At 40.7% G+C, this 72,089-nt stretch overlaps 1 pseudogene; it reads right to left on the reverse strand.

The window, feature by feature from the left end:
• Positions 1 to 12,348: 12,348 nt before the first annotated feature.
• On the reverse strand, positions 12,349 to 53,525 carry LOC148041636 (serine acetyltransferase 5-like; annotated as a pseudogene).
• Between the last annotated feature and the right edge of the window lie 18,564 nt (positions 53,526 to 72,089).

Below are 72,089 nucleotides of genomic sequence, written 5' to 3' on the forward strand. Positions count from 1 at the left end.
TTCCCCCTTTACCAGTGTAGAAAGACTACTTGCTCCATGGAATTCCCTTTCTACCAACTTACAGAGTGGTCTATGGAGTCCTATGATATGCAACAAGGAGTCTACCCCATCCCCTACTACTGGTGGTACTTTTGCAAGTCTATTCTCCTTTACCACCATTTTCCTAGAACCGAGGATAGGTCCCAATAAAAAATTTCTGCAATGTTTTCCCACATACATATCTATTATCCAATGTGTTATGGATCTTCAAAATTGCACTTTGATACCCAATTGCATCACGCACTAGTATTGGATGTATCTTTCAATCATGATCATGTATTACTTTGACTATTGCTAACACAATTTTTCCCTCTAAAAATTTAACACTATCAAGGATCATAGACAACTGTGCCATCCTAGTATCACTTTTTCTTCTTAATCTTTCCTCTAATTCCCATACATTATTACCCTTGAAGAATACTCTACATTAGTAGCACAAACTCGAGCATGGTGTTGCTTTTAGGGCAAAGGATAAAATAATCGGCCACATGGCTAACCAAAGATCCCACTAAACCATTTAGGATGGACAACGTATATTTTGGGTTATGGGGACTCCTTGGATCAATCGTCATGCTAATGAGTAATATTTTAATGATCCTAATTCAACATCCACAAGTTCAAGGTGGCACTCAACTAGAAACTAGAAATAACAGGTCCCCTATACCCAAGGTTGAAAAACTACGACTTATCGCTTACTCCCGACAAACACACCACCTATCAAGACCAAAAATAGGCCGAACACTAGCTTTAAGGCTCTAGGTGGTCCTCCTAAACTCACCTTAACAACCCCATGGCCTCATGGTTAGGAGCATATAGACACTATAAATTGATCTATCCAAAGAACACATTTGTAGATATAATCTCTAGATCATAGTTCAACGTGATGCCCTTTCCGACCAAGCAATTAGAATACCCAAACATAATGGTGTCTAGTACCTCGTAGCACAAATGAAGGAAACACCCTCAAATTATCACTATGGCCCCACTTCAACTCTCCTACACTCTAGGGATTAGCTCTAGGATGCACCACATGAACATAAAGCACATGCAGAACATAGTCCTCTCTTTTAATGAAATGTTTCAGGAGATAATTTAATCTTTACCACATTAGTCCCTAAGGAAATGAAAATGCTATACTTACAGCTTAGGAAACCTCATACTCAATGTGGGTCAATCGTTTGAAAACAAGAGCTATGCATCTAGGAGATTGTTCTCATGGTACCACGTATGAAAATGTGGATACAAATTAAATGCTATATGTGCTCAACCAAGTTAACTTATAAATCAATTAGTGGGAATGTGCATATTGTGTCATTGCCAAGACAACACCTAAATACCTCGAGCAGGGGGGGGGGGTCACCTTATAGAACATGTAATATACCACGTGAGTTCAAAAGAATGGGTATTTTTATTATGTTGACTTTTAGTTTTCCAAAAACAGAAGGGGTTTATAAATGCACCTCATTTAAAATTTACATTAGGGGTTTTTTAACTCAAAATTTTTTAGAAGCACACTTTTTTAGGGAATCAGGGGGGGGGAGCAGGGGGGTGTGTGTGGGATGGGAAGGGGATGGGTGGGGGGAAGATGGGGGGAGGGGAATTAATACTTAAATGCATATATGTTCTCATGAGTCAAATATTTGCAACTAGCATGAGGGAGGGGGGGTTGGATTCTATCATAGCTTTTCATCAATTCACATTAAAATCTAGACAACTTCAAAGTTTGAGGATTATAGGCAACACAGGTGCCTTTGTCGAGTGAGGCAAATCATCCATAGTTGTTTCTTCTACTTGCAATTTTATTAGCATTTCTCCTTAGGGAATATGCTAGTAAAATGGTGTGTGGAGAGATAATGAATGGCTCCAAAAAACTAGCCACACTTAACGCAAGTTAAGTGGCTCACTATCTTGAATAAAGTGGACCACTTTATGACTTAAGAGTTGTGGATCTTGGAAAAAAGGGAGTCCTTAAAATTAGGCATTGGCTACATCAAGGCAGATTAGAAGCGTTGGAGGAGGGCAATCAAGAGGTTTCTCAACTCACTCAACCTTGTAAACTATCATGGATAGTAGTCAAAATAGAAGTGGTACAATGGTTTGGTAGTAAATCGCATCTTAGTATGGATAGCACCCCCCGTCTCTACATAGAAGGCAAGAGGATCATCCAATCATTGTCTTCCACTCATGTTAGTGTTAAATGATGCGGATCTAGGACATGACACAAGCTATGGTGGATCAAAGATGAAGACCAAGTTCATAATGACATGGACAAGTAGAGATAAACTATTACACAAGTGAATTAGGTTCCAAGATAGATTAGCTTGGACTCATAAACACAATCTTGTGTAGAATTGACAATGACAGACACTTAACTGAAAGTACAAAGCATCATGATATTGTATTCATTTCATAGTCAAGTACAATGCTTTATAGGCTTTGAGTTGTTCCACTCTCCTCACTGTGCATATGGGATTCAGGACAGCTCCTCTTGGAGCATACATCATTTGTCTATTTCTCAACACCCCCCCTCAAATGATGAGTCCCTACACTTGCTGGCTTTTGCCCCCCCTTCATGATGACATGGCCCGGAAGACTAGCTCATAGGCAGCCTAGTCAAGTTAAAGCTTGAGACTTTACATCTTGGCATGAGACTTTACATCTTGGCAAGGGTTATATAAATCAAATTCACTAACATATGAGAGATACAATGAAAGTTCTTCAAAACAATCTGTCAGAGTTGTTGATGGTAGTGGAAGCATATTCTTCTTCTTCTTTTTCCTCCATGTATTGGTTCTGGTGATGATCACTTTGCAATTGTTGGGCTCTCTTCTTGTGGAAACATTCACTGGCTACATGGCCAGTCTTACCACAATAGTGACATGTAATCCGATCCTTGTTATTGTTGTTGATGAATCCTCGACCTCTTCCTTTAGGTCCAGCAGCTCCTTTGGTGTACAAAAGATTTTCCCTAGATGATGAGACATTGTCTTTTGCATTCTTGGTTTTTACTTTGCCTTCTTCGTCGAGTAGTGAGTGCTCAATATCTTTAAGTGTGAGGCTTGGAACATTACTCAAAGTGGACACAAGATTTTCATATGGATCCTTGTTTACACTTGCAAGCAGTACGGCTATTGCTTCATCTTCCTCAATATTCTTTTTAAGAGATGCAAGTTGAGTTTTTAAACTCTTAAACTTATTAATGTGTATGGTCATAGAAGCACTGTCTTTGATATCCAGTTTATAAAACTGCATGAGAAGTTTTACCTTTGAATTCTTTGCTTGAGTACCAAACATTTTATCAAGTTCCTCCCAGGCGGTTCTAGCATTTCTAATGCCAGATATATGATGTAACACGTCATCACTAAGTCCCCAGGCAATGATGCCTAGTGCCTTATTATTCATCTTCTTCCATTCTTTGGATTTGAACTGTTCTTCTTCAACGAACCCGTCTTCATCATCTTCCTTCTTGTTATCTGCATCATCTTCAAACAGGTCCCACAAGTCTTTCCGCATTAGGTGATACATGGTCTTTTCCTTCCAGGCATGGAAGCCTTCTCCATTAAACTTTGCTATTTGCTCAAGCTCGGCCATGTTGCTAATCTTCAGTTAACCAGCAAAAAATTGTATTTTAATGTGTCAAGAGACACAAGAGAATCAGTGTCAAATTGACACTAGTTGAGTGTTAATGGATACTAGTCGGTACTTGATCTGCTTCCTCTTAGGAACTTCGTGGGTGGCTTCTGAGCTTCCTTGGACACTTCCAGACTAGTAATGAGCTTCAGAGAGTATTCCTCAGTGATCAAAAATCATTGTTGATGATGGTAATGAGAAAGAGGAATAAGGTTTCCAAGCTTCCAAATTTCTGGATATGGCTTCCTGGATTAGGGTTTCTGTAGCAGCCTGGTTTTTTGGTCTGTGTGCATTACACACTTGATCATTCTCAGAAATTTTTACATGGCCATGAAGCTTATGTCATGGGCTACAAAAGCCCTATGGTTGCTGTGTCGATTGCGCTGCGTGTTGTGCGTGCAGCTGTACGAACCGTCACGCAGTTTCAGACTGCGCCGTTTCTGGAAATCGCGCAATGCTGCCTGCTGTGGATGCTAATGTTGCTGTCCATAGGGCTCCTCTTAGAGACATAGTATTTGACTGGAAACTCATTTCAGGTGCTCTTTTTATACGTTAAAAATTAAAGAACAAACTCATTTTAGATGGTCTACGTGCGTGTGGAGTGAAACGCCTTCACACTTATTCTGGGATGGTTTCCATGCCCCCCATATTTTGAGGGAGGTTCTTCCCAAATTGAGTCAATGGGGATTAACTATTCACAACCCAAAATCCTATATCCCAGCCCACAAACTTTTGTTGTTAACATAGCTAGGTGATTTACACTACATGAGATATGGTAGCCACACATTAAACTCCTCTTAGGAGAAGGAGATGGGAAAGTTGTCTAGGCTACAATATAGCCAAAAGTTTGGTGATATCTTAGGGAACTTTGTAAGGAGAATCACTTTAGCAATAATGAGCTAAGCTAGCTAGCCGAATGAAGGCCAAATGACTTCCAATTTTGTAACCTAGATATTCTTTTTTGACACCATTTATAATAATACAATACAAGTCTCAGTAAGAGAGATGGTTTGGCAATTGGTAGCTCCCATTTGCGAGGCCTTTGCATTCAATCGAATATCAAGAAAGTGAAGGCGGAGTCATTATGGATGCAATAGCTTAAAGATCCCTCATTGTGGCAAGACAATTACAACAATTCATTAGTTTTTCCCGACATATCTCATCATGACATATTCAACCTCTGCAAAACATGAAATCTTATGCGCTATCATAGAGACATGGCTTTTTCTCTCACCCCATTCCAACTACAAGCTAGTGCAAAGGTGTCTAGATTTCAAGCACGAAGTGATAATAGAAGTCTTGTGGTTGGATTGCCAGTACAATCCAACCTAGGTTTTTGAAGAGCTTAGAAAAACAAATCAAAATTGATACTTGAATTGAACAAAGCGGAGCCTCAAAAGGAGCTATCTTTTGATAGGAGACTGCTCATGCTGTGGGACTTTTTAAGGTTTGTGCAAAGCAAACCAATCTATTCAAGGGCACAAGGCTACGCGAGGACATTTGCAAACGACGCTTACTTGAAAGAAGCCCCTATGCTACAAGCACTTTAATAACTATGAATGCTAAATTTGGTGCTCTTGCAAAAACACAACAAGTACCTAACAAAGGTATTGTTCATGGATAGATTCTCATTGTTACAACTATATATATCATCTCTCACTTGACTTGGGTCTCACCTATATATACTAACTCAACATCAATATGAATCATTCTTTGGGAGCATGTCTTGTGTATCTCTCTCGTACTCTCTCTCTCTCTCTCTCTCAACATGGTATCGGAGCTATGGATGCGTAGCAATAACAAGGAAGATAAGTTGTTTCATTGTTTATACTTGATTGAATTCTTTGCACAAGTGATGACTTGATACATGAACTTGTTCAAATTAGAAGTATTAGTTAATTTTGTCTTTAAAAACTAGTTCTGGCTGCGTAGTTCTCATTGTGCTCTCGAATCCTGTCAAAACTGCTTGTCAATCGGAGTTCTGGATCAAAAGTTATGACAGTTCAAGATTCAAGTCAACAATTCTGCTCGAATCTGCGATTCTTTATTTAAAACTGTATTTCTAATTACAGTTCGTTAATCCCCAATTACAATTTGTTAATGGCTCGTCTTCGTTAATGATGTTGATTACGACAAGCAAACATCTTGCTATTTTTAGCGATGTTTTATTATCGTTCACATTCTTTGCTCGACTGAAATAACACTTTTCTTATATGCGTCATCTCGTCTTGCATGTTACGCCTCTCTATTTCGGGCTTTCTTTTTAGTCACTCAATACTTTGCTTCGTTCTTACGTGCATCTCCCTATTTTGATTGTCATGCGTCTCAACTACGCTCGTCTTGATCATGGTTTGTAGACTCTGCGATCTCATCTTATTTGTTTTCTCTCGACATACAGGAATGGCCAATTGCGTAATTGTTAATGGATATCCATCTGGCCAACGTTCAGTTCCCTTCTTCCAAGGACAAGGCTTTCCTAGGTGGAAAGCAAAGATGATGCTAATTCTTGAAGGTAACGAATTATTTGATATTGTTTTGGGCGACCTGTCTTGCCCAGTTCAACCTATTGATGTGATGAATAACAATTCTGATTACTAATGGTCCATTATTTGAATACTGATTGGATTCGTCATGACAAAGTGGCTCGTCGTTATATATTGTCTGCGCTTCCTGACTCACTTATGTTGGATGTCTTTCATCTGGAAACCTCTCATGCTGTTTGGGAGTATCTTATCTCAACGTTTGAGAAGAAATTGATCACGGAAATTTTATATCTCCAAACTTGTTTGAAGAATTTTCAATATAAGGTTGGTACTTCTATGCACTCTCATATCAAGGCTTTTAAAGACATTATCAATCAACTTAGTGCTGTCGGCACTCCTGTTGCTAAAAATCAGATTGTTACTCAACTTCTTCATACCATCAAAGATCCTTTATATGACAATATCATCACTATTTTGTCCAACAAGGATGATATCCACTTTGACAAAGCATGTATATCTCTTATTGAATATTCTCAACATCATGAGCATCATTTGGAAAAATCTAATGATGTTTTGGTCACTCGCGAACAAAGGGATTTTGATGCTACTTTTGTTGCTCGCAAGCATCCCACTTCATGTTTTCAGCAGGGTCGACGCCCTAATCAAGGTAGTAAATCTTCTCGTCTTGCTTATCCTAACAAACATTGTTCTTATTGTGATAAGAAAGGCCATGTGGCTTTTGATTGCTGGGCACGTCAATATGATGAGGGGCATGGAGTTACTACAAAGCAACCTCGCTCATCCAAAAGTTTTCCTCCTTGTGATTATTGTGCACATACAGATCATCCAGCTCATCGTTGTTATAAACACAGATATGATGAAGAACGTTCTCGAGCTTATATTGTTCAACAAACTTCAACTGATGATGATCATACTCATCAGGAGCTCAATTTCATCCATCATGATATCTCTCCAAAAAAGGTACTTCATGTTCATGATGGTTCTCTATTCATCGTTGATTCAGGTGCCACTGGAAACATGACATACCAATCGCAGTGGCTTCATAATTATCATTCTCTTCGTGTCAAGAAGTTTGTTTACCTTACGGATGATACGACTTGTCAAGTCAAAGGAGTGGGTGATCTATATCTGGGGACTCTTTCATCCACTAGAATATTAAGAGGAGTTCTTCATGTTCTAGATTTGCAAATAAATATTCTTTCTGTTGCTCGTCTAGTTGATCTTGGTTTGTTTGTTGGTTTTGATCAAAATCAATGTCGTATAGAGAAAGACGGGCATACTATAGCAGTGTCTCCTCGACATGGTAATCTATTTGAGCTATCATTGAACGATACAGTTGCAAATGTTGTTACTACCCCTGGAGATGCAGATTGCAAATTATGGCATCAACGATTTGCACATTCCGATTTTGCCAAAATTCCTGATCTTCATCGTCATGGTCTTGCACAAGGTATGGATCTTAAATCTCATCAACATATGGGAATATGTGAGTACTGTGCACTTGGAAAACACCATCGTTCGCCTTTCTATACTTCTACTTCATCACATTCCTGTGCTCTCTTGGATTTGGCTCATACTGATATTTGCAAACCTTTTCCTGCCTCAAAGTCTCAATATCGATATTTTGTAACTTTCATTGATGATTTTTCATGGTACACACATGTCTATCTTCTTTGACATAAGTCTAAGGCTTTATCTATATTTAAACAATACAAGATAAGTGTGGAGCTTCAAACTGGATTCTCTATAAAGACCCTTCGCAGTGACAATGGCGGTGAATATGTATCCAATCTATTTGATGACTTCTATAAGGATCAAGGTATTCATCATGAGTTTATAGCTCCTTATTCTTCTCAGCAAAATGGTGTTGCTGAGTGCAAAAATCGCACTATTCTTAATGCTATACGTTGCATGCTTATGCACTCTGGTTTGTCTCGAAAGTTTTGGACTAAAGCACTTCTAACAGCTGTTTTTATTCAAAATCATTTTCCAACTACTGCACCTGCTGGTAAAATTCCTATAACAATCTAGACAGGGAAGACACCTTCAATCTCTCACTTCCGCACATTTGGTTGCATTGCTTATATTCATGTGCCCAAGGACACTCGACATAAGTTGGATCCTCCAGGTTTGAAGGTTATTTTTCTTGGTTATTCAGATAATTCCAAATGTTACAAATTTTATGATCCTTCTACTCAAAAGGTTATCATTAGTCATGATGCTATATTTGATGAGAAGACTATGGGTGGCACATGGTCATCAGATGTTTCAGATGATACACAGTTTTTGCTTAATGCATTTCCTTACTTGCTTTGTGATTCTACTAATTCTGATGATCATAAACCTCCTTCACCTCCAAAGAAGTTTGATGAAAATTTGGAGATCTATTTCGATCTTCCTATTGAGATAGAGCATGGATTCTATTCTATTGAATATGATGTCTTTGATGATGCTATGTCTGTCTAAGAGGATCCAATATTCTATATGGAAGCTATCAATTCGTCTCAAAGGGATCAATGGCAAGAAGCTGTGCAAGATGAGTACGATTCTTTAACTCCAAAGGTACATGGATTCTTACTGAACTCCCCCCAAATCGTGTTCCTATCAAATGTAAATAGGTTTATAAAACCAAGATCAAAGCTGATGGCTCGTTTGATAAGTTCAAAGCAGGACTTGTTGCAAAAGGTTACTCGCAGATTGCAGGAGTAGATTATCAAGAAACATTTTCTCCCGTTGTGCGCTCTATGATTTTGGCTTTTGCAACACTATTTGATCTAGAAATTCACCAAATGGATGTTAAAATGGATTTTCTCAATGGAGACCTTGAAGAAGAAATATATATGGAGCAATCTGAAGGTTTTATGATTGCAAGAAAGGAGCATCTTGTATGCCAGCTTCATCGTGCATTATATGGATTGAAGCAAGCCTCTCGTGCTTGGTATATTAAGATTGATCAGTTCCTCACATCTAAAGGTTTTGTTGCATGTTTTGCTGACCCAAATCTTTACATCAAAAGGGAGGACAAATATTTTATTATTCTTGCTCTATATGTTGATGATACTATTATTGTGTCAAATAATATTGTTTTCTTGGATGCTATGAAGAAGCTTTTATCGACTACATTTGAAATGGTGGATCTTAGTGAAATACATTCTTGTTTGGGTATTCAAGTTCAACGACACCGACAACAAGGAATTCTTCTTCTTTGCCAGACAAAGTTTATTAATGATATTGTTAAGAAGTTTGGGTTGACAAATGCGCACTTTGCCAACACTCCCATTCTTTCAAGCTCTACCAAGGGTACATCTACAACACACAATGAAGAATCAGCCATTCATCAACCTTTTGCTAATCTTGTTGGTTGTCTTCAATTTATTGGTTTAAACACAAGACCAAATATTTTATTTGCAGCTAACTTTTTGGGACAGTATCTTTCTTCCCCTTCCACTATTCATTGGAGTGCTGCAAAACGTATTCTTAAGCACCTCAAGGGTACTAAGGAATTTGGTCTTATTTATCGTCGTCGAGAGGATTCTTCTTTATCTTCTTCAACTTCTCTTGACCTTATTGGATATACAGATGCTGATTGGGCAAGTTCACACTTATCCATGAGATCTACAAGTGGGAATTGTTTCTTTGTAAATGGATGTTTGGTTTCTTGGTCCAGCAAGAAAGAACGATGTGTTGTGATTTCTACAACTAAGGCCGAATATGTTGCTACATCATTAGTAGCTCGCGAGCTAATTTGGCTTCGACAACTACTTGCAGATTTGGGACATCCTTCATCATCTAGTACACCTCTTTGATGCGATAACCAAAGTCCTATTAGTCTTACCAAAGACTATATACAACATAGTAAATCAAAGCATATTGCTATTCATTATCATTATGTTCGACATGAAGTCAAGAAAGGTTCCATTATGGTGGAGCATTGTCCTAGTGATCAAATGGTTGCAGACATCTTCACAAAAGCTCTTAGTGAAGCTCGCTTTAGTTCATTAAGACATGCACTTGGTATTGTTCCAAGTTCTTGTCTCACTGATTGAGGCATGTATCATTGTATTCAAGAAAACTTTATAGTAAATCATTTTTGTATCGTAGGTATGTGTAGGGGCTCGGGTTTTTTCCTTGTGCTCCCCAAGGGTTTTTTCACTCGCAGAGAGACCTTTGTTTGAGTGGGGAATGTTGAGAGAGAGAGAGAGTACGAGAGAGATACACAAGACATGCTCCCAAAGAATGATTCATATTGATATAGAGTTAGTATATATAGGTGAGACCCAAGTCAAGTGAGAGATGATATATATAGTTGTAACACTCATGACCTGCACTAATTGCAAGATATACACAAAATGGCGATGATGATGAAGCTCTAAAATGCTTTGATAAGATGCAGCACAAAGGCCACTTTCCACATTTAGTTACCTTTGCACGTGCATTGAAAGCCTATACTTGTGTAGAATCACTTAATAAGGGTGAATGAATTTGTGATGAGATTGTTAGATCAAAGTTGTTGGAGAAATATGTTGTACTCGTTAGTAATGTTGCTTTGGTGAACATGTGTGTCACTTGTGGTGCATTGGGAAAAACACTTTCCTCATCTTGTTGTACTGTCTTTTCTTTTTCTTTTTCACTCCTCCTAGGACAAATTCGCCTTTCAGTGGGAGGTTAACTTCCTATCCAAGATGTAGTCACTTGGAATGCAATAGTTGTTGCAAGGTATGCACAACATGGGCAAGGCAAGGAAGCATTGAAATGTTTTAATAAGATGCAACATGAGGGGCACTCCCCCACTTTAGTCACCTTTATTTGTTCCTTAAAAGAATGTGCCAATGTAGGAGAACTTGACAAGGACAAACAAATTTGTGACTGGATCATTAGATTAGGGTGGATGGGGTGAAATTTAATGCTTGGCAATTCTTTGGTGGAAATGTTTGCCAAATTTGGTGCACTTGTAGAAGTGCACGAGCTCTTGGGAAAGCTTCCTGTGCAGTATGTAGTGTCTTGGAGTGCATGAATTGTAGGGTGAGTGTAGGGTATGCACAACATGGGCAAGGGAAGGAGGCATTGAAATGCTTCAATAAGATGCAATATGAGGGACACTACCCCACTACAGTTTCCTTTGCTTGTGCCTTGAAAGCATGTGTATATATAAAAACAATTGTAAAGGGTAAATAAATTCATGATGAGATAAATAGACTAAGGTGGTTGGAGAGAGTGTGTATGCCTAACAATTCTGTGGTGAATATATGTATGCCAAGTGTAGTACATTTGCAAAGGCAGAGTGAGTAGCTCCCTATTAGGGATGTTTCTTGGAGTTCACTTATTGTAGGTAATGCACAACATGGAAATGTAGTCACCTTCCTAATGTAGGGATGGTCACATTCCTTATGCAATCACCTTCTTGAGCTCCTTGAAACCATGTGTGCTCACATAAGAGCCATTGACAAGGACAAAGAATTTCATGAAGAGATTGATAGGCTAGGGTTGTTGGAGGGAAATGTTGTGCTTAGAAATGCTCTAGTGATATGTGTTTTCTGTCATAATTGCCCACTCTCTATAAAGATAGTGATTTAATGGTTCAAATTTCCTAGAGGCTATTGAATGATGATTAGGTCCCTTCTATCCCCCCATCAACTCCTCTCTACTTTCCTACCTTCTCCTGCCTTCCTGCTTGTTGTTGATGCTCCTATCAAGTCGATGATGCTATCGATGTTGCCTCCTACTACCTACTTTCAATGTTGTTCGATGCTTCCTCCTACCTACTGTTGATGATGTTGTCAACGTTTTACGATGTTGCCTCTTGTCAATGTTGTCTGTCGATGCTACCTCCTACCTACTATTGATGATGATGTTGACGTTGTTCGATGTTGCCTCCTGTCATTGATGCTCATCGATGTCTCCTCCCACGTGCTGTCGATGATGCTGTCCATGTTGTTCAATGCTGCCTCATATCGATGTTGTCCATCGATGCTGCCTCCTATGTGTTGTCGATGATGTTTTCGACATTGTTTGATGCTACCTACTCTGTCAATGCTCTCCATCGTAGCCACATTGTCATCCACAACTGATGTCTCTTTGTGCAGAATAAATTGACATAATTGATAGCCCGTAGGTACACCATGATCAGCTTGTAAGATAAAGATTTATTTAGTCGAAAAATGCATTTCTAAGAAGCTTAAATCACATAATTAGACCATGTCTGATCCATGGTATAACCAGGCATCTCCTTGAGGAGAGTGGGCTGGTGCTTTAGGCCTACCAGCCTTATTGGTCAACTGACTACAATAGTCCTTGGTGGCACTTCCATGAGTACCATTGCACCAGCCTCCAAGTTAGGCCCCATCCCCCACCTTGACGTCACCCTCATGTCACCTAGAATGGTTGTAGTGGCACCTTTCAGAACTCCATTTCCTATCTTAGGATATCTTAGGATTCCTGTCCCCACCAACTTTACTTGTCCCACCTAAGGTTACATGATGCAAAATAGCCACATTGTCACCCAGAAATGTTGTCTCTCCAATAACAACCCCTATGGCATGATCTAACAAAATACATTTTCCTATGTGGGCAGCTCGATGTATGTCGCCAAAAAAAAACATCTGCAACCCTGCTTTGTAATGTCAATGCTAGTAGAACACGCCCTTCTATCCACAACCTGTGGGAAATTGTGTGTGCTTGGAATGATTGAAACCCTTTAAAATTCAACAAACAATGCAAATATGAGACACAAGCTGGATCCCTCTCCTTGAGAGCCTTCATGTCTGCCCTCAAGTATTCCTGTGCATCAATGTCATGCTTCAATGTCTCATAAAATAAATTGCAAAGCATCAAAGAGTCCAAGGTAGCACGATGTCCTCGTGTAGCCTTGTGCCATAGCCATCATCTTTATCTTACTTTGTATAATTTGTAGGTACACCTTGGTGACGTGAAACAAGGAGAAGGCTCTCAAGCCTACACAAGGGTGAGTAGTTCTAGTTGATCAAGTGTGCACTCTCTCTTTCTTTCTCTCATACGGGTGTGCTCAAAGCCAACAATTTATATTCCTCATCCTCATCTTCTTTGAGGTATAGGCAGTTTCAACAATCCAACTTTGTGTTTTTATTTTAAGAATAATTAAGACATCTACTTTGAGATGCTTGGTCCATTATATGTCACAAAGAAATGCTTTTCAACATAGATGGTTTTCTCGTACTGGTGTTTTGATATTTCTATTTAGCGTGCACCTCTCCTATTTTGGTTGAATTAGCATGAATGGAGATTTACTTTTGCAATATTTAAAATAGGATAATATATTATTGCTTAGACCCTCCCTAGGACCTACAAATTGATTTAAAAGCTTCAAAATTGTAATGAGAATCCCTTTGATTAAGAGAAAGGGGGGATAAGAAGAGGATTGTAAAAAAGAATTTTATGACAAATGTGCAAAGTAACGTGTATAATTTAAAAGATTGCTTATGTACTAATATCTTAATAGATATATGTATGTATTTATGTATACGTACTTCTATCTTAATAGATTTATGTATTTATGTATATGTACTTCTATGATTAACACTTAATGCTCCCTTTCCTCCTTGAATGCATAACATAGGTACACATATATGATTAGAAACATCACTATGTACAAGGGTCTCAAGGGATGAGTTTGTCTTGGGGGATGAGTGCATCAAGATACGTTTGTCTTGTGATGAGTTCGTAGGGCCAAAAGGTGCTTGTGAAATAGGCACTTAGTCATGAACTTAGGAAGTGAGTGTCTTTTGATAAGTATGTCACAATTGACTTGGCACTGTGTCGTGAACTCGGCATAGAGGTGTCACTTTGGTTGTGATACTCTCCCTTCCCCCCTGGGTGTAGATGGGCACTTGGTCATGAATTTTGCTAAATAGTGTCTTGACAAGCTACACATAAAATAAGTGATGGGCATTTGATCGTGTATTCGGTTTCTTAATGTCCTAATACACTAATTGTTTGCTATTGTTCGATGGGATGGGCATTTAGGTCGTCCATTCGACCAAAAAATATCCTGATCTATGTGTAGTTTTTTTAAAATCTATCATGTTCTTGCATTTGTATGTTTTTAATAAGTTATGACTTGATGTAATTTGTGTTACCTTTTCAATGTTTAGATGGTATCATGCAATTAAAGTTCATATGCAACACCAATATAAATTAAGATTGATATCATACAATTTTATTCTTAATCAAAGATTGTATTTCATACATTTATATTAAAGTTATGTAACTTAACTTACAATTGGTAGATTAAGCCTTGGCCATTATGCTTATACACTTCTTTTCTTTATTGTAGAGAGTTTACAATTTGTGAAGATGGCCTTGAATGTTTCCAAAGCACTACGAATTTGCTTGATAGAGGCTATATCATCCAGCACAGAAGAGAATATATCACTCATCAATAGTAATGAGATTGTATTTGTTACTTTCTGCAATTCAGCATGTACATCCATGCAAACCATGTTGCAACAGCAAGGGCTTTCGCACCTAGTCACTGATGCACTTTGAGATCCCGAGAAGAACTTGCATTTTTGTCGTACACTGCTTGGGAATGAACCCAAGATGGTTGAAGATCTTAAGGAGTTAGCACTAGTGTCTGCATTGAAGGAGAGGTTAGTATTTTCGAACATGAAGTGGAGAGAAGAGATGGCATGCTGAAAGCTAGCAAAGGACTTGTCTGGGACAACCTCTCTACCAAAGCGTCTAAAGACCACTATAAATGCAAGTCCCAGTTTTAGTCCCGCAAGGCAGAGTGAGAATCCATCAGGGGCAGGAACTATGTTACGCACATTGAGGAATCACCAATGCGCACCAACAATTGGCATTCCCTTTTACGCCATCAAGCTAGCTAGAGTCATTGGTGAAGGTTCCGTTGGATAGTGTGTCCAAGTTATTATAGATAATAGTACTTATTTTCCTTAAGATTTAACATATTGCATCAAAATGTACAAGGGCTTCAACAATGTTAAGCTACAACAATTCCAAGTGGAGTATGGGATGCAAAAGGTCAATGCATCCATTGTATGATGCATTGCCTTTACTTATGAGCCCCCTTGGGTTACGGTCATTCCCTTTTTCAATGGTGGTACAATAGATGATATATTGATGTGGGGCTCTTTTCAAAAATTTAAATATAGGAGAACCATCGTGCACCTCCACAAGCCATCAATGGGGTTTAGACCTGATCCTGATAGGGTGCCTACTACAGAGGAGAGGGCTAGGATCGTGGGCGTCATTAATAATATGCCAAACATTATTCATGCATTTGGTGGATGGGATGAAGGCCTTGCATAGTTCTACTATCATCCATTTGGACTTACACGCCAAGAACATGGTGTTGGATTTCACAAGAGATAACACCCCTAGGGTGGGCATCATAGATTCGGGTCTCATGCTTATTTTTGGTATGAAAAGATGAGCTCTCAACTACCCATCTAGGGGACCAAATGAGCCTATGCACATCATAGATGAGTGTCGATGGAAAGGAATGTATGAAAGGAAAAGAAGGCCATGGATTGCTCTTGAGATCTATGATCCATTGTGCGAGTTTGCTTACAGCAAGGAGTCAGATATATACGTAGTTGGTTGGCTCATCATCTGTCTCGTTGATTTTTGGCACTTAGACCAACGTTTGTGGTTGCGTAGGGACACGAGAGATACCCCAGATGAATTCATCATGAACTTAATAGATTTCAAGGCAATGGATGACATGTTGTTAGATGATAAGGCCGTGCGAATGTCCTTTGCAGATCTCGATAACTTTTTGAGAGCATAGTGTAGCACTGATTTGTGCAAAGGCACAAAGATCGCTTGTAGAGCTTGGCCCTATTCTAGCTCACCCTTTTTGAACAACCCACCTCTTGTAATCTTTCCTTGTATTTTGTAAAACAACCTATCAATTTTTGGAGTCTTTATGGCTCATGAAACCAAGGATAGTTGTATTTTTTTTGTAAAGCTCTATGCTCTATATAATACAGCTTATAATTTGTGCTTTAAGATTAAGTTAGTTATGTGGATGTACGTCTTCAAGGGCAATTATTTCAAGATTTTTTTTCTTTATGTATCTTGTCAAAAATTTTCATGGTTGACTTTCTCAAGTTTTGAAATTTAATAACCACATTGTTTCATATTTAGTATCATGGTGTAGATTTTATATCTATAAATAGTCTCTAGATAGCATACGTGAAACATTAACGAACCATTTAATGTATATACAAAGTTTCAATATCTCTTATTTTCTTTACTAAATATGATTCTGCAAGTGGAGTGATGTATACATGCAATTTTTTCAAGTTGCCAAAGAGATATATTGTTGTTGTAAACACACAAGCGTGTAAGAAAGAGAACTACTTCAATGGTTTAAGAAGCTATGATTTTCACATCGTATTCATATTGCATTTTAAATTATTAATGATTAGAAAACAATAATACATTATAAATGAATGATAAAAAAACTAGTGACAAAGTGTACCCAGCAATTATAGATGATACCAAAACTCTTAAACTTTCCTCGACAAACTATTGCTTTTCAAGTGATGCAATAACTTGTCACTCCACTAGTGCAAGTAAACATTCTCATGTGAGAAATACCCTAGTTTTGTAAGCTTAGTCATCAACGTGATCAAGTGCTCAGAATGTATTGGTGAATTTTATATCTTGTTATCATTTCTAATGCTATGTACTTTATTTTCTATGGATAGGATTTATTAGATAAATATTTAAGTCTTTACTAGATGCATTGCTTTAATAGTTACAAGCTAAAAAGGTGGGGTGTATTTTCCACTGAGTAGAAATTGATGCTTGTATTATGTGATAGAAACACTTCTAATTTATTTTTAAAATATTAGTGTATTTTTTATATATGAAAACTTACTTTTTTTTGTATTTGGTTATAAGGTTGATCATTCATGGCTTCAACAACTTGCATGAAGGTCTTTGATTATGGGCCTACCAAGAAGAAACTTTTGGGTTATGTCTGAGTAATGGTTGATTCCACATATAGTGCAATAGACAAGAGATTACACAAGATGAGCTTATATCAGGTCCCTTTAAATTCATAACTAAAGATGAAGATGATGACAGTGGTTGCACCCTAAACCCAGTACAAGAAGAACATTGGCATGTAGAGATTGTCAAGTTTATTGGTATAAACAGAGATTCAAGAATGGTAGATAAGGTTGGGGATGAGGGCAGGCCTAGAAAACACATATGTGAAGGCTTGAAGGATACTCTCGAGGACACTAACTTCAATGCAAGAAATGAAGGTGATCATAGTTTGCACAAGTCAAGTGACAACCTAAAGCATGTTAAAAGCATGCTCCAGAGCACATTGATTTCAAAGCCTAGTCGTAAAAGTTGGCTCAACCAATGCGAGAAGACTCGCAAGAAGTTGAGGGAGCAAAACCCACCAAGATATGATAGGTTTGAGCTTGCCATACAAGATCTTAATGGTGCACCTTTGGCTCGAGTATGGTGCCATGAATGTGAAGCTCCTTATGGATCGGGAGCCATTGGCAAGCAATCTGCTTACTCATGTCTTTCTAATTTCATGAGAACCCATATATTAGAAGACCAAGCGCATCAAATAAGTTATTTGACAAATCAAGTGTTGAAGGTGGGAGCGACATCTAGCTCAAAAGACACAGAAGAAAGCAATGAAGATAATATGGTTGTAGTTTTACCTGCAATAGAGGAGATGGATATTTTTAATAGCACTCATGAAGGCGAGTGACATCTTTTTAACCATTGAAACCTCCAATAAAATGTTATTTTCATATACAACAATTATTGATTTATGAAAGAGTTGAGCTTTAGTAAGGTTTGGATTTGTTTAAAAATCACTTTTGTATATGTATCTTAGGGATAATTTCTAATCATTTTGGAGATTAATCTGTGAGTCTTGAGTTGAAATTACACAGGATCTAATTTTGAGCTTATTGAGGCAACATTGAATGACTACAGAGATAAAGGGAGAGTAAGAGTTGTATGCAATTATGATAAGAAATGGTTGCATTTGTGCCCTTCAAGATCATACTTGCATATTATTCTCACAGAGCATATCAAATCAAAGTCTCACATCATGGCTATATCCAAAAAAACATCTACCAACCATATAGTTTTGACTAATACTAGAGGGCGACCAAAGAAGCTATTTCATGTAGATCCACAACAAAAGTCACTGAGCTCTTTTCTTTACCCAACCAAAGAAATCACCATATTAACAAATTCAGAAGGACCTTCTACTTGTACGGGTGACCCATATATGCCTTCTTCTTGTAATTTAAATTTTCTCTATTGGGGATAATGGCAAAGGACCGTGCCTTACAAAGCATGTGATGTCAACATAAAATCTATTCTACATGACCTTAAATAGGAAAAGAATGGTATCTAGAGACATATACAAAAGCTATCTTATATGACGGATCTCTTGAAATTAAGGTAGATGGATGCTACAGCAACATAAATTGTATTCGTATTTCATGTGGTGAAAATCCCTTTGAAAGTTTTACTTATGAGTATTGTAAAAAATTTCCCACTTACGATGATTTTTGCATGAGAGTATATAGAGAGAGTATTACTATTGAGAAGAGAGGGGTTAGGAATACATGAGGAGGAAGGTGATTAGATTATCTTAGTAGTGAAGAGTTGAAAAATGTGATAGTTAAGTCCAAGAAATACTTGAAAGAATCCAAGAGAAAGCTATGCTGGTTAGAAGCAAGAATTGTCGTGCTTTCTGTGAGGATTAGGTCCTTGAAAGAAGCAAACTTTGAATGCTTTAACATGAAGGATGTGCGGCGCTTTTGTAATAATATAGTTGAGGCCCATCGACAAGGTAAATTTGGAGGTAAACAAGCTTTGTGGGACTTTTTTCATGATGTAGCAAAGAGTATAGTACAAACAAAACAAGCACAACAATTCAATTAGTCCATAAAGGCCATGTTTGAGCTCGTTAAGCTTTGGGGTGGGCCATGCTTGCATGAATTTTTTGAGTACTAACCTTGGAGGGCCGTCCATGTGCACTACAAGAAGGAAAGGGAAGCAAGCAATTCACTTCATGCCTGCAGAGCATGAGTATATATTTGAGGCAGTGGGTAAGATATACATGGACGCAAAAAGTAAACATGGAGCAATGTCAATGGTGTCGATTATCATTGTTGAAGATGAGACAGCCATCAAATGTCGCATATAAGGTGAGCTTAATAGATCTAATGTATTGTTGTTTGCAATGTTTTTTACTTTCAATCATGTAAAGGAAGTTTGTAAGATATTGAAAGTTAAAGAAAACTTTTTTTAATGCAGGTGGAATGCAAAGGATGACACTCTTATTGGATTCTGTAGAAGTAAAGGAGAATGTTACCAATGCCTTACAAATGACACAATAATTGTGGGAGAGGGGTCACATGGTTATAATACGATAGTGGAAGCCTTCAAAATGATGTGGTGGAAAATTATGCAAGACTTTTGATAGTAAAACCTCTTCATGAGAGTTTTCCACGACTAGCTTTGGTAGTTCAAGTCACATGTAATCTCTTTGATAGTGTTTTTATTAGAAATCAATGGAATCTTGTGGAGCATTTATGGAGTGCAAAGCTAAAGGATACAATAGTTCCAATAATTGGGCATGCTTCTGATGGAGATAGTAGATGATGGACGCTCATCCTTGAAGATTACCTTGGAGAGCATAGTGACCAACTCTTTATTAATTTGTGTGGATGAAAATTAAGAGGGAGAATAGTGGAAGGGCATGTGTATGGTTTACGTGATCAAGACTTTGTACATTGTGGAAAAAATCTTGTTAGTCCACTTCATAGCCCTACTCGACAACTTGCGATTAGTAAAGTTTTGATTACACTCAATCATGTTGCAATGGTCTATAACTGATTTTCCATTGATAAACACGAGCTACAGGATCGAGATATACAAAGAAATGATCATCAAAATTGGGTAGCTGCCCAAAGGTTTGCAAGCAGACAAGTGCAATGTTGTATGAGAAAATTACAGAAGAAAGAGAGAAGTATGCAAGGAAATGTGGCATATTTGCATATTGTGGCTGATTACATTGATGTTTTCCTATCACCGTATCTAAACTTGAAGGATTATGTGGTGATGGTAGCTAATGTTAGTTTCTTCTTCAAGCTTTGGAGGTTGTGGATACATCAACATGCAACATATAACTTGGAGATAAATTTCATAAGTAGAGAGGCCTACACAAATATTAGATTCTCATGCCATTTTGTTGTGCTTCTCATAAAGGTTTTTCGTGACTTTTATCCTACTCTCAAGTGTCCATTACATCTCACTACATCAGATGTAGCTGAAATTTATTTTAGTAAAATTGGAGGTATGGTGGGATAAGACAGAGCCTTTGACTTTGGAGATTTTTTGCATAGTGTTGGTACTTTGAATAAGACTGCCATGCATGAATGTATTTCAGATGGTGTAACATCCTGAATTAAATCGGTTTTAGAAAGGATAAGGGAAAAATCTTTTTAAAAAAATAAATTTATCCCCTCCTTCTCCCCCAGCCGACGTCGCGCTGGAGGGGAAGGAGGAAAGCCATAGAATGCAGCACGCTTGCGCCCATGTAGGTGCTGAGGCCATGCATGCTGCCATGTAGGAGAGGGAGCATCCCCCTCCCCTCCTATTTAAACCAAGCGATGAGGGGATGAAATGGGGGAGTGAGGCCGCCACAATGTCGTGCTACACAATCGATGAGAAGAGGGAAGTGGGAGGGCCGCCACGATACCACTCTGAGCAGTGGGTAAGAGAGAGAGATGGCTTGAGGGAGCACTCCGCCAGATGAGGGCTTCCGAGAACCGCTGCTGCCATGCCTGACTTTGCCGTCGATTGTCAGCCTTAAAACCACTCACTCCCCCCCCCCCCCCCCCCCGTAAGCTTTTGGAAGCTTAGAAGCTTCCAAAGGGAGGGCCTTATTAGCCCCCTTTCCCTTGGGCCTCAAAACCTTTCACCCCTGCCCCCCCCCCCCCCCCCCGTGTTTAAACTCATAAGCCCCCTTTTTCTCCCCTTAGCCCCCTTCCCATGGACGTTGGAAACCCTTGCCCCCCCCCCCCCCCCCCCCCACCCCCATGTTTAAACTCATAAGCCCCCTTTTTTTTCCTTGTAGCCCCTTTCCCGTGGCATCTTGAAACCCCTTTCCTCCAAATTTTTCCCTAAGGGTCCTTAGACCCTTACTTATAACCTTTACGGTTACTTTTTCCTTGGAGTTTCAACCTTAGGGTTTTTCCCCCATAAAAGGTTACTCCAAATAACCTTTCCTTCTCCCCCCATGTTTTTCTAAAATCCCCCTTAGGCCATGCAAAAATACCCCTTGGAACTCTCCCATACCTTGTTTCTTTTCCCACACGTAAAAGAAAGAGGAATGTTAAGGGCCGTTTGACACCTTCCTTTTCCACTCAAAAAGCCTCGAGGGAGCCTTCTAAAACTACTTTTGGCGGATGGTGCAAGGGAGCGATGGTGGAATTCCAAAGAGGAGTTGTAAAGTTGCTTGCATGTCCGAAAGACTACAATTGCGATGCCTCCTAAGAAAGTCCAAGGCGCAGCCGTGGGAGGGTCATCTCCGAGCATCCACGTGGACATCTCACCCCAATCCCAGGTTTTCCTTCCTAATTTGATATTGTTGAAATTCAATCATGCAAGGTTAATTGTTAGAAATAGGATATATTTTTGTCCTAGATGCTCACAACAGAGGAACTTACATCAATACTTTTAAATGAAACATGCAAATTAAAGAAAGCATAAATGCATTTCTAGCAAATAGCTTTATGCATTGAAGTGAATTATAAACTAGATTATTGTCCATTAAAATAGTATACTTCGTTTAAGCCTAGATGTATAAACTACATATCGCACTATTAACCCATATCGTCTTCGCAATGAATCATCATGGAAAGTATAAGCATGAAATGATTCTTACGATGCATAAACTCTACAAGAATATCATTTGTCAACTACATAAATTATCAAGTAAAAGGTTGCTTGTTTAGCATGAATTTTGTTCGCAAAGAATAGGAAGATTAGTTGGAATTAACCTAACCCAGGCCTGGCCTTAATTGATAAGTTAAGGTTGAAAAATTAATTTACACATAGACGAGTCAGGTGGAAATGATCATGTAATTATTTTCTAGAGTTAACCAAATTGATATGAACCTAAAACCCCTAAACCGCGGAATATCGTTTAGAAAGAGTTGAATTCCAAGAAATTCACTAGGAAATTAACACGTGACCTAACCATTACGTATTGCTAAAACTGAAACTCCTATACCTTAAATACTTGCCCACATTCACTAAATGTAGGGGACAGTGAAATGAAATTGGAAAGTGAGCTAGGGTTTGTCCCTAAGAAACTTACAAGATGGAACTTGGAAACCCTAGGTCTAACGACGTTACCCTAATGTAATCACGAACAGATTATTTTGTGACTCCATTCAATGCGATACTTGTGCAACAAGTGTGGAGTCATATGATCTTGTGATTGGATCACAACAAAATGGCCAAATTCTCGCGACGAGGTTGGCAAATCCTTACGCAAGTTGTCTTGCAAGAGGATGAATAATCATCCTAACTTAGTATCTTTCGTGAAGATTGATTGGGAACTAAAGACCAGTTGATAAACTGAAATAACTAATGAGCTTAAGGTTTGACCAAGTCAGGTTATTAGGGTACACCCTAACCCAGGATATAGGGGATCTTGCCAAGTTGCAAGTCATCCCGGATCGAGTGCTGGGCACATTCGAAAGGAAGTATTCATTCCTTAGCAGTTTGCCAACAAAAATGATCAATGGAAATGTTTGTGCTTGCTACAGATTTTAGAGCACTGTTTGGCTTTGTTTGATCAATGAATTAAAAGATAAATGGATATCTATACTTCAGGTTGAAGGCCTGAAGGGAGAGGCAGCTTCAGTTATCCACGACTGCCTGCCTGACCCTAACCAAGAGGGTTGTTGACCGCGCCAAGAAAGTGGACCAAACCCACCATGAGAGGTCTCTCCGTTGAGCGCTACTTGGAGCATGAGGACGCTTGGGTGCCAGGGGGGGCTCTAGCCATAAATCCCTCACTTTTCAGGCCCTACACAAGAGGCTAACGTGACTAGGGATTGGATCTCGAGACCCGCATACTAGTCTACGGGCAGAAACTTGGATTAGTGATCCCTGTGGATTGCTGGATAGCCCTCGGGCGGATTGTGGATAAGTCTATGGGTTGGACTCTTTGTATTTCAAAGATAAATGTGATAACCTGTTAATAAGGAACTTGTCTGATATTGTTTTTCTATGTCAAGTGATAAGATTACATGAAAGAACCAGTGCTAAATGGGTTAATTAAAGAAGCTAGTTGTTACATGTCCAACTAATGTGTTAGGTAATTAAATAACTAAAGCAACCCGAGGAAAGTGCATAGGATGGGCCATAGGTCCGTCCTACAGATGGGTGGTCCTGGTTGGCCGTGAACTTTTCTCAAATCACAATGGACAACAAGAAGATTGTCAAAAAACACGATTGAACCCAATTTACGCTATTTTAGGGGAATGGAATGGGACTATGCCTTATGGCAGAGAGGTTGAGCTTTGCATCCCTCTTGTTTCCCATTCTCCTTGAACCAAGTGCAGTTTGAATCCGCTTTCGACCTAGCGTTTCTGCGTAAAGTAGTTCACTTGGGTTTGATGCTAGTTGTTGTTAGGAAATGACCAATCAGGAAAACCCTAATTCAGGTCAATCCTAAGTGGGAACGGCCAGAGTACTTCCGCTATGTGGCAGACGTGAAAAGCCCTAGATCGCAAACCCCGTAACATTCCATGCGAGTGCCGGGCGGAGCTTTCTAGACATCCTTTCCGATGGACTACTAAGACCTGTCCTGAAAATACAATTGGACACGTTACAGATGGTATTAGAGCGAACCAACAACGGAATTTTTTTATGAAATCTTAATAAGAAGAAGTAAAGCAAATGTTGATGTTCCAAACATTTCCTTACCTTCAATGCTGTCTTGCAGAATTACGAAGCGTGGAACAAGTTCTTGGTATTTCGAGTCATGTTTATGACTGCAATGCATTCTTCGCATTATAAACAAAGGGTGGAGATGATGAACATCCTAGAGCAAATCTATAATCCATCACCTTTGTACATGGAACGAAGATGGACGGGTGCCTCAAGAATCTACTATATAGTCACCCACCGGCTTGCTTATCTACAAACCAACCTAAAAAGGATCAAGTGATTGGAAGACGTGAAAGTCGTGAAGCTGTTCATTTTTGTGGAAGCTCACGTAAACTCAACTTTACATATTCAAGGTTGTAGGGTTGAGATGAACTCATATGTATATGAGGAAGTGACCCGTATAATCCCCGCCGAGAGGATTAAATTGTTGGGCCACCATGAAAAGAATGGATTCCAAAGGAAAGGATACCCTGAACTTCCAATGACTTACCGATTCTTGAAGATCCATGACCCGAAACCATACTATTATACAGTTCCTGTAGATAAATGTAATACAATGTTGTTCTCCCCAAACTAAATGTAACAGTTGGCTTATCATTGCAAGAAATGTTGTATTCTGAAAGGGCTATGCCCATATAAATACAAATAAGACTTCTTTTTATCAATGTCTGATTGTGCATGAGAATTGATAAAAAGTTAAGTAGCTACATTGCTTACGTGATAGCAGAATTGAAGATGTAATATAAATCAATAATAATTATTTTATAATAACGTTAAGAAAGCTTTATCCAAGCACAACCCCAAGTATAGGTTCCTAGTTTGCCTCCTACATCAAGTACTATTGTATTCTAGGAGAAGAAGTTTCTTCTCAAGCAGATCAAGCCATCCGAGTTTGACAGGAGAGGCAAGTCTGTCCAAGCTGATACTGAAATTTGGATTGAATCCATGGAGGATTACTTCGAAGTAGCCGGTACTGCACTTGCCAATCAGGCTATGCTCGCCAAGCTACAGCTCATCGGCAAAGCCAAGCTTTGGTGGAAGCAATGGTGAAGGGATCAAGGGATCACGGAGGGATGAATTACCTAGGAGAAGTTGAAGAAAGCCGTGTAGGGAAGATACTTGCCACCTGCATATTGCACGTAGAAAATGAATGAGTTCTACTCGCTAAAACAAATGGGGCTCACTCTTGACACATACTACTCTAAATTTGTCTCACTTCTAAAGTATGCGCCACAGATGGACATGACACAGCAGGTGTCCAAATTTTTTGTGGGTTTAAATCCACCAGTAAATACCTGTCTTGAATCTATGCATCCATTAGATCTTCAAGACGCACTCGTTTGAGTGGCACCTATAATTCAGGAGGTGTAGTCTAGACCAAGGGGTAACAAAGCTTGGTCTTATAATGACCCAAACAGAGGAGCATTCAGACCTCAAATGAAGAGAGTTCAAGGTCATAATCAGGGGCAAAGAAAGAAAGCAAGGACTAACAATGTCAACAACTTTGTTCCTACTCAAAGTAATGGCCGAGATCTCTGTTGTTTCCACTGCAACGAGCCCGGTCATTTCAAGAGGCAATGTCCCAAACTTGGTGGAGGACATCGTCAAGCACCTTTCCAAGGAATGGGCCATGGTCAAGGAGCTGCTACCCGAGGTAGAGGGAGAACCACCTGCATTGCCAATAGGGAAATGTGCGAAGAAGAAGAAGAAGAAGATCCGACCGTGGAAGCAGAGTTTGAAAGGGCGACAGTCCATGCCGTTCTACACAAGAAAGGCCTGAATCGCCAATTCTCGGTGATTCAGACACCGTCAGACTATCAAGGTAAAAGTTTTAGGACCTTGATGGATTGTGGGAGTACACATTCCTTTATCTCACCAGCATGTGCAAAAAGATTAGGAATAGCCATAATAGAAGCACCTACCTTGCTTGTGGAATTGGCAAATGGTCGTGAGGTTACTTGTATCAGGAAAACTCCTAAGGTGGAATTCTTTCTGGGAGGAAAGAAGACTTCGGTCAAATTCAGAGTCATGAATTTAGCTATCCATGAATGTGTACTTGCAATGGATTGGCTTAAGCCTAATGACACCCACATTCACTGTGGAAAGGGTCAAGTTTCCTTTTGAAACTCTGAAAGGGAAATTAGTCACAACCCAAGGTGAGGTTGGAGTGCCAAGAATCCAATTGGCCAAAGTATCTCGAATCATGAAAGGAGTCAGAAAAGGATTACCTGTCTACTTGATTAAGCTCAACAAGTTAGATCAGAAGCAAGAGTCTAATGAAGGATCTTCTTGGTTAAAGGAATACGCGGACGTATTCCCTGAAGAGTTGATAGAACTCCTGCCTCAAAGAGAAGTGGATCGTGAGATTAGCTTAGTACTAGAAGATGCGCCAATTGCAAAGAGACCTTATAGAATGTCCATACTAGAAGCAATTGAGCTGAAGGAAAAACTCAAGCAACTGCTAGATCAGGGCTACATCTGGCCTAGTAGTTCACCATGGGGAGCTCCAAAACTGTTCTAGAAAAAGAAAGATGGGACACTTTGACTATTTATTGATAACCAAGGATTGAATCAATCAACGATCAAGAACAAGTATCCTATTCCTAGAATAGATGAGCTTCTTGATCGTCTTCAAGGTGCAAAGATCTTCTCCAAGATTGATCTCATGTCAGGTTACTATCAAATAATGATCAAGGAAGAAGATTTCCCCAAGATGGTCTTCAATACAAGATATGGGCACTTGGAGTTCCTAGTTATGTCATTCGGACTTACGAATGCACCTACCACCTTCAACAGGTTAATGCAAGATATCTTTAGGACATATCTTGATGATTTCGTGCTTGTCTTCTTCGACAACACTTTAGTATATTCCAAACGAAAGAAAGATCATGAACCCCAACTTCGGATTGCCCTTGAGACAATGAGGTCACATAAGCTGTATGCTAAGATGAAGAAGTGTGAATTCTTCAAGCGTCAGATTGAATATCTGGGATTCATAGTATCACCAGAAGGAATCTCAGTGCACCCAGCCAAGGTCAGAGATGTGCTAGAATGGCCAATACCAACATCTGTTAAAGAAATACGTAGCTTTCTGGGATTGATAGGATGGTATAGGGTCTTCATAAAAAACTATGCTTTTGATTACAGCACCTCTGATGGACTTACTGAAGAAGCAAACTTCCATTGCATGGTCAACTCCCGAACAAAATAGCTTCGACAGATTGAAGCAAAGTTTGGTATTAGCACCTATTCTAAAACTTCCAGACCTTAATAAAGAGTTCGAGGTAGTAACTGATGCTAGCATACTTGCCTTGCGGTGTGTACTCATGCAGGAAGGACATCATGTAGCATACTCTTCAAGGAAATGGAAGAGTCATGAAAAGAATTATGCTACGCATGATCTGGAATTGTTAGCTGTCATCCATGCTCTAAAGCTTTGGAGACACTATCTGTTGGGTAACAAGTTTACTTTAGTAACTGATCATAAGAGTCTCAAATGGATCTTTACCCAGAATGAGCTCAACATGAGGCAACATCAGTGGATTGAAGTGTTGGAGGAATATGACTTTGAAATCAAGTATCGACAAGGATAAGAGAATGTGGTTTCCGATGCACTTAGTCACAAGGCATTCCTAAATTCTCTAATCTTGCAGAATCCATCAACATCCAGATCTCTAGCTACAAAAGTATCTATGCCAAACAACCCTATACTTGAGCTAGCTAGAGAGGATGCATGCCATGATCCAGCCTATCAAAAGATGCTAAGGGAAATCTCTATAAAAGATCAAGATCAAAAGTTGCATGCTAAGTATCATGAATTTTCTATTAATAGTGGACTTGTCTACTATAGAACAAGGCTGTGTGTACCAGTAAGCCAGTCACTTAAGCAGAAGATATTGTGGGAAGCTCATGATTCCCCCTTCGCGGTTGATCCTGGCTATGCCAAGACTCTTAATACAGTTAGGAAGAGCTACCATTGGGAGAGGCGTAAAGGTGACGTTCTCAAATATGTCACCGAGTGTTTGTCTTGTCAACGTATCAAAGCCGAACATGTCCTAATTCCAGGGAAGTTGCAACCGCTTGACATTCCCCAAATGAAATGGGAATTCATCAGTATGGATTTTTTTGTAGGCCTACCCCAAGTCTAGGGAGGATACAACTCCATCATGGTTGTGGTTGACATGCTTACTAAGGTTACACACCTTATTCGAGTAAAGACAAACTATAAATCCTCAGACATTTCAAGATTGTTTATCAAGGAGATATTCAAGCTACATGGTTTACCTAGAAGAATCATTAGTGATCGTGATTCTCTCTTCACGTCACACTTTTGGAGAGCTATCTTTGAAGCTATTGGGACTCAAATCTGTTTTAGCACTACTTACCATCCCCAAACAGATGGACAAACAGAACGAGTAAATCAAGTCATGGAGGACTGCTTAGGGTATATTGCTGTCGTGAGCCAAAGAGGTGGATTCAATACTTGCCTTTAGTTGAATTTTCCTACAATGCTTCTTACCAACAAAGCATTCAAATGACACCTTTCCAAGCATTGTATGGTCATGACTGTCGAAGTCCCCTAAACTCTTCAGATCCAACCTTAAGGGTTGAAGCTTCAATGCAGATGTTGGAAGAGATGGATGACCAAATAAAGTCAATAAGACAGGACATCGAAGCTGCCAAGGATAGACAGAAGACATACGTGGATTTGAAGTGTCAAGATAGAATCTCCGAAGAAGGAGACATGGTCTTCATTCACGTACGCCCAAAGAAGAAATCCCTATTTGTAACGTGTCCGCTAGAATCATTCCGGACACGTCTTAGCAGTCCATCGGGAAGGATGTCTAGAAAGCTCCGCCCGGCACTCCCATGGAATGTTACGGGACTTGCGATCTAGGTCTTCCCGCGTCTGCCACGTAGCGGAAGTATCCTAGCCGTTCCCACTTAGGATCGACCTGAATTTGGGTTTTCCTGTTTGGTCATTAGCTAGCAACAACTAGCGTCAGACCCGAGCGAACTACTTTACGCAGAAGCGCCCGGTCCGAAGCGGATTCACGCTGCACTTGGTTCAAGGAGAATGGGAAACCAGAGGGATGCAAGGTTCGACCTCTCTACCATAAGGCATAGTCCCATTCCGTTCCCCTAAAACAGCGTAAATCGGGTAGGATGTAACTCTAGGTCATCGTCTTCGTTATTCGCTTTGATGCTGAAGATCAACCTGCTGTTCGTCGAAGACTTTGAGAAAAGTTCCCGGCTAACCGGGACCACCCATCCGTAGGACGGACCCATGGTCCATCCTCCGCACTTTCCTCGGCTTGTTTTAGTTATGTAATTACCTACCACATTAGTTTGACATATAACAAACAGCTTCCTTGATTAACCCTGTTAAGCACTGGTTCCTTCACGTAATCTTATCACAGGACATAAAGAAAACAATGCCAAACAACTTCTTTGTTATCATTTTATCCTTTTATCTTTGAAATACAAGGAGTTCCCACCTGTAGGCGTATTCATAATCCGCCCGAAGGCTATCCAGTAATCCACCAGGGATCACTAACCCAAGTTTCCGGCCGTAGACTAGTATGCGGGCCTCGAGATCCAATTCCGATTCACGTTAGTCTCTTGTGCAGGGCCCGGAAGGCGAGGGATTTACAGCCAGAGCCCCCCCTGGCACCCAAGCGTCCTCTTGCTCCAAGCAGAACTCAACGGAGAGACCTCTCACGGCGGGTTCGGTCCACGTTCCCGGCGCGGCTAACAACCCCCTTGGTTAGGGTTAGGCAGGCAGTCGGGGGTAACTGAAACTGCCTCTCCCTTCAGGCTTCAACCTGAAGTATTTAGATATGTTTTCCTCCTTTAGTTCATTGAGCAAACAATGCAAACAGTGCTTTCTAAACTGTTACAAGCACAATCAAATTCCAGTGGTCGTTTGGCTGGCAAACCGTTAAGGAGTGACTTCCTTTCCTCCGAATGCAACCTGCATTAGATCCGGAATCAATTGCAACTTGGCAAGATTCCTATCATTCTTGGGTTAGGGTCATACCCTACCCATACTTTAGGTTTGTTGTGGTAGGTTCCAGCGACCATGTCGCTTTAGTTTATTGTCTGGTCATTTGTAAATACCTAACTTTCCTTTCCCTTGGCAATTATTTCCCAAGGAAAGTGAGTAACAAGATGATTACTCATCCTCTTGTAAGTTAAATTCCTTCAATAACTTGCCAACCTCATTTTGAGAGATGACAAAAACTCTCTTGTGGACAAATCTCAAGTCTATACAATGTTGCATCTTTTTGCACATGTATTCCATCTAATTTCACGGGATCATTCCACCCATTGCTTAGCGTTTTCCGGTCACGGAATTTACCTTCAGGGTTTTAGGGTATTCTCCAAACCATTCCTAGTTATGTGGCCCATGGTACTAAAGATAGGCAACTCCGTCGGGGTTCCATCATTTTGAACGAATGATCCTTAGGATAAAACCTTAGATCATTTTATGCATAAGCACCCAATTGACTCGACATTCCGAATGTGTGTAAGATCTTAGGGTTTGCAGTTCTAACTTGGCAACAAATGTAAAACTAGGTCAATTCTTGCCGCACCAAACCCTAGTTAGCACTTGGGATACTTATCATATCGACTGAACTATGCCCAAATGAATCCCTTGTGGTTTATGTGATTTAGACAACACAATATACTTGTCTTGCGACAAGGATGAACCTTTCCCAAAGGTGATAAACTAGATCAATAGTTACAACTACACCAATACGTGTAAACCTGCGATTCACTGCTTCTACGCATCACATGGTTCACAATAACCCTATCCTTTCTTGGCAAAGTAAAAATGCCTGATAATCTGGACACTAACTTTCCTAGGTCCTACTGGGATTTATGTCAAATAATCATGCCACTTGCAAGTCCATAGATCATTTTCGTGCCTTCTATTCCTTTTCGAATAACATCTTATGGGTGTTAACTTATTACAAGGAAGAGTTATCCAAAAACGGGACATGCCATTAATCTTTCCATGCCTATTAAAAAGGTGTACCTTAATAATTTCAACCTTGTAATGAGGCAACAGATGTCCTAGGTTCGTCACTTTTGAATGCACAAAAGGAACTTACTAATAAGGTCCTGCGAATGCATAGACACCTTATGCTCTTTTCATTAACTCCATTGAACGTACCAATGATCAATTTCCATATCTTAGGCTATCTCTAATAAATGTTCAAATAGCCAATTCATTTTCCAATTGCACTTAACTTGACTAGTTGAATTCGAGCATGCATGAGTGCTTCCTAATCCGTGAAGCTATCGTGATTAATTCAATACTTTTGTGTGGAATCCAAATAGATCAAACCTGGACTTGTGAATTCCGGGAAATGTCCACGTATGCTCGGGGTGAACCTTCCGCATCGCACCTTGTGATCTTTTTAGAGGCCATCGCGAATTCGATCTCCAGTTAGCCTTTGTGGGTTTCAACTTTTGGCCTTGGCTTGCAGTCTTATGACCTTGGTCCGTCTCCCTTGTATGTGCAACTCTCTTTGATATATGGCTTCCTTGACCGAAGTTCCGACTTGCGGAATTTGACTTGGGAAGGCCTTAGGGTTCTTATGAGGTCGATGATGTTTGCGGAAAAGGGCTCTTGCGAATGGGCCTTGCAAGAATGGGGCTTTAGAGTTCTTCTTCTCCTTCCCAAAAATCCTAGGCCCAGCCTTGGGGGGATTGGTGGGGAAGGACCTTTATAGGCTTCCTCTTTTACTCTTCAAAATCCCGAGGGTTAAAGATATTGTGGAAAGGTGTTTAAGGACCCTCTTCTTCTCTACAAGACCTGGGCCTAGAGGGCTTATGGAAAAATCGGTGAGAAGGTTCGTCGCCTCCTTCTCTTCAGAGTCCCCGGGGTGTGTGGATAGATCTATGGCCAACGTAGTGGGAAGGGGTTTAAAAACCCACCTAGGGCATGGCTTGTGTGAGATAAAAAAGGAAGGGGACTTAAAAATCCCGGTGTAAAATGGGCTATAAAGGCTCCACGGGAAGGGGGCTTTGGGAAGCCCCTTAGAAGCTTCCTAGAGAAGCTTCTAAGAAGCTTCTGCAGCAGCGTCCACGTGTGGAGGAGGAGGGGGATCGTATGCCAGTGGCCGCGGACTGAAGGGCCGGCGGCTTCACAGCGGCTATGGCGGACTGGGCGGCTGGCGGACTGAGGTGGCCGCGTTGCGCTTGATGACGGCGGCCTGGCGGCCCTTCCTTCACACGGCCGACACCCCTCACGGCCCCTTCCTTCACACGGCGACCTCCCCCCCCAGTTCGTCTAGCCCTCCTCCTCCCTTCCACACGGCCCGCTCTCCTCCCTCTCACGCCTGCACCTCCTCCAGCTCATGTCCGGTGCCTCCTCCCTCTCATGTCCGGCGCCTCCTCTCTACGGCCCTTCCATATGACAGCCTTCTGTCCCTCCACAGCCTCCCTCTCACGTTTTTTTTTTCCCCCCCCCCAAGAGGGGGTTCTTATAGTCCAAGGAGGGTGAGGGGTCTTCCCTACGTGTCAGTTGCATGGCTCTCTCCCTTCTCACCTCCCTCATGCTAGCCCATCCCTTTCCCCCAGCCACACTTCGGCTGGGGAAGATAATAAAAAAATTTGCAATAATTCCACCTTTATCCCCTTATCCTCCTCCCAAGAGGGAGTTTTTCCGCGGCTATGCCGGTTTGAATCCCTGACCTTATTTTCCTAAGGTGGAGTGTCTCCATTTCCCGCGTATGGCTATAGATTAGCTACTAGCACTAGTGATAATCTTTGCACGAGATTTACACGACATGCGGGAAGTCAATATTTACGGCACGCAGTGTGCGGAAATATTACATTCTCTCCCCCTTAGAAGAATCGAGATGTCCTCATCTCGAGATAAACTGGGGATATTGAAGATTGAGAGAGCTTTCATCCATCCAGGTAGCATCCTCCTTAGGATAATCTTTCCACTGGACGAGCCATTCTCTCAGTTGTCTCACCCTAGCAGCTAAAATCTTGTCCGGCCTTAGTTCAAGGACTCCTTGACTAGGCATTACAAGTTGTTGGTCATCAAGTACATGATTAGGGCTAGGTGCATACTTCATTCTTCAATAGACTGTTATGGAATACTTTATGAACCTTAGGTTTTCAGGGAGTTGCAGTCTATAAACATTAGGTCTTAAGCACTTGAGGATCTTGTATGGTCCACAATACCTTGGACTTAGCTTCCTGCAATCTCCTAAGGATAGAGAATTCTTCCTTGGGCATACGTGAATGAAGACCATGTCTCCTTCCTCAAATATTCTATCTTGATACTTCAAATCCGTGTATGCCTTCTGTCTATCCTTCGCAGCTTTTGATGTCCCGATAATATGAAATCATGAGCTTCGCACAATATCTTCTTTTTTTAAATAACTGGCTTGCTCGTATACATACTCTCGTCCTATAGTAGACAAGTCCACTACTGACAGAGAATTCACGATACTTAGCCTCTAGCTTTTGTTCCTGGTCCTTGATAGAGACTTCCCTTAGCATCCTTTGATAGGCTAGATCATGGCATCCTTCCTCTCTAGCTAGCTCAAGTATTAGGTCGTTTGGCATGGACACCTCTGTAGCTAGAGATCTAGCTATTGATAGATTTTGCAAGATTAGTGAATTAAGGAATGCCTTGCGATTGAGTGCATCAACAACTACATTCTCCTTTCCAGGTCGGTACTTGATCTTAAAATCATATTCCTCCAATACTTCAATCCATCGACGTTGCCTCATGTTGAGCTCGTTCTGGGTAAAGTCCATTTGAGGCTCTTATGATCGGTTACTAGAGTAAACTTGTTTCCCAACAGATAGTGTCTCCAAAGCTTTAGAGCATGTATGACAGCTAATAACTCCAGATCATGAGTGGCATAATTCTTTTCGTGACTCTTCAATTTCCTTGAAGAATATGCTACTGGATGACCTTCCTGCATAAGAACACACCCCAAGGCAAGAATGCTGGCATCGGTTACTACCTCGAATTCCTTATTGAGATCAGGAAGTTTCAGAATAGGTGCTGATACCAAACATTGCTTCAATTGGTCGAAGCTATTTTGCTCGAGAGTTCACCATGTAATAGAAGTCTGCTTCTTTAGTAAGTCAGTAAGAGGTGCTGCAATCAAAGCATAGTTTTTGATAAAGATCCTATACCATCCTGTCAAGCCAAGAAAACTGCGTATCTCTTTGACAGATACTGGTATTGGCCATTCAAGCACATCTCTGACTTTGGCTGGGTCTACTGATATTCCTTCTGATGATACGATGAATCCTAGATATTCAATCTGACGTTTGAGGAATGCACACTTCTTCATTTTTGCATACAGCTTATGAGACCTCATTGTTTCCAACACAATCCGTAGTTGGGGTTCATGATCTTCTTCCTGTTTAGAATAGACTAAGGTGTCGTCGAAGAAGACAAGTACGAAGTCATCAAGATATGGCCTAAAAATATCCTGCATTAATCTAGTGAAGGTGGCCGGTGCATTCATAAGCTCGGATGACATAACTAGGAACTCAAAGTATCCATATCTTGTGTTGAAGGCCGTCTTCGGGGTATCTTCTTCCTTGATTCTTATCTGATAGTAACCAGACCTTAAGATAATTTTGGAGAAGTTCTTAGCACCTTGAAGATTATCAAGAAGCTCATCTATTCTAAGAACATGATATTTGTTCTTGACTGTTGATTAATTCAACCCACGGTAATCAATACATAGTCGAAGTGTCCCATCTTTCTTTTTTTTGGAATAGGACTGGAGCTCCCCATGGTGAATTGCTAGGCCGGATGTAGCCTTGGTTTAACACTTGCTTGAGTTGTTCCTTCAACTCAATAGCTTCCGATATAGACATTCTATAGGGTCTCTTCGCAATTGGCGCAGCTCCTATTACTAGCTTGATCTCATGATCTACTTCTCTTTGAAGTGGGCGTTTTTGTTAACTCTTCAGAAACTACGTCCACGTATTCCTTCAGCCAAGTGACCAATTCACTTTACTTCTTTATCAATATTCATAGTCAAGACAATCGGGAAAAAGTTTTATTCCATTCATATCAGCATAGCCCTTTCGGGACACAATTATTTCTTGGGCCGATGGAACAAGTTAATACATTAATTCGAGGAGAATAAGATATTATTGCATTCAGCTACAGGAACTGAGTAGTAGTACGGATTGGGGTCATCGATTTTCAGGAATCGATAGATCATCGGAAGATTAGGATATCTTTTCCTTTGATATCCATTCTTCTCATGACGTCCCAAAACCTTGATTCGGTCGGCAGAGATTCTTTGAATCACTTCTTCGTACACATACTTATTCTGGTTAACCCTTCGACCTCCAACCTGTAGGGTTGCGTTTGCGTGAGCCTCAACAAAGACGAACAACTTCACGATCTTCGAGTCCTCCATCCACTTGATTCTCTTCAAGTTAATTTGAAGGTACGCAGGTCGATAGGCAGTTATATAATAGATCCCTGAAACACCCATCCATCTCTGTTCCATGTACACAGGCGATGGATTGTAAATGCGGTCTAGGATGTTCATCATCTCAACCCTTTGTCGATAATCCGTGGAATGCATCGCGGTCATAAACATGATTTGGAACACTAAGAACTTGTTCCATGCTTCGTAATTCTGGAAGACAGCAATCAAAGTAAGGAAATGTTTGGGACACAACATTTTCTTTACTTCTTCTTATTAAAATTTCCTAAAAACAAGTCCTTTATTGGTTTGCTCTGATACCAACTGTAACGTGTCCGCTAGAATCATTCCGGACACGTCTTAGCAGTCCGTCGGGAAGGATGTCTAGAAAGCTCCGCCCGGCACTCCCATGGAATGTTACGGGACTTGCGATCTAGGTCTTCCCGCGTCTGCCACGTAGCGGAAGTATCCTAGCCGTTCCCACTTAGGATCGACCTGAATTTGGGTTTTCCTGTTTGGTCTGACGCTAGTTGTTGGTCGATCCTAAGTGGGAACGGCCAGGATACTTCCGCTACGTGGCAGACGCGGGAAGACCTAGATCGCAAGTCCCGTAACATTCCATGGGAGTGCCGGGCGGAGCTTTCTAGACATCCTTCCCGATGGACTGCTAAGACGTGTCCGGAATGATTCTAGCGGACACGTTACACTATCCCTAGGAGATTGCAAGAAACTAAGTCCAAGGTATTGTGGACCGTATAAGATCCTCAAATGCCTAGGACCTAATACTTATAAACTGCAACTCCCTGAGAACCTAAAGGTTCACAATGTATTCCATATCAGCCTATTGAAGAAGTATGTACCTAATCCTAACCATGTACTTGATGACCAACAAGTTGTAATGCCTAGTCAAGGAGTCCTTGAACTAAAGCTTGACAGGATCTTAGATGTTAGGGAGAGGCAATTAAGATCCAAAACCCTGAGAGAATGCCTTGTCCAGTGGAAAGATTATCCCGAAGAGAATGCCACTTGGGTAGATGAAGGCACTCTCAACCATCAATATCCCCAGTTATCTCGAGATGAGGACATCTCGATTTCTCCAAGGGGGAGAGAATGTAACATCCCGAATTAAATCGGTTTTAGAAAGGATAAGGGGAAAATCTTTTTTAAAATTTTTTTTTATCCCCTCCTTCTCCCCCAGCCGACGTCGCATTGGAGGGGAAGGAGGAAAGCCACAGAATGCAGCACGCTGGCGCCCATGTAGGTGCTGAGGCCATGCGTGCTGCCATGTAGGAGAGGGAGGATCCCCTCCCCTCCTATTTAAACCAAGCAGTGAGGGGATGAAATGGGGGAGTGAGGCCACCACAACGCTGTGCTGCATAGTCGATGAGAAGAGGGAAGCGGGATGGCCGCCACAATACCACTCTAAGCAGTGGATAAGAGAGAGAGAGGGCTTGAGGGAGCACTCCACCAGACGAGGGCTACCGAACCGCCACTGCTGCCTGACTTCACCGTCGATTGTCGGCCTTAAAACCACACACCCACCCCCTCTATAAGCTTCTGGAAGCTTGGAAGCTTCCAAAGGGGGAGCCTTATTAGCCCCTTTTCCCTTGGGCCTCAAAACCTTTAACCCCCCCGTGTTTTATCCCTTAAGCCTTTCCCTTAGGCTTTAAAATCCTTTTCCCTCGTGTTTTATCCCTTAATCCTTTCCCTTAGGCTTTAAAACCCTTTTCCCCCCCATGTTTTAATCCCCTTAGCCCCCTTCCCATGGATGTTGGAAAACCTCCCCCCCCCCCCCCCCCCCCTCGTGTTTAAACTCATAAGCCCCCTTTTTCTCCCCTTAGCCCCCTTCCCATGGACGTTGGAAACCCTCCCCCCCCCTGTGTTTAAACTCATAAGCCCCTTTTTTTTTCCCCTTAGCCCCTTTCCCATGGCCTCTTGAAACCCCTTTCCTCCAAATTTTGCCCTAAGGGTCCTTAGACCCTTACTTAAAACCTTTAAGGTTACTTTTTCCTTGGAGTTTTCCCCTATAAAAGGTTACCCCAAATACCCTTTCCTTTTCCCCCCATTTTTTGTTAAAATCCCCCTTAGGCCATGCAAAAATACCCCTTGGAACTCTCCCGCACCTTGTTTCTTTTCCCACATGTAAAAGAAAGAGGAATATTAAGGGTTGTTTGACACCTTCCTTTTCCACTCAAAAAGCCTCAAGGGAGCCTTCTAAAACTACTTTAGATGGACGGTGCAAGGGAGCGACGGTGGAATTCCAAAGAGGAGTTGTAAAGTAGCTTGTCTCCATTCTTTGCTTTCCACTACTTCCTCAAAGAAAGTAGGCTCCACATTCTCTACATAAGAAACCATATAAGCATAATGCATCTTCATGAACCCATTATATGTCAATCTATCAACTGGATATCTAACCCTCTCTGATGTCCTCAATTGAGGTGCACTACTTGGTGTCTCAACTACTCCTACATGTGGTGGCACATATTTTCCTGCACTTCTAGTACTCGTTGTTTTTCCATGAGGAATGCCATATTCATCATCAATAGATTCGTCCTTTGATCTTTCAGTTGTAGGCCTCTTTCCTTTTGCAATTTCCACACTCTTTTGTGAACTCCTCAACCTACCACTCCATGGACTATAGTTGCCACTACTTTTTGCATTCTCATGAGGTCCAGGCATATCTTCTAAGTGTTGATTTCCAAGAGATTTCCAAGCTTACCATTTGCTGATCACTACTCTCATAGGAATCAAAGTCCACTACAATCTTGGGCCTATAACATGATTCATACTCATAGAATCTGACATCCTTGCTAATGTAAACCTCCTTAGTCTCACTGGATCATAGCATTTGTAACCATGCTTCTCATCAAGATATCCAAGAAAGATGCATTTTATAGCCTTTGGCTCGACCTTCTTTCTCAAATAATTAGGAACATGAACGTAATAAACACATCCAAAAACCATGAAGTAAGCAACAGTGGTCACCTGTCGTACACCTTTTCATATGGTGATACATGATGAGTCAATGTTGTAGGTGTCATGCTCATTATACCTACTGTAGTATGCACTGCCTTTGCCCAATATCTTAATGGCATATTCATTTGGTTCATCATTGCCTTAACAATGTCTACAATGATACAATTCTTCCTTTTTGCCACACCATTCTACTCAGGTGTGTACTTGCATGTCACCTATCTTTTGATTCCATGATCTCTCAAAAATTTTAAAAATTCATATGTCATGTACTCTCCTCCATTATTAGACCTCAAGCATTTTATGTAAAAACCATTTTGTTTTTCAACCATATCTTTAAACTCCAGAAATCTTTCAAAGTCTTAACTTCTATGGTTGCATGAAATACACCCAATTCATTCTGTTAAAGTCATCAACAATAAAGGTGATATAGAACATGCATCTCCCAGTCAATGAGACATTCTGACATGGACCCCAAATATTAGAATGCACCATTTCCAAAGGATAACTGTTGATTCTCCCCCTCTTTGGAAATGGCAATCTAGTTTGCTTGCCAAACTGACAAGCCTCACATACATTATCATAACTAATATAACCATAATGGGGCAAACCATGAACCACCTATCTAGTTTCCATTTGTTTCAGTCTTTGCAGGTTTACATGTCCACTTCTCGTGTGCCATAATTCAACATCCTTATCTTCACAATTCCCACTTTCAACATACATAGAATTTTGAATGACTGGAGTACTTGCATCTAAGGTAAATAACATGTGTTTCTTCTTCCCTTTGGCAATCAATCTACCAAGCCTTACTTTTTGAAATTACTCAATGAAACATCCATATCTATTGAATCTTACAGGCAATCCTTGGTTCCACCAACTAATGCTAAGTTCGTAGTGATTGTAGATACATAAAGTACTTCGCCAAGCTTATTTTCCACTCCATCTCTAGTGACAAGTGGCACACTACTAACTGAGTAATTTTATGCAAAGTGTCATCCCTAGTAGACACATATTCTTCATTCTGCATTTGTTGCTTTGTGTCAAACCACTCAACATGATGATTCATGTAATTTTTAGCCCCTCAATCCAAAAACCAATCATCCTCACTAGGAGGGTGTGTCATGCATCCTAGTATATGTTCCATGGCAAATAAATGGCCTTTAGCAGAGCCACCTCTAGATCAGTAATGTGCACCTCCATAACCACTTGCATAATGATTATATTGAGTCCTTCCTTGACCCCTAGGCATATCATTTTGCTTGTGATAGCATTTCCTTTCAAAATGTCCATCTACCATCTCTATGTGGAGGAGTGTCAAAAAACGTGCAGAAGCTATGGTGGATGGGAGATTAGGATTACACTCATGATGACATATACAAAAACTTGACCTATTACACAATTGAATTCAGTTTCAAGATTGAGACTTGGACTCAAAAACACAATTTCGTGTATAAGACTGACAATGTCCAAGACACTAACTGAAAGAGGAAAGCATCATGATATTGCATTCATCATATATATGAAAAATTGATAATCAAATACAATGCTTTAGAGTTGTTGGATAGATACCAGACTCCCTCTCTATGCCTAGTCTATTTGCATGTCCTAAGCCCAAAACTGCCTCATACAAAGAGATTGATTTAGGTGTGATTTCTAACATCTCAACACCCCTCCTCAATCACAACCAGAAGTACAAAGTCTGTAGAGGCTTTAGTGAGCAACCACCTGAGAAGTGTGGGCATACCATAGACATGGTAAACACTAGAGGTTTTCAGAAAAAAGGGTAAGTGTGGGAACCACAAACATGGTGGACATCTAGAGGCTATAAAAGGGGCCTCACAAAGTGTACATAGGCTATAATACAAGGCTACATGAGGAGTTTACAAGCTTATGTTAGAAGCATTAGGGCTAGGCATTACAAGGCTAAAAAAGTTTAGTTAAAAAAATGAGTCAAGGACCAGTGGCCCTCGTGATTTTCAGCATTTCTTTTGGCATAGATCTTCTATTCATTGTAGGTCTTCTTGTCTTTGTTGATGTAGTCCAGCTTGCTCTTTTTGATCCTTTACTTGTTCTTCACTTTGCTTGCAGCTTTAGTGTCTTCATGGTTGATCTTCTTCTTCTTCTTCTTCTTATTTTCTTCCACTGCTTTTCTTGAATTGATCTTTCCTTCATGGTCATCATTTGCATGGACTTTGCTTGCATTAGTCAACTTGTTCTTTTATTCATAGTCCTCCTCAAGAAAAGGTACAATCTTTGAGTTTTGCATGGTCTTCAAGATAGAAGAAATGTCTTCAAAATCTTGCACTACCTCTAAGGTAGCTGATGACGTCTTCAAGTTCTTCAATTGGAAACATGGATGGCACTTGAATGCTCACAACTCCATTTTTCTCTATTAGTAGAGCAAGTGCATCTTCTATTTTGTACAAGTGACTAAAAATGATTACACTTCTCTTTATGAATGGCATCTTCATGAGAAACTTCATGTTTGTCATTGAAAATTAGCTCCAAATCTCTGATTTTCTGACCAGCAAAAGAGTTGAAACTTAATGTATCAAAAGACATAAGAGATATCAGTGCCAAAAAGCACTATGTAAGTATTAGGAGATACTAGCAAATTTGAACTTTTGATGTTTGATGTTGATGTTGATCCTTTGCTTGATGAGCCCATTGCTTGAGTCCCCTACTTGCTAGTAAAATCTTTTTGAACATTGAGTAAATATTTAGACTAGAGCGACAGTACTTGCCTTGCCAAATGGAGGAAGAATGAAGCAAAGAGAGAAGCTTTGTTGTTGATGAGGTCTTCAAGACTTCAAAAAAATCTTCAAAATATCCCAAATCTTTGCGAAAACCTTCAAATGCAGTGCCATCATGGTGGCATTTGATTGGCAGGAGAGAGGAAATGAAGAAAATGAAGTAATATGTAAGCTTTAAGAAAGCTAGCTATGGAGGTCCTAAGTTGAGGGTTTCATGTTGACTAAATATATGCTTACAGCAACGTGTACGCACGATCTTATGACAAAATATTTGATGAGGATGAAGCCTATGTAGTAAGCTTCCAAAGCCCTATAGCCATAGGGTAAACCATGGTGGATGCTAGCAGCACATAGCCTATAGACAAATATAGGCATAGATTTGTTTCACAAGTTTGAATTTCCAAAATGCTACCTTCTAATGTGTTGTCGAAGGGTTTTCGAAAGAAAAATCATGACCAGAGAGGTCCTTGAGAAATTCCAAGATAGAAGATCAATCAAGCGAATAAGCAAGATGAGAAAATGATGTCAAGTCTCTGTTTTTATTTCTGCCAATAACTAAAGACAAATAGAAAGCCAAACTAGCTTGCAGTGGCAACCTCCATAATACGTTCTCCACTCTCTAAAGTCCCCAGATTAAGCTGTACAGTTGAACCTTGTATTTCATGAAACAGATCAACAGCCAAAGCTTAAGGCAAGCTTTTGATCTCTGTAATAGATTTACACATTGCAGACCTGTTATGACTCCAATGACTTGTGAGGACACTATGTGATTTTCTTGTTGTATTTCCAGGATTGATGACAACAACAGCTCTGACATTGATGCCTGCACAAAAACATATCATGTAGGGATTCTATTTCTGTCCTCCTATGATTGTGGCCATTATTATTAGAATGGTTGTAGAGATCATTTTCAAGATTGAAAACTTCAGAAGAAGCCACATTTCGTTTATAATGAGATTTGGTATCACGTTTGGTAAAAAGGTGGCCTAATTGCAAACCATGCACCCCATCAACATTCCTATTACAAGCCTTTTGGCATCGAGTCTTTATCACAAACTTGTGAGGCAGTCTCTTTATCAACTTCAGGTTCTAATGCAGCTGTCTGTCGAAGACTATCTTCAACAGCAGGTGTCCTCTTAGCTATCGATGCAGGATTCACATCGGTCTCTGTTGGGGTAGCGCTTGGGATTTTTGTAACCCTGGAGCACTTGCACTGGCCCCACTGCAGTGATACATCTCCATTCCTAGTAGTAGGCTTCACCCCCTTGTGCACAACGACACAAGTAAGATAAAGTGAACCTCCTTATGACAAACAGAGCTGGCCCTAAAGGCATTGTAGAACCACGATCATCGAATTTTCACCTTTGCTCCAACTCTTTTAAATCCTCAAAAGCATCAAACATAGACTGCTTGGTCTCACTGTTAATTCAATCCATAGCCTTCCTCGCAATAATAGGATCATATGTCTTTACTTTTTTCCCTCTTCTTCCTTTTCAAAATCGATCACACCCTTTTCAGCCTCTGTAGGTACACAGAGCTCTGAGATCTGTCGATCACTCGAGAAAGCTGATCGAATTGTGTGTCCTTTTGATTGGCTAGTATTTCCGAACCATCAAAATCCCTTCGTCCTTCTTCTTTCCTGTTTTTTCTTTCACCTCTGTGCCCCTTCCAATGAGGAGGGAGATTGGATTGATGCTTTTCATATTGCTAGGATCTGGCTTTTTTTAGCATACAACACACTATTTTAGCATACAGAAAAGCAGCCTCTTCCTCCGAGCAATCAAAATTAGTAGTCTAGGCATGCTCAATAGTAAACTTCTGAAACTGCAACATATCCATTACTCCAACATGAGCAAGGGCATATCCGAAAAGGTCCAGTCTCTGATTGATGCAAGCAACTACCAGAAGGCCTCCGTTGTTGCCTCCCTCGATAGCTAGTTTTTGATTGAGTTTACCCTTCTTTTGGTAAGAATTCATCACATAATATAAAATCATCAAAACAGTTCTGCTTGTTGGCTAGATGTTGAGATGACAAGCTCAACACATGCATAAATTGATGATGATGGACTGCCTGGTTAGATGCGTCTACACATCTACACTTAGCATGTCGGTGGTCATTATGACTCTCACATGGCCACTGACTCATTACTTATTATATTCAGGTTGTTACACCTATTTACAGCTGGCATAGTTATAGCGCCAGTCGACTAGTGTAGTTGGTTATGCATTATTTGACTTAGTAGGCCACTTTCCTTTATGTTGTATCTTATCTATACTTTGTGTACATTGTAAAGACTATGGAAGAAGAAGAAAAAACCAGCAAGAAAAAGTTTTGGCCTCCATCTCTCTTCTTGTCTCTTGAGTGAGCTTCTCCTTGTGTATTCTGTGTATGTTCGGCGCAGCATCTTGAGCAAGTCCCCCCACCGCATGATTCTTCACATGGTATCAAAGCCATGCCACTGAGAGAGGTTGATTTTGAAGGCTGAAGTGAAGGAGAAGAAGCAAGATTCGAGCAAGCAAGCCACGGGTAAGAAGCTCTCCCATTCTTCCACTCTTTCTTTTAGATAGTGCCTGTGGAGGCACCGGAAGTAGGGCAGAGCAAAAGTCTCAGATTGCAGTGAGATTTGGTGTGTGCGAATAGCACTATGTATTCTGCATATTAGCCCTTTAGGGCTTTTTCGCAGTTATTTTGGGCATCTAAGGCCGTTTCAGGCCCCGTTTTAGAGCCACAAGGTTGCAGACAATAGTTTCAGGGTACACTGTGATTTCGGCTGTATTGACTGAAAGTGGGTGCGCAGGTTACAGATTGCAAATCTGTAAATTTTTGAGATGCTTGTAGGAAGCAAACATAAGGTTTATTTGCAAACTGGTTGCAGATTGCATGTATTGTTGAGCAAACAATGAAAAAGACTGTTTGGTGTATTGTTGTGCACTACAGGTCACGGATTGTAAAAGATTTGCTTGATGTTTGGTATTAGTTTTGTGATAATGGCAAAGAACAGTGGAAGCCCCATCATTGAGAAGCTCGACAAGAACAACTACCATTCATGGAAGTTCCGTGTCAGAAAATTCCTTATTGGAAAAGGCCTCTACGAGTTTGTTTCATGTGAAGAAAAGGAGCCGGAGGTGAGTGATCCTCCAACTGCAGAAGAGACAAAGGTACGGAAGGAATGGAATGCAAAAGACAAGAAGGTCATGTATTGGTTGTGTGCAGTAATTGACAATAATATGCTGGGACATATTAGAAATGCAAAGAATTCATATGTAGCTTGGACTATAGTTGAAAGTATATTTTCTGTAAATACAAAGGCACGAAAGATCCAACTCAAGCAAGAGTTGAATACATTGAAGAAAGGGAATATGTCTATCAATGTGTATGCACTGAAGGTAAGGAGCATTGCAGATGCATTGTTAGCGATTGATGCAATGCCCGATGATGATAATTTGGTGCCGTATACCTTGGGTGGACTTAACAATGAAAAGGCTTGAAAGTCTTTTGTAACTTTCGTATATGTCAGAAAGCCATTTCCAGATTTTGATGAGTTGGTCTCCCTTATGATCACTGAAGAGATCAACATGCAGAGTGAGACATCTGAAAGAAGTGGTGAATAGGTTCAAGCTTTCTACTCTAGTTCAGGAAGGGGACGTGGCGGGTCCTCTTCAACAGGCCGTGGTAGTGACAACCAGGAAAATAGATTGAATTAGCAATTTTGTGATATGCAGGTTTCAAGAGGTCGTGGTAACTTTAGAGGTAGGGGGAGCTTTACAGGAAGAGGTGGATGGCAGAATAGAGGTTCTAACAACTTTGGTATTGTGTGTCACTACTGTGGCAAAACAGGTCATACTGTAACCCAACGTTATGCTAAGAAAGATGATATTCGCAGTGGTAAGTTGCAACAAGGAAACTATGCATCGTCTTCATGACAAAATGAATACAAAAATGAATGTCTGTTTGTTATGCAGCATATGTTGAATGCTGTTATAGGAAAGGGAACACATGATGATGTTTGATATGTTGATTCAGGTGCATCCAATCATATGACCAGCCATGCAGAATGGTTTGGAGAGATGCAAGATTTGCAAAATGCAGGTTATGTGTAGACGGGTGATGATTCATGCCACCCAATTTCACACATTGGAAAAGTTCCCTTTTCCTTGAATGATGGTAAGACAAAGAGTCTTTCAGATGTATTACATGTGCCATCTATTACAAAGAACTTGGTGTCAGTCGGTAGAGCAAGGGCTGCAAGTTAGATTTAATACAAAGGGCTGCTTTGTAGAAGACTTCAATGACAAGTGCAGGTTGGTAGCAAAGGGAAGTAGAGTTGGACGTATGTTTACTCTGGATGCTGGAATTCCTACTATGAATGCTACTATGTATGCTAAAGGAAAAGGTGTTGTTGCAGATATTGAAATTTGGCACAAACGCATTGGACATGCAAATGTACAAAGGTTGAAATTAATACAGTCCAAAGGGTTGGTTACAGGTTTGCCTACATTTAGAGTTGCAGAATTTCATAAGGTATGCGAAGCATGTTAGTTTGGTAATAAGCAGGCAAGACAACCCTTTTCACATGACAGAGATGTAAGGAGAAATATCCTTGATGTTGTGCATACAGATATTTGGGGGCCTACACAAAATGTATATCTTGGAGACAGTTCATACTTTGTCACATTCATTGATAATTATTCTAGAAAGCTGTGGGTATATTTTATGAAGGAAAAGAGTGAAGCGTTTGAGCACTTTAGAACTTTCAAGGCTGCAGTTAAAAGAGAAACATGCTTGAAAGTAAAGTGCTTGAGGTTAGATGGAGGGGGAGAGTATCTCTCAAATGAGTTCAGTAAATTTCTGAGGTCTCATGGGATAAAGAGACAGTTCACATGCAGGTATACCCCACAACAAAATGGAGTTGCAGAAAGGAAAAATGGGCATATTGTAGAAGTCGCACGTGCCTTGATGGTTGAAAAGAATATGCCTAAGAATTTTTGGTCAAAGGTTGTTTATACTGCTGTTTATATTATAAACAGAACTTCCACAGCTGTAGTTCATGGTATGACCCCCGAAGAATGTTTTATAGGTAAGAAGCCTGATGTCTCACACTTGAAAGTGTTTGGCTGCATTGCATATGTTCATGTGCTAGATGAGTTGCAGAAGAAACTAGATCCAAAGGCTAAAAAGTGTGTATTTATTGGATACTCTTTAGAGCAGAAAGGGCATCACTGTTATAACCCTGTCACATGTATGTTCAGAGTGAGCAGGGATGTCATCTTTGATGAAATGAGCATTTGGTATGCATCTAATGGTGATGCATTGGATGATGATGATGATTATGACACTCATGTGCAGGCTAAAAAGAAAGAATCACGGACTCTTAGTGGACCAGAGACATAACCTGGTAGTCCATGGTCTGGGAGACTAAGGAGTAGCTCTACATCTTTAGGTGCATCTAGTAGCACTACAGGTAAAGACAAAGGAAAGAATAAAGTGCCAGATGGCATTGATGCAGTTCTTGACGGAGACTCCAGTGGCTCAAAGAGCTTAGATGATGAGCTTGGTATTCCTTCTGTCAGGACACTAGGTGTATAGAGAGCTCATAATAATGTAAAGGCTCCATTGAGTGATCTGGTGGTACACAGATCTAGCAAGGTCAGATACCCTATTAAAAGATTTGGTTTTTAAGGTTATGCAACTCACCATTATGCTTATATGGTGAAACTAGTTGAGGATGTTGATCCCACATGTTTTGAGGAGGCTATTGGTCATGCTCATTGGGATGCAGCAATGGATGAGGAGATGGCTGCATTAGAGACCAATAAGACTTGGGAGCTAGTTTCATTGCCAAAGGGCAAGAAAGCTATTGGATGTAAGTGGGTTTATAAGATTAAGCACAATGCAGATGGTTCTATTAGTAGGTACAAAGCTAGGCTGGCTGCAAAAGGCTATGCCGAGATATATGGCATAGATTATGAAGAAACCTTCAGTCCACTTGCTAGGATGGCAACTGTCAGATGTGTGATTGCTTTGGCAGTAGCCAAAGGTTGGAGGTTGTAGCAAATAGATGTGAAGAATGCCTTCTTGCATGGTGATTTGCAAGAAGAAGTTTATATGGATCAGCTAGCAGGTTATGAAGATTTAGAGCATCCCACGTATGTGTGCAAGTTGAAGAAGGCACTCTATGGGCTCAAGCAGGCACCTAGAGCATGGTCTGACAAGATCAAAGAGTATTTTTTCAATATTGGATTTTATGTTTCTAATGCTGATCACTCACTTTATGTGAGAAAGGGAGATGCAGGTTTGGTCATCATAGTCATCTATGTGGATGACTTGATTATTACAGGTGATAGTGATAGTGGGATTGCTGAAGTCAAGGATTTTTTGAAGAAGAAGTTTGAGATGAAGGAATTAGGTGAGCTAAGGTACTTCCTTGGCATTGAGGTGATCAGATGTGATGATGGTATATGGCTGTCCCAAAGACAGTATGGCTTGGATATGTTGTCCAAGTATGGTATGAGAGCATGCAAACCACTTTCAGTCTCGTTGGAGCAGAATGTAAAGTTGAGTGCTGATGTTGGGGATGAGATAGAAGACCCTACTATGTTCAGGATGATAGTGGGGAGTTTGATCTATATGACCATTACAAGGCCACACTTGAGCTACGTTGTTGGTCTTGTGAGTCAGTTTATGCAAGTACCTAGAAAGCCACATTTGGATGTTGTCAGACGCATATTGAGATATGTGAAGTCCACATTACATTATGGACTTTTCTATGAGGCAGATACAGATGTACATGTGTTTGGATACACATATGTACATTGGGCTGGTAGAATGTATGATAGAAGATCTACCAGTGGATACATGTTCTCTCTTGGTAGTGCAACAGTTACTTGGAGTAGCAAAAAAGTAATATACAGTTGCTTTGTCGAGTATAGAGGCTGAGTATAGAGGTGCTGCTATTGAAGCATGTGAGGTAGTATGGCTACAAAAGTTATTGGCTGATTTGGATGTGCAGGTGGAAGGTCTAGTTGTCATTTATTGTGACAACATGAGCAGTATATAGTTGGCTAGGAACGCTGTGTTCCATGCCAGGACAAAACATATTGAGGTACACTACCAGTTTGTGAGAGAGAAGGTACTAGCAGGTGAGATTGACTTCTTGTAGGTCAGCACAGAGGATCAGATAGCTGACATCTTCACAAAGGCATTGGGTACAGAGAGGATTCAAAAGTTTCGAAGCTTACTTGGAGTTGCAGAGATGCAGTTGAGCTTGAGGGGGAGTGTTGAGATGACAAGCTCAACACATGCGGACATTGATGATGGACCGACTGGTTAGATGGGTCCACACATCTAAACTTAGCACGTCGGAGATCATTATGACTCTCATATGGCCACTGACTCATTACTTATTATATTCCGGTTGTTACACCTATTTACAGCTGGCATAGTTATAGCGCCACTCGACTAGTGTAGTCCGTTATGCATTATTTGACTTAGTAGGCCACTTTCCTTTATGTTGTATATTATCTATGCTTTGTGTACATTGTAAAGACTATGGAAGAAGAAGAAGAAACCAGCAAGAAAAAGTTTTGGCCTCCATCTCTCTTCTTGTCTCTTGAGTGAGCTTCTCCTTGTGTATTCTGTGTATGTTTGGCGCAGCATCTTGAGCAAGTCCCCCCACCACGCGATTCTTGACACTAGAGAACCTACTTTGTGCCATTCTTCACCATACTTCCCACCACAATGTCTAGCAAAAACTATACGTGATATCAAAGAGCACAATGTTTAGGATTTAATTCTTCCGTCAATCGATCTTCTTTGACCCTTGGTACACCTTTCATTTGTTTTATCATCTTGATGTGTTGATCTAGTGCAACCTCAACAATTTCACTTGGATCATCCATTTTCCATTTCCAAGTTTTTTCTACAGGGTTGGTATGATGTCTCCAACAAAAGATACATTTATTTGCACAAGCCAAACTTGATATTGTCTCCATGCACCTGCAGCTTTGAATACCATAAAATGAATGTTTGTAGCATCCTTCTCGCCCTCTTAGTTGTGAATTTGTCCAACGGCACATATTTTTTTAGCCCATTCTCCTTCTAAATTGTTTGTAACAAATATTAGATTCACTCCCAAAAAACACTTGTCTCTTCTATGAAATTGAACATGAACCAATTGAAGGCAAAACGTCTAAGTATGTACAAAGTAACAAATGTCACACACACAAACTTTTTGGTGGATTCCACACCTCGGATACGCAGCAGCATGACATCCACCCCCTCTAATCCTGCGCATCCTTTGGATGGGCCAACTACCCATGATCATTATCGTCAAGATCCACGAACAGATCAATCTCTTCATTGTCTATTTCTGTTATATCAGCAAGGTTATCTATCATCTGTCTCTTCTATTAGAGTTTCTTCTCGTTGCTCTTCTCTTGCAAATTCTTCCAATGCATAATCCTCATCATCTCTTTTCATAAAAATCTTGATTCTTTTTCTTGCAATGGGCACTCTAAGCACTGTCTGACTATGTACGGCCCAAACCATCTTTTCACCATCTTCCGAAGTGCAGTATGCTGATTTTCAAGGCTACTATCAAAGACTAATACCCAGTCTCCCTCTTCTATTGCTCTAGGCTGCAAGCGATGCCTGTTGTCAAACCTGTCCTTATTTCTAAGTCTAGCAACCTTCAACCTGTCAATAGCTAGCTGAATATCCTCTGGTCTTCTCTCCAACTGCCGGATCCAAAGAGCTAAGAGCTCCTCTCTTGTCAAATCCTCCTACCAAGGTAAAACTCACCAAGTCAAAGCAAAAGTCTCAGTGAACATAACTAGTTTCGGACCATACATCAACTCTGCGGGCATATGTCCTGTGGTAACACTGTGAGTCATACGATCAATCCACAAAGAAAATGGTAGAAGTCTCGGCCATTCTCCAATCCATCCTCTATATGCTTTGGCTAATGCTTTCACTATCGGCTGATTCCCTCTTTCACTGTTTCCATTTCCCTCTAGATTGTATGCTGTGGTTAGAGCCAACTTGATTCCTAGTTGAGAGAAAAACTCCCTAGCTTCATCCGCATCTAGTTCACCACGATTTGCAGTGATCTTACCCACAGAGCCATACCTGCAGAAAATTTTTTCCAATAAGAACTGACACACTGAACTAGTGGTCTTCGTTCTCAAAGGTCTGCCCTCAACATGATTGGTAAGATCCTCTCTAGCCAAAACAATATATCTCATCTGCCATAGACCCATGGGCATAGTAACCAAGTCAACTACCCACTTATAATGAATGCACAGCGGATAGGTCGGATGAAGCTCATCTCGATGACACACTACAGAATACATCTGATAGTCTCTGCAAGTCTCTACAAAGTGAGAAACATCTCTCTACATGCCTTTCCACCAATATTTTTCCTTGATTTTCTCATAAGTATCCCACACTCCTCTATGACTAGCCCAAGGACTCTCATGAAACTCTCTCATCACTTGTAACTAGGTCTCTTTATTGCAGACAACCCGCAAGGGTAATCCACCTCTTTTCTTCGGGTGCTTCCAAAGAAATCCGTCCTTGAGAAAATAACCATAGGCTTTTCTTTTGATCTTCTTGAACTTTTCATTAGTCCATTCATCTCTTTTGCTTAGTGTACTAATGTACTTGCCAATCTGCATCCAATCTCCAACATAGAGTTCTTCTATGAATGCCAGAATATCATAGACATGGCAAACATGATCAACCATAGCGGCTGAAATTTCTGCATCATCCTCTTCTGCAAGTAGTGTCTCCTCATCATCATATCTGGCTCTAGATAGCATATCTGCCAATGGATTATCCTTCCCTGCTATGTGTTTAAATTCTAGATTTAATAATTTGATGTATGCGATCCATCTCAGCATAGCTATATCCATAGTAGAGCAACTCGTAATCATACTTATCAATGGTAAGAAATCTGCCTCTACCACAACTAGGGCTCCAATAAAATACTCATTGTAACAATTCCTAGTAATTCGCTCTTGATTTGCAGATACCTCCTCTATCTCTCATTTAGGACTTTCGCCCCAAACTGAAGAGCGTACCTATTTCCATCTACATCATCTTGACCCACAGCCCAACCTATGCCAATTGGACTAGTGTCAACTGTCAATACAATAGGCCTTCCGCAATTGTAATCCACTTTTTTGAGAGTAGGAGCAATCTATAATAACTTCTTCAAATTCTGCATGGCTCTAGTGTGGTTCTCATCCTAATAAAATTTCTGCCCCTTTCGAAGCAGCTGATATAAACAATCTGCTATGTGTGCAAAATGGGGTATCCAAATCATGTAAAACACACAGGCTCCAATGAAGCTCTGTACCTTTGAAGTGGTAGAACAATACTCCATAATCTTTCCTATAGCATCCACCTTCACAGGTGAAGGTTTCGTGTCATAATACCCACACATATGTCCAACAATGACGACCTCATTTACTCCAAAAACAAATTTCTGCCCTGATAGTGTCAGGTTCACTTCTTCTAACCTGGCCAAAATATTTTCACAAGCTGCAATATGATTAGCCACAAAGTATTTGCATCCTTACTTATTTAGACTCTCATTCTTCTCTTCTTTTGCACACCCCTTAATGGGCACGTCATCCAAGAAAGGCATGGTAAGCTAAGGTATGTACTCACGAAGGACTTTATGCATGGCATTCATCATATGCACGACAGAATTAGTGGCACCTTGAGGCAAGGTACACATCCTAACAAGCCCAATAGGAGTTCTCATAGTGGTTATGTCCCTGCTTTCCAAGGCCAGCTGAAACTAATCATATCCTGAATACAAGTCACCTAAAGAATAGATGGGACATCCAGTAGATGCTTTTGCAAACTCATCCACAACTGAACCTATATCAACATTCCTGATAGTAACTCTATTTACTGGCTGCATGTCCTATATAAATCGGAGAGTACCATCCTTCTTTGGAATCGTAAACCACCTATTTGAGTATGGTGCAGATGACGGCTCTAGGATTCCCATCCTGATTTTCTCATTCAACAAGTCAACTAACTTTGGCACGTGTGCCCTAGGCACTGGAATAGGTATGAGGTTCGATGGAATATGAGGAATAGTAAAGATCACCATAGGGGCAACAATATCTGAATTCACACATCCAATCTCATGCGAGAAGAAAGCAAACCCCCTTCCATGTCGCTCAAGCATATCCTCAAAGCACTCCTTCTCTAAGGGTAGCAAGAAATCATCATTTCCAATTTTTAATTCAGCAAAAGTCTCAGCTGAAAATTTATGGCCTATATGATCTGGGTTCCTCAAAATTGACTGCTTGGCGGCCCTCTCTATTTGTTGATTACTGTCAGGTGGAAGTGGTCCTATTACCGACTTCACCTTCTTATCCACAATCTTGTATTTCATGTCAACCCTGGCTTCATTGTGATCCTCTGCATTACTCAAATCTTGTTGTAAATCAGCAATTTTGCCCCTAAATATCCTCAGCCCTTTGCTCTATGGACTGCATACGAACAGCCCTAAACTCTGGATGCTGAATTATTTCAGTAGTAAACTCTGTTGGCTGAAAGTTTTCAGCCCTCTATGTCACTGTCGGCTGATCATAATCATCCGGAAACTCTGTCTGTTGAATTTCTTCAACTCTCAACACTTTTTGCTGAGTCACCTCAGTCTCTAGCTCTGTCTGTGACACAAAATCTGAAATTTCATGAAACATGTCTAGGGACAGCACTGATACATTACTAAGACAACTCTGCATATCAGTTTTCAGCATATTTTCCATCTCTATCATCGTATTTGCACAAACCATACGATCATACATCCCATCTATATGCTCATCATCCTCTAAAATACGTGCATTTTTCAAATCATTCTCCTTCTTGCATATGTACTGCGTGGAAACTCTAGGCAACTTAGAAATCTTCTGATAACTCATCAAACTATTTGCTCAAATTTCAACAAAATTGGAGGGGTAAACACTGCTGCCAGGAGGCGAGAACTCCAATCTCCTCTGCTCTATACCACCATCGTCTTGCGGAACAGTGGTACCTAATGAAAACCCGAATCCCTCACATTGGGCAAAGGCGCATCTCAAAGAGTATCCCTATTTCTAGCATGATTTACACACACAGTCATAAACTGGACTGCTCTCATACCATCTTTTCTCCGAATCAGTGCATAAGCAGATCCATCATCCATTACTTTCGTCTCCATGCACATCTCTATGATGCATGGTTGTCCTAGGATTATGGGGTAAGAGCATGAATCCTGCACAAAGAAATGAAAATCCTCCCTCTAATAGAAATCCTGACACTGGGATAGACAGCATACAAATCACCTAGAGTGTTGTTGGTGGCTCTCATAGGCCACCCACGCTTTGCATCCATAGGCCATCTATTACTTTCATAAACTCCACAAACTATGAGATTAATCTCTGAACCATGATCCAACAAAGTAACATAAGGCACCTATTTCTCTCCAATTTTTAGCATTGTTTCTGTAGTTGCCCTAGCCCAATGACTCCACAAAAAATGACTACATGGCACTAAGATAGACTCATTAGTTTCAGCATAATGCATAGGCTGAACTCTCTTCTCTGTCTGCCAAAAAAAAAAGCATTCTCAACCATTACCTCATCCTCATCCTCATTCAACTCCCCAATCAAAACAACCTGTGTGTTAGTAGTAGGCAATGTATATCTTTTTCTCTTCATCAGGACTTCTTGGAACAGATCTTGAAACTTTCTTTTCGAAATGCCCAAAACCTAAGAATAGTAAAAGTCACCTCACTGCCAAGTATCTTGTCATTAAAGATTTTCTTCATGTCCATAGATGTCTCAATATCGGACATTAATCTAGATCCTGGCTGCTTTCTCTATCTAGGTTCCTGCATCTTTTCTTTCTTTTGAGCATCCTTCATTTGTCATTCTGGCCCTGGTCTCAAAGACGGCCCTGTAGTAGGTGGAGTAACAAACTCACCCCCTCTAGTCTTTTTAGCTGCATTTGGATTCTCTTCATCTCTCTTACGCTTCTCCTCAACAAGTACATTTGCTCCCTGAGACTTAGCCAAGTAGGCATAAATAGTGTACCTGTCAGTAGGTGAATCCCAAACTATCTCAAATCTGATGCTAGAACCTACACTAGTCAAAACAATTTGCTGAATTTTCCCTTGTTTTCCATCTCTATAGCATAGGTCCATAATGCTGACTGACTCTCTGAACCTTTCTCAATCTAGACTCCATAGGCAGAGGCATCTCCTCTAGCTGCCACATAAGAAGTATGCGCAGCCATATCATCTACTAATTTCTTCATTCCGTCTCTCCCAAAATTGGTAGCAAGCGGAGCTCTTGTTTCAGTCAACCATATTTTTCCATCTTGTCCCCAAAATACCAAATTCTTCCTCCTTGCATCTTGAAAAGATTCGCAATCCCTGCAATGCTGATGGTCCGTACTATCACACCAAATACATCTTCAATCTCTCCTAGGTGCACTAGGAGCAGTAGAAGAAATAGTAGGCACGGTCGAGGCAAACTTCTCTTTTAATTTCCCCACCAATTCTACTTTAATTGACTCCAGTGTCCAATCCGTTATGCCTTTGATTATGTCATCAAGAGAGCAAGGAACCGAAGGAGCGGATGATTTTGGAGCAGAAGGAGCCGGCATTGGTCTTGGAATAGGAGGAACAGGAGGATTGGAAACAATAGGCACTGGCATAGGCCAAGTAACTGGCTAAGGAAGAGAAGAAATGATAGGGGTAGAAGCAGACATAGGAGCAGAAGCCCGCATCGATGTCATAGATCCATTCTATAGGCAGGTCTTCCATATCTGCCTCTTGGTCAAAGTCGAAACCGCAACTTGGGCGTCTTGCCAATCTGTTTTAAGACCCATAGGCTTCATGCGATCCTCAAGAAGCTCTCCTGATTCTTCCTGAAGAGCAGGATCTGCAGCTTGCAAGAAAAGCTCAACTTTCTCAATATCCTATGCTCTTTGTTCAATAGCATCAAGCTGACTATACCTCTCTTCAAATTCTCATATCAATTTTGAAGTAACTAGACCTTTGTTTGGCATGTAGACCCACTCTCGAAATGACCACCGAGTAGCCATCCCAAAGTCCTCAAGAAAATGCTCCTCTTTCAGGGCCTTCTTAAAAACTTGCCAATGCAAATTTTGAAGGAAAAGATCAGTCACCTTTACCCTCAAGACGGGTGTGACAAGACGAATAAAATATTTACTCATAAGTCCTGTCGGTACTCCAAAAAATCCCATCTTAATCTCATACGTCTTCAAATAAGCCGATACATTATAGCCATCAAATAGCTTCTTTTCATTTTCAACTGCTTCAATCGCCTTAGTCGAATTGATTGCGTTCTCTTGCTCCAAATATAGTTGTCTTTGCTGAGAAAATTGTTGTTGATGTAACTGCTACTGCTGTTGCATATAAAATTGTGTCTGCTGATTTTGATGTTGCATATACATAGACATATTCTGCAAAATCTTCTTTAAATCATCTGTAGAAGTACTTGAAGCAAAAGTCAATGATGGATTCAAAGTAGAGGACAAAGCAAGAATCGGAGAAGGGGCTGAAATTTATGCTGAAGTGTCTCCCATCCTGAATTTTTTTTTAAATGCGATGCTTTCAGGTCGGGTTTACCAAATATGTCGAAGGGTTTTTGAAAGCAAAGTCATGACCACAGAGGTCCTTGAGAAATTCCAAGATAGAAGATCAATCAAGTGAATAAGCAAGATGAGAAAATGATGTCAAGTCTTTGTTTTTATTTCTGCCAAGAACTGAAGACGAATAGAAAGTCAAATTAGCTTGCAGTGGCAACCTCCACAACATGTTCTCCACTCTCTAAAGTCCCCACATTAAGTTGTACAATTGAACCTTGTATTGCATGAAACAGATCAACAACCAAAGCTTAAGGCAAGCTTTTGATCTCTGTAATAGATTTATAGGTTGCAGACCTGTTATGACTCCAATGGCCCGTGAGCACACTGTGTGATTTTCTTGTTGTATTTCCAGGATTGATGACAACAACAACTCTGACATTGATGCCTGCACAAAAACATATCATGTAGGGATTCTATTTTTATCCTCCTGTGATTGTGGCCATTATTATTAGAATGGTTGCAGTGATCATTTTCAAGATTGAAAACTTCAGAAGAAGCCACATTCCGTTTGTAACGAGATTTGGTATCACGTTTGGTAAAAAGGTGGCCTAATTGCAGACCATGCACCCCATCAACATTCCTATTACAAGCTTCTGGCATCAAGTCTTTATCACAAACTTGTGGGGCAGTATCTTTATCAGCTTCAGGTTCTAATGCAACCGTCTGTCAAAGACTATCTTCAATAGCAAGTGTCCTCTTGGCTATCAATGCAGGATTCACATCGATCTCTGTTGGGGTAGCGCTTGGGGTTTTTGTAACCTTGAAGCACTTGCGCTGGCCCCACCGCAATGATAAGTCACCATTCCCAGTAGTAGGCTTCACCCCCTTGTGCGCAATGGTGCAAGTAAGATAAAGTGAACCTCCTTATGACAAACAGAGCTGGCCGTGAAGGCATTGTAGAGCCACGATCATCGAATGTTTTTCTTTGCTCCAACTCTTCCAACTCTTTTAAATCCTCAAAAGCATTAGACATAGACTACCTGCTCTCACTGTTAATCCAATCCACAGCCTTCCTTGCAATAATAGAATCATATGAAATTACTTTCTCCCCTCTTATTCCTTTTCAAATTCGATCACACCCTTTTCAGCCTCTGCAGGTAGACAGAGCTCTGAGATCTATCTGAGATCTATCGATCACTTGAGAAAGCTGATCGAACTGTGTGTCCTTTTGATCAGCTAGTATTTCCAAACCATCAAAATCCCTTCTTCATTCTTCTTTCCTGTTTTTTCTTTCACCACTGTGCCCCTTCCAATGAGGGAGATTGGATTGATGCTTTTCGTATTGCTCGAATCTGGCTTTTTTTTAGCATACAACACACAATTTTAGCATACAGAAAAGCGGCCTCTTCCTCCGAGCAACCATAATCAGTAGTCCAGGCATGCCCAATAGTAAACTTCTAAAACCACAACATATCCATCACTCCAACATGATCAAGGACACATCTGAAAAGGTCCAGTCTCTGATTGATGGAAGAAACTACCAGAAGGCCTTCGTTGCTGCCTCCCTTGATAGCTAGTTTCTTTGATTGAGTGTACCCTTCTTTAATTAAGAATTCACCACATGATATAAAATCATCAAAACAGTTCTGCTTGTTGGCTAGAGAACCTGCTTTGTGCCATTCTTCACCATACTTCCCACCACAATTTCTAGCAAAAACTATACGTGATACACTAAATGATGGTGTTATACTGATATTGAAGCCTCCATAACGATATAATAGTGTAGGATTCTCCCACTAATGAAAGAGCACAATGTTTAGGATTTAATTCTTCCGTCAATCGATATTCTTTGACTCCTAGTACACCTTTTATTTGCTTTATCATCTTGATGTGTTGATCTAGTGCAGCCTCAACAATTTCACATGGATCATCCATTTTCCATTTCCAAGTTTTTCCTACAAATATCAGATTCACTCCCAAACAACACTTGTCTCTTTCGTGAAATTGAACATGAACCAACTAAAGGCAAAACGTTCAGGCAGAGCAAAGCACAATGTCTAAGTATGTACAAAGTAACAAATGTCACACACACAAACTTTTTTGTGGATTCCACACCTCGGATATGCAGCAGCACGACAACGTGTAATGTTGGGATCTGTCATGATGGACTAAAGTGTCCTAATCTATAGAACAACTTCCCAAAAGAAATCAACTTAAGATGTGGCTTGTAGATAGAGTTTTGAAAGCTCCAAGTATAATAGGTCATGTTGGCTATGGCTCCCATTGAAGCTTCACTGAAGGTAGAGTGAAAATTGAAACCATGAGCTGACTTGAGGTTGGGAGAAGCTGGAAGAGCAGAGAGAAGAGCTGGGTTGAACTAGGCCATGCCCAACTACGCTCTGATACATGTCAAAAAATGCGCAGAAGATATGGTGGATGGAAGATGAAGATTAAGCTCATGATGACATGGACAAAGACTTCACCTCTTACATAAGTGAATTAGGTTCCAAGATTGAGATTTGGAATCATAAACACAATCTTGTGTATAAGACTGACAATGACCAAGACACTAACTGAAAGAGGAAAGCATCATGATATTGTATTTATCATATATATAAAAAAATGATAGTTAAGTACAATGCTTTATAGTTATTGGATAGGTAGCATTCTCCCTCTATGTGCCCATGGTATTTTGTCTACCTGCATGTCCTAAGCCCAGAACTGCCTCATACAAAGAGGTTGAGTTAGGTGTGATTGCAAACATCTCAAAAAGGAGTAGACCATCCTCTACCTCTAGAGTAAGCTCTCCCCCTACCTCTAGGCATGAAATCAGCATGACCAAAGGTACCTCAACCACATGCAAAGCTATCACCAACACCACCATAAGATGAGCCTCTAGCTCTAGATGGGCTGCCAGGCCCTCTCTGATGATCAAAGACACTATCTCGACTTGCATTCTTGCTACTACTAGATGCATTCAAACCCAACTTTATTTCTTCTGCGATGAGTAGCAAAGCAATCAATTCTTCAAAGTTTGGTATAGAGCCTCCTCTAACTGAAATAGAGGTATCCAAATATTTATATGTTGGTCCAAGTCCGTTAAGGGTGACTAAAACCTAGTCATTATCATCCACTAGTGCATTTATAGATGCAAGATCTTCTGCAACCTATTTGATTTCTACAACATAGTCACTGATAGTGTGGTTTTCTCTCCATGCTCAAATGCAATCTTTGCTTAAGTTTTATCTTCCTTGCCTCCATAGATGTCCCATGCGTTTTCTCAATGATATCCTATGCCTCTTTACAAGTACTTACCTTCTTGATATGAGGAATCAAAGTCTATGATATGCATATAGAAATCAAATGCAAAACCTTCCTATTCTTTCCATTCCCCAATCCTTGTATGCCCTCTTTTACTCTTCCACAAGCTCCTCACGAAGCTCTAGACATGCATCATCACTTGTAATGGAGTCCGAAAGACCCCTCCCCATCAGAAAGTTTTCCATTCGATATGGCCAAACACTATAGTTGTCCTTGGTCAATTTATCTCTAACAATCTGGGTAATTTGAGCTGTCTGACATTTTTATGGCTGCAATTTTAGAAAAACTAGCAATATTTATTGTTTGGATTAAGCACTTAGCAACATGAACGAGTCCAGTGCCTCAAATGGTCAATCCGAGACAAAAAATGCACCAAAAATAGCCCAAAAATTAATGTAAGCTCCTATCCAAGAGAATGGATGCTACACATGAGCTCAAATGATATTATATACATTCATACATGATTCCCATACATCATACATTGACTATCCTGAAGAAACATCCAAAAGGGAGCTCAAACGGTGCTCATATGGCCCAAAAAGCATCAAAATGCGGGCTTAAAATTGACCAATTTCCTTACTTCTTTTCTGATTTTTTTTTTCCAGGAATGAAGTCCTAGTCAAGCTAAAATTAGAAAAAGAAATTGAGATTTTTTTTGCTTTTTTTTTTGCCTCCAAAAGGGCACCCAAAAATGGCATGAAACCAACCTTCTAGGCCTCCAAAACAGCTTGTTCTCTCTACAGCACTATGAAATCTCTAACTCTGAACCAATTCAGAGAATAACCAGTTCATGGACTCTCTAGTATAAAAGAAGCTTCTCAAGATAACCAATCTTCCAAATGTCCAATGTGAACACAAGTTAGTTGAGGGAGTTCTAAGCCTTAACTATAAGGCTATTAAGCCTTATGATTTAAAAGAAAAAAGAAGAAGCGTGAGCTCACTTAGTTGCTAGTGGCCATTCATGGCACTGATTTCCTGCCACATCGTGTGCCCAACTATTATTTATTGTTGCCACCTCCATCTTTAACTGCAACTTTTTCTTTGAATGGTTCTTTTAGTCCATGTCTCTAAACAATCCCCTTTTGATACCTCATTCTTTGAAGCTTACAATCACCAAATATTTTTCGAACCATCGGTGCCTTCCCTTGCTTATTATCAAAAGATGGCCTATAGATTTGACTCTTATTTATCCATACTTCAATCGACTTGCCATGTTATTTCCCCTCTTCTTTTCTAACTAAAAGTTGCTCCCCGAATTCCTATTTTCACTCATTATCCATTCATTATGGATTGAGGTTTCTCTCCTACTACTCTGTAATGTCCCCCCCATGACCCCCATACTTTCCCCCCCATGAGAACACCCCCCCTTCAAAATTTCTTAAATCTTTTTGAAATTTTTTTATCCCTTCCAATCTCCTTGGCGCCAGTAGCACGTCGAGGAGAGAGAGAGGAAGTGAAATGTTGTGATGGGGGGGCATGCAGCCCCTCAAATGGTGGGGAGCGCTGACTCCTCCCCCCCTTACCACCTCCCCCTCCGCCATATAAGGTGACCCTCCCCCCCCCCTTGGGAGACACATTGGCCCCTCCTCCCTTGATGGTACAGGTGCCCCCTCCCCAGCTTGTCTGCAGCAGGAGAACCTTTCCCCCCTCCTCATTGGCCAATGACTCAAACCCCCCCCCCCCCCCCCCGTGAACAAAAGGGAAGAAGGAGAAGAGGGAGAGAGAGGATGAAGCAGAAGAGGGAGAGAGAGGAGAAGAAGAAGAAGGAGAAGAAGAAGAAGGAGAAAAAGAGGGAGAGAGAGGAAGGGAGTGAGAGGAGAAGAAGAAGGAGAAGAAGAGGGAGAGGGAGGAGAAGAAGAAGGAGAAGAAGAGAGAGAGAGGAGAAGAAGAATAATGAGAAGAGGGAGAGAGAGGAGAAGAAGAAGGAGAAGAAGAGGGAGAAGAAGAGGGAGAGAGAGGAGGAGAAGAATAAGGACGAGAGAGAGAGAGGAGAAAAAGAAGAAGAGGGAGAGAGAGGAGAAGAAAAAGAAGAAGGAGAAGAAGAGGGAGGGAGAGGAGAAGAAGAAGAAGGAGAAGAAGGGAGAGAGAGAAGGAGAAGAAGAAGGAGAAGAAGAGGGAGAGAGAGGAGAAGAAGAAGAAGAAGAGGAAGGGAGAGAAAGAAGGAGAAGAAGAGAAGAAGAGAGAGAGAGAAGAAGAGAAGAAGGAGGAGAAGAAGAAGAGAAAGAGGGAGAGAGAGGAGAAGAAGAAGAAGGAGAAGAGGGAGAGAGAGAAGGAGAGGAAGAGGAAGAGAGAAGAGAAGAAGAAGAAGAAGAAGAGGAAGGGAGAGAAAGAAGGAAAACAAATTGGGGAGAGAGTGAAAGAAGAAGAAAAAATATGCATGTTGAAGTCACATTGTTTGGCCTTAGATTCCTTGTGAACCCACGTACCACTTCCTTCTATCAAGGCAAAGCAGTCGATCTACCTCAAGGGTTGCAAGACTGGGAACGCACAAGGATGGCACCCAAGAGACGAGTTACAAGGAGCACAAGTGCTGAAGTTGCAAATGGGGCTAGGAACATATCTAATTCAAACAGAGACATGAATACCACCAACCCTCCAGCAACTATAGCTCATATCCAAGTTGTACCAAGATTTAGATTCTTCTCACGCGTCTTGAATTCTTAAATAGAGGCAGAATTGCATGTATTTGCCATTAAAGGGCTTAGGATGGGTTGATCTTCTACGTTAATAGGTAGCCATGATTAATAAAGGTCAAGGTGAAATCATTTAGCTCATTTAAAGGATCTAGAAGGAATTTGTTAAATCGACCTTGCGAAGCCCTAATCCAAGGGGGAGATCAAACTTTAGGGTAGTTGATTTATGATAAGTATGTTGCTTGGAATTGTTGAAATGGTTTTAACGAAGGTTGATCATGTTAAAGATGGATTGTTGACCCAAGTTATGCTTGGTTGTTTGAAAAGGATATCTCCAAGTGAATGTTGACTGATTGTGTTGGTAAGAGAAGAGAATCTTACTAAGGATAGGTGGATCATAAGCAATGTGATTGCTTGATGTGGTTTTGGATGCTAATCCAAGTTGTTTGTGATTGATGATTGCATGGCCGGGTCTGAGATGACTGATTGCCATGGAAACAAAAGGGATGTTTTCCCTATAAATGCTATTAAGTTGGTTGCTTCAGCTGTGGTTGATTTCCTAAAGGGATAATTAAGGAAGGATGGCTCTAGCTACCCCCTGCCAACCGCCAAACCCTAACCAAGGGGGTTATGAATCCGTGCCGGGAATGTGGACCAAACCCATCGCAAGAGGTCTCTCCGTGGAAATTACTTGGCGTAGGAGGACGCTTGGGTGCTAGTGGGGGCTCTGTGTTCTATGTGACTTGAGATGGGATCTCAAGGCCTTGATACTAGTTACAAGGTAGAATCTTGGTAGGATAAACCTTTTGGTTTTTATTTCCGAGGTACGGAAGGATTTTTCTGCGGAGGTAGAAAGGAACACTTAATTCTCCTATATGGGTGGGAGACAAACATTAATATGAAGATAAGTTGTTGGATCTCGCTTTATCTTGTTTTCGTGTCAGTTCCCTAAACTACGTAAAGGAACCTCTGACTAACGGGTTAATTAAGGAAGCTGCTTTTATGTGTCAAACATAATGTGGAAAGGTAATTCGATAACTAAAACAACCCCTGAGGGAAGCGTAGTGGATGCGACCAATGGGTCTATCCTACGGAAGGGTGGTCTTGGTTAGCCGAGAGCTTTCCTCAAAGGAAATGTTAACGAGAAATGTTAGGAAAAGTCGGGTGATGACCTTAGACAATGTTGGTTAGAACCCTGATTCATACCAGTTTAGGGGACCGGACTGGACTATGCCCTACGAGCAAAGAGGTTGAGCAATGCATCCCTCTCGTTTCCCATTCTCTTTGAACCAAGTGCGATATGAGTTTGCTTTGGTCCAGTTGTATCTACGCAAAGTGGAGCAGTTGTAGACCAATGCTAGAAGGCTGTTAGGAAGACCTGACTACTAGGAACCCGCACTTCAGGTCGATCCTAGTGGAAACGGCCGAAAAAGTTCTGTTGCAAGGCAAACTCAGGAGACCCTAGTTGTCAAACCCTATGTCATTCCTTGGGAGTGTCGGGCGGCATCTTTTAGATTGATCTCTCAATAGATTGCTAAGACGTGTCCCACAATTTGAGGGGCAGGTACATTACATACTCGTCCTCCACTGTCCACCACACTCCTTTCCACTTTTCAAATGTATTTCTTAACTCCTTTATTATCTTATTAACTCAAATTACATGAGTCACGTCTTTAACCTTTTCTTTTTACAATTTTGCCTATATTCCATCACTTCATACTTTGATGCTTGTTTCTCTTCATGCATCTACATCTTTTATTCCTAGTCCCACTTAGTTGGTTAGTAGCTACTCGAGTTTTCATTTGTGGATACCTAGACGTAGAGGATGGAGTAAAACCGATTCATTGATAGGACCTCAAATTGATTGGCTTGTGACTCCAAGGGATTGGCACACTCTTATATAAGCTTATTAGAATTATTTGTAGTTTTCCCAAATCTTTCATCAATCTATTGATCCTTCAATTAGACTAACTACTCATTTTTCTTGGTACTTAGCATACATTCAAACGGAATCCGTTTGAATGACAAGCAATCCTCTTATTTACCCCTCTTATTTTTCTCCTTCTTCTACTTCTCTTTCTCCTTCTCTTCTCTCTCCCACTCCTTCTTCTTCTCTTCTTCTCCTTCTCTCCCTCTTCCTCTCTTCTCTCTCCCACTCCTTCTTCTTCTCTCCTTCTCCTTCTCTCCTTCTCTCCCTCTTCCTCTCTTCTTTCTCCCACTCCTTCTTCTCTCCTTTTCCTTCTCTTCTCTCTCCCACTCCTTGTCCCTCTCTCCTTGTCCTTCTCTCCCTCTTCTTCTTTTCTCTCCCTCTTCAGTAGCGTATCTACATAATCTTTCCTCCCCCCAGCCATGTGATCACATAGGCCTTATATAGCCTAACCAAGTGGAGTTGTCCCCTCTCTCTCTCATCGTCTTGGTTGACAGGTGAGTGGTGGACTCCGTCATGCTGGTGCACGTCTTCGAGAGGATACTGAAGCTTCGAGGGAAGCCAGTAACCGTGCTAATGTGGATGATGGTTATGATGAGCAGGGTGGCGATGAGGGTCGTGATATTGGCGGACAACACGTGTTTGGAGGGAGGATTGGCGGCGCTCCATGACGGTAGGTAAATCTTCGTTTTTTTCTTTCATTTTTTTTTCATCAAACCTTTTTAATTTGAGACATTACATGCTCTCCCTCTTAGAGGAATTGAGATGTCCTCATCTCAAGAAGAAACTAGGGAAGACAAGCACTAGCAAGTCTTATGGCCTGTGGGTTAAGACCCACCATGCATCTGCTATACTACTCTTAATGTTTTAAGTAGTGCACTCATATTATTTGAATAGACCATAGGTACAAGAGCAGGATTTATTCCAAGTACAAGACTTATTACTTCAAGAAGATCTTCCTAGGATATCTAGTCATCCTCAAACGTTACAACACACTCCAAGCCTTCATCATCATATGGTTCATAATATGAGCCAAACATAGAGTTTAGACAGCTTTGTTTGAGTGTACATTCCTGATTCTCAGAGTCAAACTCAGGACAATATGTTTGGATGTGTCCTCGTTCATTGCAGTGGAAACATCAGTGGTGTTGGGGCATCTCTTACGGATGTGTCCTATCTCTCTGTACTTGTGTCACCTCTTGTCTTGATCCCGTGAGTCATCTTCATCATAGTTGCTTGATTTAAGTTCTTGCATGATTGGATTCGCTTGGAGTAATGCGTTTTGCAAGTCCATTGGGTGCATGGATTCCAATCGAGTGTTTATGGGTGGATTCAACCCAGCACACAATTGTGACACCTGTTGTGTCATATCCATTGGGGGTGCATACTTTAGGAGTGAAACAAACTTTGAATAATATGCTTCAAGGGATAATCCTAGCTACTTCAAGTCATAGAATTCATTCATCTTTTGTGTGCGGTAGGCAAGAGGCAGATATCTCCCTCGCACACCTTCCTTAAGCTTATTCCAAGTGACTGTCCCCTCCGAGATCGCTTGGTCTCTGCATCACTATTTCCACCAAATTCTCGCTTTGCTTGTAAGCTTAAGTTTGGTGAGCATGGCTTGGTAAGCAGGTGCGGTTCCTGCTCCCTCAAAATAGTCCTCCATGGACTCAATCTAGATCTCGGTGTCAACTTGAATAGTCCTTTCCTTGCCATCAAACTTGCGTGGCTTAATTTGCTTGAGAAAGAACTTATTCTCTTGCATGTCAGCATTCGTGGGTGCAGAAGGTGCCTGATACTCAAGACATACCACTTAGGTTATTTAGGATATGTCGATGATCTGAACATTAATCAATCATGCATCATTAAGAAGTTTGGCTCTGATACCAACTCTAATGTGCATGCTCCTCAAATTGTGGGACACTTCTTAGCAATCCATCGAGAGATATTTCTAGAAGACGTCGCCCGGCACTCCAAAGGAATGACATAGGGTTTGCCAACTAGAGTCTCTCGAGCATGCTCCACAATGGAACTCATTCGACCGTTCCCACTAGGATGACCTGAAGTCTGGGTTCCCAACCAACATTGTCTAAGGTCATGGACCGACTTTTTCCTAACACTTCTCATTAACATTTCCTTAGAGGAAAGCTCTCACCTAACCGAGACCACCCTTCCGTAGGATAGACCCATTGGTCACATCCACCACACTTCCCTCAGGGGTTGTTTAAGTTATCTAATTACCTAGCACATTATGTTTGACATATAAAGGCAGCTTCCTTAATTAACCCGCTAATCATAGGTTCCTTTACGTAATTTAGGGCACTGATACGAAGACAAGATAAAACAAGATCAAACACTTCCTTAACTTATCTTCATATTAATGTTTGTCTCCTGCCCATACAGGAGAATTAAGTGTTCCTTTCAACCTCCGTAGAAAAATCCTTTCGTCTGCTGGCAACAAAATCCGAAGGTTTAACCTACCAAGATTCCACCTTGTAACTAGTATCGAGGCCTCGAGATCCCATCTAGAGTCACGTAGAATGCTTGTGTAGGGCCCAGAGGCATTGGGATTTACAGCTAAAGCCTCCACTGGTACCCAAGTGTCCTCCTACACCAAGAAATTTCCAAGGAGAGACCTCTCACAACGGGTTTGGTCTGCATTCCCGGCGCAGATTCACAACGCCCTTGGTTAAGGTTTGGCGGTTTGTGGGGCGTAGCTAGTGCCTTCCTTCCTTAATTATTCCTTTAGGAAATCATCCACACCTGAAGCACCCAACTTTAAAACAATGCCTAGGGAATACATCCCTTTTGTTTCCATGGCAATCAATCATCTCTGACCCGGCCATGCAATCATCAAGCACACCCCACTTGGGTTAACATCTAAAAACACATTAATAAACAGTTGAATGCACAACCTCTTGCTTCAAGGCATCGCCATCCCATTGCATGCACAATAAGAATCTAACTTGGATGTATCAAAACACTTTTACAACCTTTTGAAACAACCAAGCATAACTTGGGTCAACAATTCTTTTAGGGTTAGGTCACTAGCTTCAATTAAGCTAGGAGCGTATCTATTTGCGATAGTCCACAGCATGATCAATAAAACAGTTTGCAAATGATTATATTTATTCCTAATGCATTGGATCTCATGACGGTCTAGGTTCCTATCCATCAGTGCAATTGCATCCTATGAGTGGAAACTATCATTTCATGTGTTTCTTTTAGTCATGATCGCGAAACATGAATTCTAAATGACTATTCAGGCACTAAACTGGTTTAAAAAATATTATTTTATGTGAAATAATGCGGAAACCTTATCATTTTATGTGTGCAAAAGCTATCATTTCATGCATATAAACTTATGCGAACTCCATACTTTATCATTTCAAGCATGCAACCTAGCACCCAAGACTCATTCGTGTTCCACGCACGTAGCTAACCCCTTCATTTCTTTCACGATAAATAAAACATAGTATAATTACAAAGCTTAAAGAACCTAGGTTTGATTTATGATCGTAGGGGCATTCGTTGCATTGGTCGCTCCGCTTGCCTCTCCCGCATTACCGGTACCAACGGTAGCTTTGGCACCTACGTTTCCCGCGTCTTTCTTCTTGGGAGCCATCTGCCCCGTGGAGATTACATAGTCTGGACCTTGACTATTTTTAGGATGACCGTTCGAGTAGGAAAGATCACTGGATGGGGTCCTTCACTAAGGGGGTGGTTTGAGTGTGGCTCCTTAAAGTTACTCACCAACTCTCACTCCCTCTCCTTCTTTCTCTCTCTCCCTCCCTTTTCTTCTTCTTTTCTCTTTCTCTCTCTCCTCTTTCCCTTCTCTTTCTCCTTCCCTCTTTCTTCTTTTCTCTTATTCTGCTACTCTCTCTCTCTCCCCTTCTCTTCTTGTCCTTCTCCCTCTCCTACTTCTTTTCTCCTTCTTCTCCTTCCCTCTCTTTCTCTTCTTCTTCTTCTTCTTCTTCTACTTCTCTCCTTCTCCTTCCTCTTCTCCTCTCCTCTCTTTTACCCCTCTTTTTTTTCTCCTTCTTCTCCTTCCCTCTCTTTCTCTTCTTCTTCTTCTTCTTCTTCTACTTCTCTCCTTCTCCTTCCTCTTCTCCTCTCCTCTCTTTTACCCCTCTTTTTTTTCTCCTTCTTCTACTTCTCTCTCTCATTCTCTTCTCTCTCCCACTCCTTTTTCTTCTCTCCTTCTCCTTCTCTCCCTCTTCCTCTCTTCTCTCTCCCACTCCTTTTTCTTCTCTCCTTCTCCTTCTCTTCTCTCTCCCACTCCTTCTCCTTCTCTCCCTCTTCTCCTTCTTCTTATCCTCTCCTCTCTTTTACCCCTCCTTTTTTTCTCCTTCTTCTACTTCTCTCTCTCCTTCTCTTCTCTCTCCACCTCCCTCTCTCCTTTTCTTTCTCTCTCTCTTCCTCCCTTCTCTCTCCCACTCCTTCTTCTTCTCCCCTTCTTCTTCTCTCCTTCTCCTTCTCTCCCTCTTCCTCTCTTCTTTCTCCCACTCCTTCTTCTCTCCTTCTCCTTCTCTTCTCTCTCCCACTCCTCCTTCTCTCCTTCTCCTTCTCTCTCTCTTCTTCTTTTCTCTCCTTCTTTAGCAGCGTACCCACCTAATCTTTCCTCCCCCCAGCCCTATGATCACATAGGCTTTATATAGCCTAACCAAGTGGAGTTGTCCCCTCTCTCTCTCATCGTCTTGGTTGACAGGTGGGTGGCAGACTCCATCATGCTAGTGCACATCTTTGAGAGGAGACAGAAGCTTCGAGGAAAGCCAGTAACCCTGTTGATGTGGATGATGGTGATGACGACCAAGGTGGTGATGAGGGTCGTGATGCTAGAGGACAACACGTGTTTGGAGGGAGGATCGACGACGCTCCACAACAGTAGGTAAGTCTTCATTTTTTTCTTTCATTTTTTCGTCAAACCTTTTTAATTAGAGACATTACAGGAGGGCACAGGTGGGGTTTGGGAGGGAAGGCGGTGGAGGAGACAATGGGGAAGGAGAATAGGGAGGTTATGGGAAGAGAAGGAGACAATGAGAGAGATAAAAGAAGGTAGAGAGAGAAGAAGAAGAATAAGAGAGAGGGGAGGGAGGGAAATGAACAGGTGAGGGTAGATTTTTTTTAAATAAATAAATAAATCAAAGAAGAATTTAAGACTCCCCCCGATCCTATGCATAAGTGCGATGGGGGGGAGGGGAGGGGTAAAAAACCTTCATCAAGAGAAATATGGACTCTCCTTTTTGCCCCTTAAGGGGTTTCTCTCATCTCTCTCTCTCTAAAAAGAGATTTTCGAAAATAATATTAGAATAAGAAATTTTCTACAATCAAGCAAATCTCATATTTTTATTTTTAATAGATTTCACCTATTATTTTATTCTCAAACTATAGGATAATGTCACTTTTTCTCAAAATGCTCGTAACTAAAAAAATACAATTCTATTTTATGTAAAAACGGAGTCAATCATTAATGTACAACTCTTTAATGCCCTCATGACTTTTTAACATGAAAATATATGAGAATCTTTATCATTCTTGCTTCTTAAAAGGGTGAAAATCTCTTTCTAAAAAGAGATTTTCGAAAATAATATTAGAATAAGAAATTTTCTACAATCAAGCAAATCTCATATTTTTATTTTTAATAGATTTCACCTATTATTTTATTCTCAAACTATAGGATAATGTCACCTTTTCTCAAAATGCTCGTAACTAAAAAAATACAATTCTATTTTCTGTAAAAACGGAGTCAATAATTAATGTACAACTCTTTAATTCCCTCATGACTTTTTAACATGAAAATATATTAGAATCTTTCTCATTCTTGCTTCTTAAAAGGGTGAAAATCTCTTTCTAAAAAGAAATTTTCGAAAATAATATTAGAATAAGAAATTTTCTACAATCAAGCAAATCTCATATTTTTATTTTTAATAGATTTCACCTATTATTTTATTCTCAAACTATAGGATAATGTCACTTTTTCTCAAAATGCTCATAACTAAAAAAATACAATTCTATTTTCTGTAAGAACGGAGTCAATCATTAATGTACAACTCTTTAATGCCCTCATGACTTTTTAACATGAAAATATATTAGAATCTTTCTCATTCTTGCTTCGTAAAAGGGTGAAAGTTAAAAAATATATAAAATGACATACACATCATATTTTAAGATTATTTTTGACCTAGAGACACCTTTTTGACTCGATATTTCGATTGTAAATTTTTATCATTTTTGGAGAAGCATATGCCTATTTTTGGGCATTTCTTCATTCCCTCTCAAAGCTCTAGTTTTTTCCAATTTTTTTTGTACTCTTCTCCTTCTCTCCAGAATATGGTTTATTGCATACAAATTCTTCTAAAGCAACACTCAGTACTATGTACAATACTCTCTATCCTGCTAGAAGCAATCTCAGGAGTGGTTTTGATAGCATTTGCTAAAATCAAATAATCTCTATCTACAAGAATCTCTACTTATAAGATATCCTCCTCTTCAACACTCTATACTACAAGCAATCAAGTGATAATGGAGGTATCTTTATTTTTTTAATCTCTGTGATTCTTCATAGTTGTTGTTTAATCCTTAAGTGTCAATTCATAGAGAGAGGGGGGGAAGAGAGAGGACTGTGTGAGATGAACTAAGAAAATAAGTGATAGAGTGATAGAGAGTAAATTAGGGTAGAAGATAAGATGATGTTATTGTTCTCCACTAGCCAAGCTTCTGTATAAATATATTTAAATATATTTGATCAATTCTTCTTGTAACGTGTCCCCTACAATCATCTAGGACACGTCTCAGCAGTCCATCGAAAAGGAGGTCTAGAAAACTCCGCCTGACACTCCCATGGAATGTTACGGGTTTTGCGATCTAGGCCTTCCCGCGTCTGCCACGTAGCGGAAGTATCCTAGCCGTTCCCACCTAGGATCGACCAGAATTAGGGTTTTCATGATTGATCATTAGCTAACAGCAACTAGCGTCAGACCCGAGCGAACTACTTTACATAGAAACGCCAGGTCCGAAGCGGATTCACGCTGCACTTGGTTCAAGGAGAATGGGAAACGAGAGGGATGCAAGGCTCAACCTCTCTGCCATAAGGCATAGTCCCATTCCATTCCCCTAAAACAGCGTAAATCAGGTAAGACGTAACTCTAGGTCATCGTTCTCGTTATTCATTTTGATGATCATCCTGCTGTTCTTCGAGATTTTTGAGAAAAGTTCCCAGTTAACCGGGACCACCCAGCCGTAGGACGGACCCATGGCCCATCCTCCACACTTTCCTCGATTTGTTCTAGTTATGTAATTATCTAACACATTAATTTGACATATAACAATCAGCTTCTTTAATTAATCTTGTTAAGCACTGGTTCCTTCACGTAATCTTATCACGTGACATAGAAAAACAATATCAAGCAAGTTCTTTTTTTAACATTTTATCTTTGAAATACAAGGAGTTCTGCTCGTAGGCTTGTCCATAATCCGCTCGAAGGCTATCCAGTAATCCATAGTGATCACTATTCCAAGCTTCTGCCTGTAAACTAGTATGCGGGCCTCGAGATCCAATCGCGAGTCACATTAGCCTCTTGTGCAAGACCCGAAAGACGAGGGATTTACAGCCAGAGCCCCCCCTGGCACCCAAGCGTCCTCCTACTCCAAGTAGAGCTCAACGCAGAGTCCTCTCGCGGCGGGTTCGGTCCACGTTCCGGGCACGGTGAACAACCCCCTTGGTTAGGGTTAGGCAGGTAGTCGGGGGTAACTGAAACTGCCGCTTCCTTCAGGCCTTTAACCTGAAGTATAGGTACTCATTTAATTTGTAATTCATAATTCAAACAGAGCCCTAAAATCTCTAACAAGCACAAACATTTATGTTAATCAACCGAGTTGTTTGGCAAACTGCTAAGGAAGTGTTCTTTCCTTTTGAGCGTATCAGCACTCGTTCCCAAGGTGTCTTGTAAAATGGCAAGATCCTTTACATTCCGGTGTAGGGCGTACCTTATTAACCCAACTTGGTCAACCCTAAAGTTCCTTAGATATGCTAGTTTTCGGTTTACAACTTTCCTTATTTAGAAGGATATCCAAAAATACGTCCTTTTGCAAGATAACTTGTGTAGGGATCTGTCATCCTTGATGAGGGTTTTCACCCTTTCTCCTTGTGAATCAATCACAAGAAATGATTTCGTACTTGCTGCGCAAGTCCTACGATGGAATAATCCGTTTTAGATCTTTTAAGCTGACGTATGACGGGCCTAGGGTTTCTTTTTTAAGAACCTTAGGGACAAACCCTAGTTCTTTT

The sequence above is a fragment of the Lygodium microphyllum genome, chromosome 1, assembly GCF_053477565.2.
Source record: "Lygodium microphyllum isolate KBCC chromosome 1, Lygodium_microphyllum_v1.1.10, whole genome shotgun sequence".
NCBI lineage: Eukaryota > Viridiplantae > Streptophyta > Polypodiopsida > Schizaeales > Lygodiaceae > Lygodium > Lygodium microphyllum.